General features: G+C 40.8%; 1 protein-coding gene and 1 long non-coding RNA gene across 3 annotated transcripts; one reads left to right on the top strand and one right to left on the bottom strand.

Annotated features, from left to right (window-relative positions):
• Nucleotides 1–406: 406 nt before the first annotated feature.
• On the bottom strand, nucleotides 407–8,258 carry LOC112236042. Its single transcript, XR_002951153.2, has 3 exons — nucleotides 7,876–8,258; nucleotides 1,622–1,671; nucleotides 407–1,464 (listed from the first exon to the last, which is right to left on the bottom strand). It is a non-coding gene; the product is annotated as an uncharacterized LOC112236042 (long non-coding RNA).
• On the top strand, nucleotides 7,545–34,080 carry LOC112236024 (TRAF family member-associated NF-kappa-B activator). Of its 2 annotated transcripts, none has more exons than XM_024404599.2 (8): nucleotides 7,545–7,727; nucleotides 19,800–19,941; nucleotides 20,163–20,274; nucleotides 20,568–20,677; nucleotides 22,126–22,199; nucleotides 22,283–22,401; nucleotides 23,004–23,410; nucleotides 33,606–34,080. In XM_024404599.2, exons 2-8 carry the CDS (start codon nucleotides 19,843–19,845, stop codon nucleotides 33,783–33,785), a joined length of 1,101 nt encoding a protein of 366 aa, XP_024260367.1. In that variant the 5' UTR covers nucleotides 7,545–7,727; nucleotides 19,800–19,842; the 3' UTR covers nucleotides 33,786–34,080. The 2 variants fall into 2 exon arrangements, with proteins under 2 accessions (XP_024260367.1, XP_024260373.1); XM_024404605.2 differs by lacking the exon at nucleotides 7,545–7,727 and adding an exon at nucleotides 13,911–13,957.
• The last annotated feature ends 17,437 nt before the right edge of the window (nucleotides 34,081–51,517 follow it).

Raw genomic sequence — 51,517 nt, forward strand, 5'->3', positions numbered from 1 at the left:
ATTCTCTGTAATAATCCCCTCTCTAATAGCCGGAATCCCCTGAGGCCAGAGTCTCCACTAAAACAACAATATTACATCCAGCTCTCCCCTGCATTTCTGATGGGAACCTCTGGCTTCACAGCCTTTTGTGGGGGGGGAGTTGTTTGATTTCCTGTGGGTGGCCATTTTGTTTCCCCAAATACATACAGTGGGGCAAAAAAGTATTTAGTCGGCCACCAATTGTGCAAGTTCTCCCACTTAAAAAGATGAGAGAGGCCTGTAATTTATCATAGGTACACTTCAACTATGACAGACAAAATGAGGAAAAAAAATCCAGAAAATCACATTGTAGGATATTTAATGAATTTATTTGCAAATTATGGTGAAAAATAAGTATTTGGTCAATAACAAAAGTTTATCTCAATACTTTGTTATATACCCTTTGTTGGCAATGACAGAGCTCAAACGTTTTCTGTAAGTATTCACAAGGTTTTCACACACTGTCAAATTGTTTGTTCTCCAGGTTCCTGAAATATGATGTTTGAGTTTTCTCCGTGCATTCCTCTTCATTTCCCCTGGCATGCCTGAGCTTTCTGTCGCTCTGCTCTGCCCTCCGCCTGATCTCCCGTTTCTGCAGACCTACAGCAGTTTGTTTATTTTGACTAGCTTCGGAGGCATCAGATTGGCCAAGATTTACTTGCATGCTTATGTCCAGATCCAGAGGGCTATGAATCCAACAGGACAGACCACCTCTCAACAGGAAGTGGAGTGTCCTTTTTATGGATGTCATTCATGACACACACACATAAAGAACATGGCGCAGTAAAAGCATCTGGAGTTCCTTGCCCGAGATCTGCAAAACCAGAAGAAGACACCCGTGCGATGCATGCATTCATTGACGGACTAGCGGTGGAGGTGTAATGAATCATGCTGAAGTAATAGCCTCTATGCTACAACCTGTTAATCAAAGCTGTGCCGTAGCAGGTGTAGCAGAAATTTAATTTACGGATTGTGCCGTCAGTGTTCTAATTCAAATGGGGCCCGGCCATTTAAACGTTCCAGAGGAGTAATTTAGCTAAGAAGACATTTGAGGAATGTACTTCGGTGTTGCCTACACTCAGTACCTTTTAATTAAAGTCAAAGGGGATTGCAGACATTGAACGTACCACATTAAGAGGCATCTCTCACTTATAATCTTGTCACATGTTATCACCTGATCTGCTTGCCAGGAAAACAAGGGCAATAATGAAGCCTATTTCAGCTCACCACATTGGTTCTTCTGGCTGAATTAAAATACCCCCCCCCCTTAAACAAGTGTTATAATAGTAATTAAGAATTGCTATGTTGTGTTGAGGTTGGATGAGGCTGGTGAAGGACAAGTCCTCAGGCAGAGCCAAGCAGAAACATCAGACTCCGATGGCCATATTTGTGCTGCATAGTTACAAATCATCACACTCCTGCGTGGAGGGCCGTCAGCTAGACATTCTGAGAGAGAGAGAGAGAGAGAGAGAGAGAGAAAGAGAGAGAGAGAGAGGTGGTAGATCAAACAGGACAGATTTGCACATGAAAGGGAACAGAGTGTTCCTCCTAGAATCTTGCATTCTGCTTATCAGTCTCTGGATCTTTCCACAGACCTGCTCACCTGCTCGCCCACAGACTGTGTTCAGACCTATTGAAGTGGGTTGGATTTATCTAGAAATAGGAGATGAGGTTTGAGTTACAAAACACGCTTGATTTAAGTATAGCTTAGACATTTAAATGGACAATTTGTGTTTTGGAGTTGTCAAATTGACACAAAAATGCTAGGGGGAGGGGCAGCGCATGGCAGCTGTCATAATTCATTTGCATCTCGTTAATTTGGGAATATAAAGTATTTCTGTCCGCGTGATTACAGAAAGCAGGAGGAATATTGATGATCCTTTACTTCTTTCAGAAAGACCAGCAGTCGTTACTGATCTGTTGTCATAAATCTTATGGTCAAAGCATCCACTGAGACCCATGTTGTGAGATGTGGAGCAGAGTGGAAACCCTATTGCTGTATATTCCCCTCAAGACAGCGATGCTGGTCTGATCGAAATTGGGGTTATTATTGCCCATCTGCACTCTTAGAAAAAAGGGTTCCAAAAGGGTTCTTTGTAAGGAAAAGTGTTCTACCTAGAAACTTTAACACCCTAAGAAACGTTTTTAGAAGAAAGGGTTCTTTGATGATTCTTTGGAAGGCAAGAATGATTCTTTAGAAGGCAAGAAGAGTTCTTTGGTAGGACAGAAGGGTTTTACATACAGGGGGGTTGGAATGTCTTGGATCTACACCAGGTGGAGAGGTGTCAGGTTGGAGGGTCATGGATGACAACTACAAAGCAGGGCTCCCATGAAGGTGATCCCTGGCTAGGGTCTGAGAAGCAGGAGCCATGTCTGGGAAGCCCCCCTCTGTGCCAGGCTGGGGGCCACAAAGACCAGCAGCAGATACATGCCGAGCCTCACCACAGACTGAGGACAGGAACAGACAGGACCTTCCAATCCACTTTATTCCAGTCTCCCTAGGTCTTATAAATACAATAAAAAACTCAGCCATGGCTATCAGTTGTGGTTTACTCTCTGTACAGGTCCCCTATTGTATGGCTAAACACGTCTTAATTGTTAGAACGTGCAAACAAAATGCATTCGTCATTTCACAGGGGGAATGTGTCAATCAGAGTCACAGCATCTCCCCCCTCTGGCCGTGAATACCAGGGCAACAGATAGAAGTGGCAAGGCTGACAAGAATGCCAAGAATTCAGATACCTCTCCAAAAGTCCATGTGGCTGAGGTTGAAGCCTGTAGAGCAAGCAGTGGTGTGGTTACTGACCTCTGGTGGCAATGTGCATTATGCTCCTAAATGATCATTTTTCAAGAGGTGGATATTTTTTCTTCTTCTGGAGAGCACATTCCTTCCCTCTGTCTGAGACCATAGAAGTAGTTTAGGGGTGGGGGTGCTTCACAGGAGAGGCATTTGAACATTTTTAATTACAATATAGAAATGCCTTCTGGAACATGTGACCTTTCATGTGCCTCGATAACAACCTTTACGAGCCCAGTTGGTTTAGCCACAGAAGAATACAGGATATTATTGGTCCACTAATACAGGACTGCACTAATTTTGTGAAAAAATGTCAACCAAATGTATTTGAGTGTTTTCTTGCATTTTTAACTTAAGTCTGATAATTATCTGTACAAAACAGTTCCTCTGATAATACTTGTGGAATATAAAAATACTTGCTTGATATTTGTTTTCCAGTTTCTTGAAATACTTTGCAAATGCATCTTATTTCTATGCAAATCTGTCTGAGACAGTTTGGTCTGAGACAACACTGCTTAGACTCAGAGGGACACGCTGGGAGACAAAAACAAATCAAATCAAATTAAACATTTTCACATATGCCGAATACATAGGGTGTAGACTTTAACGTCAAATGCTTACTTACGAGCCCTTTCCCAACAATGCATAGTTAAAAAGTAAGAAAATTAGCTCATTAAAACTGAAAATTGCCATATAACAATAACGAGGCTATATATAAGGAGTACCGGTATTGAGTCAATGTGCAGAGGTATGAGGTAGTTGAGGTGATTGAGTTAATATGTACATGTAGGTAAGGGTAAAAATGACTAGGTAATCATGATAGATATTAAACAGAGTAGCAGCAGCGTGTGTGGAGTGTGTGTGTGTGTGTGTGTGTGGCGTCAATATGCATGTGTGTGTGTGATTTGTGTGTGTGAACTAGACAACTCACTCTACCAATCGATGGGGATAAACTCTCAATCTGATGCCCTGTTAAGGGACCAGCTAAGCAAGTGGAAACTTTTAAGTATGAATATTGACAACATTCATTTATAAGCATTCTTTCACTAGTGCAATAATCTGCATATCTCTTTTTCTTGAGGGAGAAAAATAAAGACAGCAACAACAAATAATAGGACTTGGATTCTTTGTCAATCTGGTGTGTATCTAGAGCAGGCAGTCATGGGCTCATGACACAGTGAAACAGTAGCATGCACATCACACATAAACCTCCATTACCAATCATTGGCTGGAATACAATGAATCCACACAGCAGAAACCTCCATTACCAATCCTTGGCTGGAATACAATCAAATCCACACAGCAGAAACCTTCATTACAAATCATTGGCTGGAATACAATGAATCCACACAGCAGAAACCTTCATTACCAATCATTGGCTGGAATACAATCAAATCCACACAGCAGAAACCTTCATTACCAATCATTGGCTGGAATACAATGAATCCACACAGTAGAAATATGAATGGTTTACAGTAATGTGTATTCACTTGTGAGACATACTGTTTGTTCATAGTGGCCAATATGTTGTTCTGATTGAATGTGTTTTACATCGATGGAACTCGATGAAGATGGAGCAAATGTGTGGAACAAATGAAGTGGAACTAATTAATTTGTAATGTGGAATATGCACTTGTGATTTCTGAAATAAATTGGAACATAGAGTAAAATGCTGAATTTGTAAATGCTTGTTTTATTTAAGGTGTCCTGCTCCTTGAAAGTGGCAGCTCTTGCCTTTAGCTCGATGCGGATGTTGCCTGTGCGGATCCATGGCTTCTGGTTGGGATATGTACACACGGTCACTGTGGGGACGACGTCGTCGATGCACTTATTGATGAAGCCGATGACTGAGATAACATACTCCTCAAGGCCATTGGATGAATCCCAGAACATAATCCAGTCTGTGCTAGCAAAACAGTCCTGTAGCGTAGCATCCGCGCCATCTGACCACTTCAATATTGAGCGAGTCACTGGTACTTCCTTCTTTAGTTTTCGCTTGTAAGCAGGAATCAGGAGGGTAGAATTATGGTCAGATTTGCCAAAGGGAGGGCGAGGGAGAGCTTTGTATGCATTTCTCTGTGTGGAGTATAGGTGGTCTAGAGTTTTTTTTCTCTGGTTGCACATGTGACATGCTGGTAAAAATGTGGTAAAACTGATTTAAGTTTGCCTGCAATAAAGTCCCCGGCCATTAGGAGTGCCGCTTCTGGGTGAGCATTTTCTTGTTCGCTTATGTCCTGATAGAGTTGGTTGAGTGCGCTCTTAGTGCCAGCATCGGTCTGTGGTGGTAAATAGACGGCTACAAATAATATACATGAGAACTCTCTTGGTAGATAGTGTGGTCTACAGCTTATAAGGTACTCTACCTCAGTCGAGCAATACCTCGAGACTTCTTTAATATTAGACATCGCGCACCAGCTGTTATAGACACAAAGACACACACCGCCACCCCTCGTCTTACCAGAGGTAGCATCTCTGTTCTGCCGGTGCATTGAAATCCCTCAAGCACTATATTGTCTGTGTCGTCATTCAGCCACGACTCGGTGAAACATAGGATATTACAGTTCCTAATGTCCCGTTGGTAGGATAATTGTAATCATAGGTCATCCATTTTATTTTCAATGATTGCATGTTAGCAAGTAGAATTGAACCATCTCAGTAATGGGTGCAATCAGTCCAACTACTAACAGATTGGATCAGTATAGAAAAATGTATGTTTTATATACTATTCAAAAATCTAAACGCAACATGTAAAGTGTTGGTCCCATGTTTCATGAGCTGAAATAAAAGATCCCAGAAATGTTCCATACGCACTAAAAGCTTATTTCTCTCAAATTTTGGCAACAAATTTGTTTACATCCCTGTTAGTGAGCATTTCTCCAAGATAATCCATCCACCTGACAGGTGTGACATATCAAGGAGGTTAGAGGTTAGAGCATTGGGCCAGTAACTGAAAGGTTTCTGGATCGAATCCCCGAGCTGACAAGGTAAAACATCTGTCGTTCTGCCCCTGAACAAGGCAGTTAACCCACTGTTCCTAGGCCGTCATTGTAAATAAGAATTTGTTCTTAACTGACTTGCCTAGTTAAATTAAGTTTTTTTAAATTTTTAAACAGCATGATCATTGCACAGGTGCACCAATAAAGGTTTTGAGGGAGCGAGCAATTGGCATGCTTGAATTATCTAAAATGTTGTTTTAGATCATTTGCCAGTACGTCATGTTGGCAAGCGGTTTGCTGATGTCAATGTTGTGAACAGAGTGACGGTGGGGATATGGTATGGGCTGTCATAAGCTACGGACAATTAACACGATTGCATTTTATCAATGGCAATTTGATGGCACAGAAATACCGTGACGATATCCTTTGGCCCATTGTGAGGCCCATTTTTGTAAGGTATCTTTGACCACATTCCCTGTCATGTGAAATCCATAGATTAGGACCTAATTAATGTATTTCAATTGACTGATTTCCACATATGAATTGTAACTCAGTACAATCTTTGAAATTGTTGCATTTATATTTTAGGGAGGTATATCTTTGTGTGACATACAATTAACCAACCAATCGATGTACATGCAACAACATAGATATTAAAACAATTCTGAAAATCACCTGGCTGTAGAGCACTCTAGGAAATATGATACATTGTTCTATGTAGAATCCTTCTTGCCTTCCAAAGTATTATCAAAGAACCCTTTCCTGGTTATTAGGATATTAAAGGTTCTCGGTAGAACTCTTTGCCTTACAAAGTACCCTTGTCTTCCAAAAAGGGATTTCCAGATCAAAACGGTTCAAAAGAGTGTAGCTGCCCTCTGTTGGTCACTATTGTACTTGGCACTTAAAAAAATAGATGTATTCTCACATACTGTACACCAGATAGTTACAGTGAAATGTGTTGTTTTACAGGGTCACACATAGTAATACGGTGCCCCTGGAGATAGGGTTAATTGCCTTGCTCAAGGGCACATTGATAGATGTGTAATCTTTCGGTTATTGGCCCAACGCTCTAACCACTAGGCTACCTGTCGTCCCATTTTCATGTTGCACTTTATTCTGCACCAATAAACTCTTTCAGTGATAAGTGTGAAACAGCAAACAAACATTATGATTGCATTTTCATTATTACATGGTAAAATATGTGATTGCATATTGTGGGAAAATAAGAGTAGGTTTATATCTTCCAGATACAGCACAGAAAGATGTTGATATGTATCTGTGTGCTATGTATGTGCAATGAAAGCAGATCTTTGCTGTAGGCTACAGTACACAGTGGCAATACCCTACTGTACATATATTAGAATCATTCAAATAACACTATAAAGTTTACTAAAGTAATAAGGCCTAGTGCATAGTCATAAGAATAGCTCAGCTCGTGATATTTTTTTTGCAAAGAGCATGTGTTGACACATTTTAATATTTTGCTATAAACTGTCAGAGACCAGTAAGTGTTCACCACAATTTGGGCAAAACACATTTCACACCAACACTGAGGGCTGAAATGTTGGGTTCTGATTAATTTAGCTAGCTATGCCTAACAGTGTGAGAAAACACTTATCAGCGAAGGTCACAGTAAAATCAACACATTTTTCTGCCACTTAACTTTGTTTTATCGGATTACTTTTTATATGCACAACATTGCAGACGTGTAGGCAGCAAGAAGAACCCTCAATTTGCTAAACCACCTAGCACGAATTTAGTACCTCAAAGTTGATTGGTCAGAGTCCAGCAAGGCGGAAGTCTCACAGGCGCGGGGGATTCCCCGAGGGAAGTTCCCAACGCGTTATAAAACATGTAAAATGTACATTTGTTCGAAATACACCATATCCTCTCCCACACGTCGTACATATAGGCCACTCGAAGAATAAGAAGCTGTCGCAGTATCAAAACAATAGATTGGCAATTTTCGAATGAAGGTAAGATACTGCCATTATAGGCTACAATCAGATACCAAAGTTGAGGGCGAACTGAACTAGGCTATAGCTGATTATATCTAACTAACTCGACTTGCTAACTATTGACATTCAATACAAAAACAGAGCTGTACCAATTTTGTAGTCTTACTTATGAATATCAACGTTCTATGTAGCCAGTTCGTGCTTGATAGAATGTTGCTAGAAATGTAGAACTAGTTGGCTGCTTCAGGCTACGGCGTAATCGTCATATCATGTAGCCAGCAGATTTGGCCCGCTTGTTTACAGCTGCACTAGGGTCGGACAGGTTTCCTGTTTCGATTAAAACACAGCGGAGCTGCCGCGAGATATGGCTCAGAAAATATACTTCAATCCAGGGATGAGAAATGCGTTGTACTCCGAATTGTCTAGCAGTCGTTCAATCTTTTAAATGGAACAGGTGGGATAATTTGGGGTACAACGTATTTCTCATCCCTGGATTGAGGTACATTTTCCAAGCCATATCTCACACTTTGGTGTTTTAAGCTACACAGGAAGACTTTCTGGGTCAGCTACTGGCTGCATATCGTGCTACTTGGTCTGCAATCAGTGACATACAATGACTGTTTTAAATTTAAGTGTGTTAAATAAATTACTAGATAGAGAATGGGGTTAGCTGTTTAATCAAATATATTACCATGCTCATTATTCATTGTAAATTCAAAGTTTAAAAAAAGAGACTCATGAAAAACAATACCCGACCGAAAAGCATTTAGGTGTCCAAGATTCACATTTTAGGTGAGGGGTTTTTAACCGGTGGCCTGCCATAAACAAATACACAGTGCATTTGGAAATATTCAGATCCCTTGACTATTTCCCACATTTTGTTACGTTACAGCCGTATTCTAAAATGGAATCTAAAAAAAAAAAAAATCCTCCCTCAATCATACATACTATACCCCTCAATCATACATACTATAATGACAAAGCAAAAACAGAATTTGTTTATTTAAAAAAAAAGAAACATATCACATTTAGATCGGTATTCAGACCCTTTACTCCGTACTTTGTTGAAGCACCTTTGGCAGCGATTACAGCCTCGAGTCTTCTTGGGTATGACGCTACAAGCGTTGCACACCTGTATTTGGGTAGTTTCTCTACAGACAATTCCTTGAACCTCATGGCTTGGTATGCTCTGACATGCACTCTCAACTGTGGGACCTTATATAGACAGGTGTGTGCGGTTCCAAATAATGTCCAATCAAATTTACCACAGGTGGCCTCTAATCAAGTTGTAGAAACATCTCAAGGATGATCAACGGAAACAGGATGCACCTGAGCTCAATTTCGAGTCTCATAGCAAAGGTTCTGAATACTTATGTAAATCAGGTATTTCTGTTTTATTTGCAAAAATTCCTAAACCATTTTTTGCTTAGTTATTATTATGTGTAGTAGACTGCTGAGGATTTTTTTAAATGTTTTAAATCCATTTTAGAATGAAGGTGTAACAACAAAATGCACAAAAAGTCAAGGGGTCTGAATACTTTCCAAAGGCACTACATACATACAGTACCAGTCATGTTTGGACACACCTACTCATACCAGTATTTTTCTTTATTTTTACAATTGTCTAATAATAGTGAAGACATCAAAACTATAAAATAAAACATATGGAATCATGTAGTAACCAAAAAAGTGTTAAACATATCAAAATGTATTTTAGATTTGAGATTCTTCAAAGTAGCCACCCTTTGCCTGGATGACAGCTTTGCACACTTTTGGCATTCTCTCAACCAGCTTCATGTGGTAGTCACCTGGAATGCATTTCAATTAACAGATGTGGCTTGTTAAAAGTTAATTTGTGGATTTTCTTCTTAATGCGTTTGAGCTAATCAGTTGTGTTGTGACAAGGTAGGGGTGGTATACAGAAGAGAGCCCTATTTGGTAAATACCAAGTCCATATTTTGGCAACAGCTCTCATAAGCAAAGAGAAACAACAGTCCATTATTACTTTAAGATATGAAGGGCAGTCAATCCAGAAAATGTCAAGAACTTTGAAAGTTTCTTCAAGTGCAGTCGCATAAACCATCAAGTGCTATGATGAAACTGGCTCTCCACAGGACCGCCACAGGAAAAGAAGACCCAGAGTTACCTCTGCTGCAGAGAATAGGTTCATTAGAGTTACCAGCCTTAGAAATTGCAGCCCAAATAAATGCTTCACAGACTTTAAGTAACAGACACATGTCAACATCAACTGTCGAGAGGAGACTGCGTGGATCAGGCCTTCGTGTTTGAATTGCTGCAAAGAAACCACTACCAATAAGAAGAATAGACTTGATTGGGCCAAGAAACACGAGCAATTGACATTAGACCAGTGGAAATCTGTCCTTTGGTCTGATGTGTCCAAATTTGAGATTTTTGGTTCCAACTGCCTTGTCTTTGTGAGACGTAGAGTAGGTGAATGGATGATCTCTATATGTGTGGTTCTCACCGTGAAGCATGGAGGAGGTGTGATGGTATGGGGGTGCTTTGCTGGTGACACTGTCTGTGGTTTATTTAGAATTCAAGGCACACTTAACCAGTATGGCTACCACAGCATTCTGCATCGATATGCCTTCCCTTCTTGTTTGCGTTTAGTGGGACAATCATTTGTTTTTCAACAGGACAATGACCCAACACACCTCCAGGCTGTGTAAGGGTTATTTGACCAAAAGGAGAGTGATGGAGTGCTGCATCAGATGACCTGGCCTCCACAATCACCCGACCTCAACCCAATTGAGATGGTTTGGGATGAGTTGGACCGCAGAGTGAAGGAAAAGTGGCCAAAAAGTGCTCAGCATATGTGGGAACTCCTTCAAGGCTGTTGGAAAAGCATTCAAGGTGAAGCTGGTTGAGAGAATGCCAAGTGTGTGCAAAACTGTCATCAAGACAAAGGGTGGCTACTTTGAAGAATCTCAAATATATTTTGATTTGTTTAACACTTTTTCTGGTTACTACATGATTCCATATGTGTTATATCATCGTTTTGATGTCTTCACTATTATTCTACAATGTAGAAAATAGTAAAATAAAGAAAAATGCTTGAATTAGTAGGTGTGTCCAAACTTTTGACTGGTACTGTGTGTGTGTATATATAGATGTATACTGAACAAAAATATAAATACAACATGTAAAGTGTTGGTCCCATGGTTCATGAGCTGAAATAAAATATCCCAGAAATGTTCCATATGCACAAAAAGGTTATTACTCACTCACATTTTGTGCACACATTTGTTTACACCCTTGTTAGTGACATTTCTCCTTTGCCAAAATAATCCATCTACCTGACAGGTGTGGCATATCAACAAGCTGTTTAAACAGCATGATTATTACACAGGTGCACCTTGTGCTGTGGACAATAAAAGGCCACTAAAATGTTGCAAGTTTTGAGGGAGCGTGCAATTGACATGCTAACTGCAGGAATGTCCACCAGAGCTGTTGCCAGATAATTTAATGTTCATTTTTCTACCTTAAGTTGCCTCCACTATTGTTTTAGAGAATTTGACAGTACTTCCAACTGGCCTCACAACCACAGACCACATGTATGACATCGTGTGGGTGAGCTGTTTGCTGTGGTGGTGGTGGAGTTATGGTATGGGCTGGCATAAGCTACTAACACAATTGCATTTTATCGATGGCAATTTGAATGCACAAAAATGCTGTGATGAGATCCTGCGGCCCATTGTGAGGCCCTTTTTTTTAAAAAGATATCTGTGACCAACAGGCCTATCTGTATTCCCAGTCATGTGAAACCCATAGATTAGGGCCAAATGCAATCATTTAAATTGACTGATTTTCCTTATAAACTGTAACTCAGTAAAATCTTAGAAATTGTTGCATGTTGCATTTTATAGTGTGTGTGTGTGTGTGTGTGTGTGTGTGTGTGTGTGTGTGTGTGTGTGTGTGTATATTAGATCAACCGATTATGATTTTTCGACACCGATTATTGGGGGATCCAAAAAAAGTTGATACCGATTTTAAATCGCCCGATTTATTTTAGCTTTGTTTTTTGTAATAATGACAATTACAACAATACTGAATGAACACTTATTTTAACTTAATATAATACATCACTAAAATCAATTTAGCCTCAAATAAATATTGAAACATTTGCGTTTAAATAATGCAAAAACAAAGTGTTGGAGAATAAGGTAAAAGTGCAATATGTGCCATGTAAGAAAGCTAACGTTTAAGTTCCTTGCTCAGAACATGAGAACATATGAAAGCTGCTGGTTCCTTTTAACATGAGTCATCAAAATATTTCCAGGTAAGAAGTTTTAGGTTGTAGTTATTATAGGAATTACAGGACTATTTCTCTCTATACCATTTTGTATTTCATTAACCTTTGACTATTGGATGTTCTTATAGGCACTTTAGTATTGCCAGTGTAACAGTATAGCTTCCGTCCCTCTCCTCGCTCGAACCAGGAACACGACAACAGCCACCCTCGAAGCGGCGTTACCCATCGCTCCCATCGCTCCACGGCCCTTGCAGACTCCAAGTCTCATAGCGAGTGACTTTTGAAACGCTATTAGTGCACACCCCGCTAACTAGCTAGCCATTTCACATCGGTTACACAAGCCTAATCTCAGGAGTTGATAGGCTTGAAGTCATTAACAGCGCAACGCTTGAAGCACGGCGACGAGCTGCTGGCAAAACGCACAAAAGTTCTGTTTGAATGAATGCTTACGAGCCTGCTGCTGCCTACCATCGCTCAGTCAGACTGCTATATCAAATCATAGACTTAGTTATAACACAATAACACACACAAATACGAGCCTTAGGTCATTAATATGGTCGAATCCGGAAACTATCATTTTGAAAACAAGACGTTTATTCTTTCAGTGAAATGCGGAACCGTTCTGTATTTTATCTAACGGGTGGCATCCATAAATCTAAATATTCCTGTTACATTGCACAACCTTCAATGTTATGTCATAATTACGTAAAATTCTGGCAAATTAGGCGGCCCACACTGTTGCATATACACTGACTGCGTGCAATGAACGCAAGAGAAGTGACACAATTTCACCTGGTTAATATTGCCTGCTAACCTGGATTTCTTTTAACTAAATATGCAGGTTTAAAAATATACACTTCTGTGCATTGATGTTTATGTTTATTGAAAATAAGAATGTGTTCTTAACTCACTTGCCCATTTTAAATAAAGATTAAATAAGGGTGTTACATATATATTTTTTTAATTGGCCAAATCGGTGTCCAAAAATACCGATTTCCGATTGTTATGAAAATTTGAAATTGGCCCCAATTAATCGGCCATTCTGATTAATCGGTCAACCTCCATATATATACACTACCGTTCAAAAGTTTGGGGACACTTAGACATTTCCTTGTTTTGAAAGAAAAGCAAATTATTTTGTCCATTTAAAATGGCATCAAATTGATCAGAAGTACAGTGTAGACATTTCCTTGTTTTGAAAGTAAATCTAATTATTTTGTCCATTTAAAATAACATCAATTTGATCAGAAGTACAGTGTAGACATTGGTAAATTGTAAATTACTATTGTAGCTGGAAACTGCTGATTTTTTTTAATGGAAAATGTACAGTTGAATTCGGACGTTTACATACTTAGGTTGGATTCATTTAAACTAGTTTTTTAACCTCTCCACACATTTCTTGTTAAAACGTCTTTGGGCTGGGGGCAGTATTGAGTAGCTTGGATGAATAAGGTGCCCAGAGTAAACTGTCTGCTACTCAGGCCCAGTTGGTAATATATGCATAATATTAGTATATTTAGTATATTTGGATAGAAAACACTCTGAAGTTTGTTAAACCGTTTGAATGATGTCTGTGAGTATAACTGTGAAGTGGGGGCGATTGAGAGGGGAAGGAGTCGGAGGTCTGCCAGAGAGCCAGAAGCTGGTGACTTGCGTTCACGTGAGAGTTAGCTTGAGTTCCATTGCATTTCTGAAGACCAAGGAATTCTCTGGTTGGAACATTATTGAAGATTTATGTTAAAAACATCCTAAAGATTGATTCTGTACATCGATTAACATGTTTCTATGGACTGTAACAGAACTTTTTGACTTTTCGTCTGCTCCTAGTGATCGCTCGTCATGAATTTGGAATACTGGGCTAAACGCGCGAACAAAAAGGAGGTATTTGGACATAAATAATGGACATTATCGAACAAAAACATTTTATTGTGGAACTGGGATTCCTGGGAGTGCATTCTGATGAAGATCATCAAAGGTAAGTGAATATTTATAATGCTATTTCTGACTTCTGTTGACTACACAACATGGCGGATATCTGTTTGTGTTGTTTTGGTCTCTGAGCGCCGTACTCAGATTATAGCATGGTGTGCTTTTTCCGTAAAGTTTAAAAAGAAATCTGACACAGCGGTCGCATTAAGGAGAAGTGTATCTATAATTCCGTGCATAATAGTTGTATCTTTTATACATTTTTATTATGAGTATTTCTGTAAATTGATGTGGTTCTCTGTAAAATCACCGGATGTTTTGGAACTACTGAACATAACGCGCCAATATAAACTGAGATTTTTTTTATATAAATATGAACTTTATTGAACAAAACATACATGTACTGTGTAACATGAAGTCCTATGAGTGTCATCTGATGAAGATCATCAAAGTTAATGATTAATTTATCTCTTTCTGCTTTTTGTGACTCCTCTCTTTGGCTGGAAAAATGGCTGTGTGCCTAACATAATCGTTTGGTTTACTTTCGCTGTAAAGCCTTTTTGAAATCGGACATTGTGGTGGGATTGACAAGAAGTGTATCTTTAAAATGGTGTAAAATACTTGTATGTTTGAGGAGTTTTAATTATGGGATTTCTGTTGTTTTGAATTTGGTGCCCTGCACTTTCACTGGCTGTTGTCATATCGATCCCATTAGCGGGATCTCAGCCCAAAGAGGTTATTAACAAACTAAAGTTTTGGCAAGTCGCTAAGTAATTTTTCCAACAATTGTTTACAGACAGATTATTTCACTTATAATTCACTGTATCACAATTCCATTGGGTCAGAAGTTTACATGCACTAAGTTGACTGTGCCTTTAAACAGCTTGGAATATTCCAGAAAATTATGTCATGGCTTTGGAAGCTTCTGATAGGCTAATTGACATCATTTGAGTCAATTGGAGGTGTACCTGTAGATGTATTTCAAGGTCTACCTTCAAACTCAGTGCCTCTTGGCTTGACATCATGGGAAAATCAAAATAAATCAGCCAAGACATCAGAAAAAAAATTGTAGACCTCCACAAGTCTGGTTCATCCTTGGGAGCAATTTCCAAATGCCTGAAGGTACCATGTTCATCTGTACAAACAATAGTACGCAAGTATAAAAACCATGGGACCACACAGCCGTCATACCGCTCAGGAAGGAGACGCATTCTGTCTTCTAGAGATTAACGTACTTTGGTGCGAAAAGTGCAAATCAATCCCAGAACAACAGCAAAGGACCTTGTGAAGATGCTGGAGGAAACAGGTACAAATGTATCTATAGCCACAGTAAAACGACATAACCTGAAAGGCCGCTCAGCAAGGAAGAAGCCACTGCTCTAAAACCAGACTATGGTTTGGAGCTGCACATGGGGACAAAGATCATAGTTTTTGGAGAAATGTCCTCTGGTCTGATGAAACAAAAATGGAACTGTTTGGCCATAATGACCATCGTTATGTTTGGAGGAAAAAGGGGGAGGCTTGCAAGCCGAAGAACACCATCCCAACCGTGAAGCACGGGGTGGCAGCATCATGTTGTGGGGGTGCTTTGCTGCAGGAGGGACTGGTGCACTTCACAAAATAGATGGCATCATGAGGGTGGAAAATTATGTGGATATATTGAAGCAACATCTCAAGACATCAGTCAGGAAGATAAAGCTTGGTCGCAGATGGGTCTTCCAAATGGACAATGACCCCAAGCATGCTTCCAAAGTTGTGGCAAAATGGCTTAAGGACAACAAAGTCAAGGTATTGGAGTGGCCATCACAAAGCCCTGACCTTAATCCTATAGAACATTTGTGGGCAGAACTGAAAAAGTGTGTGTGATCAAGGAGGTCTACAAACCTGACTCCGTTACACCAGCTCTGTCAGGAGGAATTATTGTGGGAAGCTTGTGGAAGCATACCTGAAACGTTTGACCCAAGTTAAACAATTTAAACGCAATGCTACCAAATACTAATTGGGTGTAATGTAAACTTCTGACCCACTGGGAATGTGATGAAATAAATAAAAGCTGAAATAAATAATTCTCTCTACTATTATTCTGACATTTCACATTCTTAAAATAAAGTGGTGATCCTAACTGACCTTAGACAGCAAATTTTTACTAGGATTAAATGTCAGGAATTGTGAAACTGAGTTTAAATGTATTTGGCTAAGGTGTATGTAAACTTCCGACTTCATCTGTACATAGATGTTCAGAGGCCCATTATCGTCAACCATCACTCCTGTGTTCCAATGACGTGTTGTGTTAGCTAATCCAAGTTTATCATTTTAAAAGGCTAATTGATAATTAGAAAACCCCTTTGCAATTGTTAGCACAGCTGAAAACTGTTGTTCTGACTAAACTCTTTAAGGATCGGTCTCTTTTTTTTTCAATTTTCGTCTAAAATGAAATACCCAAATCTAACTGCCTGTAGCTCAGCCCCTGAAGCAAGGATATGCATTTTCTTGCTACCATTTGAAAGGAAACACTTTTTGAAGTTTGTGGAAATGTGAAAGGAGTGTAGGAGAATATAACGCATTAGATCTGGTAAAAAATGTTGGTACTTTTTTTGTACCATCTTTGAAATGCAAGAGAAAGGCCATAATGTTTTATTCCAGCCCAAATGCATTTGAGATATTTACCACTAGATGGCAGCAGTGTATGTGCAAAGTTTTTTCTGTTCCAATGAATCATTGCATTTCTGTTCAAAATGTTGTATCAAGACTGCCCAAATGTACCTAATTTGTTTATTAATAACTTTTCATGTTCAAAACAGTGCACTCTCAATAGCATGGTGTACTTTCACTGTAATAGTTACTGTAAATTGGACAGTGCAGTTAGATTAACAAGAATTTAAGCTTTTTGCCCATTTCAAATATGTCTGTCTTGGGAAATGTTCTTGTTACTTACAACCTCAGGCTAATGCGATTAGCATATGTTAGCTCAACCATCCCACAGGGGACTCACCAATCCTGAAACACCAGTCTCAACGTCAACAGGGAAAAGGCGACTCTGGGATGCTGGCCTTCTAGGCAGAGTTCCTCTATCCAGTGTCTGTTTTTTCCCTTCTTTATCTTTTATTTTTACTGGCCAGTCTGAGATGTTTTTTTCTTTGCAACTGCCTAGAAGGCCAGCATCCTGGAATCGCCTCTTCACTGTTGACGATGAGACTGGTGTTTTGTGGGTACTATTTAATGAAGCTGCCAGTTGAGGACTTGTGATGCGTCTGTTTCTCAAACTAGACACTCTAATGTACTTGTCCTCTTGCTCAGTTGTGCACCGGGGCCTCCCACTCCTCTTTCTATTCTGGTTCGAGCCAGTTTGCGCTGTTCTGTGACGGGAGTAGTACACAGCATTGTACGAGATCTTCAGTTTCTTGGAAATTTCTCGCATTGGAATAGCCATCATTTCTCCAAACAAGAATAGAGTGACAAGTTTCAGAAGTAAGTGTTTGATTCTGGCCATTTTGAGCCTGTAATCAAACCCAGAAATGCTGATGCTCCAGACACTCAACTAGACTAAAGAAGGCCAGTCTTATTGGTTCTTTAATCAGACCAACAGTTTTCAGCTGTGCTAACATAATTGCAAAAGGGTTTTCTAATGATCAATTAGCCTTTTAAAATGATAAACTTGGATTAGCTAACACAACGTGCCATTTGGAGCAGAGGAGTGATGGTTGCTGATAATGGGCCTCTGTACGCCTATGTAGATATTCCATAAAAATTCTGCCATTTCCAGCTACAATAGTAATTTACAACATTAACAATGTCTACACTGTATTTCTGATCAATTTTATGTTATTTTAATGTTCAAAAAATGTGCTTTTCTTTCAAAAACAAGGACATTTCTAGAGTGACTCCAAACTTTTGAACGGTAGTGTATATGATACATTTGGAAAGTATTCAGACCCCTTGACTTTTTCCACATTTTGTTACATTACAGCTTTATTCTACAATGGATTCAATTGTTTTTTTTTTCCCATCAATCTATACACAATATTTTTGCTAATTTATTACAAATAAAAAAACGATAACTTACCTAATTAAGGTTTTAGACCATTTGCTTTTAGAATCGAAATTGAGCTCCGGTGCATCCTGTTTCCATTGATCATCCTTGAAGTTTCTACAACTTCATTGGAGTCCACCTGTGGTAAATTCAATTGATTGGGCATGATTTGGAAAGGGACACACCTTTCTATATAAGTTCCCACAGTTGACAGTGCATGACGTCGAAGGAATTGTCCTTAGCGCTCCGAGACAGGTTTGTTGAGGCACAGATCTGGGGAAGGGTAATAAAAAATGACTTCCGCATTGAAGGTTCCCAAGAAGACAGTGGCCTCTATTATTATTATTATTATTATTATTATTATTATTATTATTATTATTATTGAATGAAAGAAGTTTGGAACCACCAAGACTCTTCCTAGAGCTGTTCCCATGGCCAAATTGTGCAATCGGGGGAGAAGGGCCTTGGTTAGGGATGTGACCAAGAACTCAATGGTCACTTTGTAGAGATCCTCTGGGGTGATTGGAGAACCTTCCAGAAGGACAACCATCTCTGCAGCACTCCGCCAAACAGGCCTTTATGGTGGAGTGTCCAGACGGAAGCCACTCCCCAGTAAAATGCACATGACAGTCTCCACCCAAGGACTCTCAGACTATGACCAACAAGATTCTTTGGTGTGATATAAGCAAGATTGAACTCTTTGGCCTGAATGCCAAGCGTCACGTCTGGAGGAAACCTGGCACCATCCCTACGGTGAAGCATGAGGGTTGCAGCAGTGGCAGGGACTGGGAGAGTAGTCAGAATCAAGGGAAAAATGAACAGAGCAAAGTACAGAGGTCCTTGATGAAAACCTGCTCCAGAATGCTCGGGACCTCAGACTGGTGTGAAGGTTCACCTTCATAGGCCTTGAAAAACTACCCTCAAATAGGCTACTGGTTTGGCAAGTGCCACTGGCTGCTGGTAAGCTTTCTTGACTTGGACATAGATTTTTGTCAACACATGGCTAACCTTTGTTTAACTCTTCCAATTATAATGTGTGGAAGTCAAAATAATGAAAATCTATTTATTTTAAAATGTTGATTACTTCTCCTTGCCATTATCATTCACCTGATGCTAAGATTTTTTTTTTTTACCCCTATCGTATGTTGGGGGACCCTGGGTCGCCGGTTTGCCTGGGAGGGGATCCCTAGGCAAGAAAAGGTTGAAGACCCCTGGTTTAGGTCATTGGCAATTGACTTTATTGTATTAGTATCTTAATGTATTGATCATGTCATAATGCAATTGTATTGATAGAGATACAGTAGGTTATTTGTTATTAGTCATTAGCTATTATAATAACAACATTGAGGTACGTTTACCCCAAATATTGTACATTTCATTATAATTTATGAAACCTATTATTTAGTACAGTTGTTGCAGCCATTGGTCATGTATGAAGCAAAGAATCATTGATTAGTAATGAATGATGCCATTCAATAATGTCAACTAATTTATTGGTTTAAAAAAATATATATAATATTCAATATTACATTAGTGTCAATAGTTGTCATCAATTTATTTAAGTGGTGTTCTTATTATCATACTAATGTACTAAAACATTTATTTCATTTGTAGATATTTTGGATGTTTGTTTTTGCTTTCTCATCAAGAGGCTATTTCTACACGGGGCACTTATGATCATCCTGAAATGTTTACCGTACGTTTCTAAAATTAGCAAGTCCAGGCGTAAAAGAGAAGTAAGCACTGGCCCCAGTTTCATGATTAGCGAGGAGGACTTCGTTTTTACAACAAATCATGTGATAATGTGCTTTAATGCTGCATTGTGCCCCTAAACATTTGGTTGTGTGATATGTTGCCACAGGGCCCATGACTGCCGTGTCAGTAATGATCGTGGAGCGCACGGCATGGAGAGGAATATTGGAGACCAGCTCAACAAGGCATTTGAAGCTTACCGCCAGGCCTCTATCGAGCGAGACAGCGCCAAAAGGGAACTACAGAAGACGGTATTATACCTAAATCATTGCGATAGAAATCAAACTCTTCTAATTTACCTATGAGACTTCAACCCCATCCAGTGCGATGTGGCGTAGGCTTCTATACAGTGCTTTGATATAATTAAGTGCTGTAGCATGGTAATTACAGTCATTTACAATAGAGGCTACAAAAGGCTACCTACCTAGTAAGTGATGACATTTGATATGTAATGGAAGGTTAACTTTTGCAGAATGAATATTATCAACGGCACACTCAGAAACTTCAGAAACAGATAGAAGACCAGCAGCAGTTGATTTCAAAACTCAAAGTTCAGTTGATAGCAGCAACTAAGCAACCTTCAGGTAAATGACAATCATAATTGTTTTCTTAAAACTATTGTTTGCATGATTGCATATTCTGACATTCTATACCATACCGTTGAACTATAGTGAAAGAAACAGTTCAACTGTAGTCTATATTGGGCATGTGCATGCATTCTGTTACATTTTCGGTTCCCCTGGAGATAAATTGTGCTGTGAGAAATATTATTGCTGTTTCAGGACATTGTACACTTCCCATCTCAAATGAGACTTCCCGTGTTGACTGTGGTTGGGCTGCTACATTATATATTTTTTGTATCTTATTTGATTGTTAGGAGAGGTGAAAGGTGAGGCTGTTCCTAGAAAACAGGAAGAGGAAAACCTGTCTCCTTCCAACCATCGCTTTGACAACCCAAGCAGCTCCTTCCGGAAGATTCATTACTTGGTAACCATGTTTAACACAATTAGTAATACAATCCACATTAGAGGATAATTAGATATTGTTTATTTATGTTTACAAATATGATGCAGACAGGCAAAATGCAAGGATGTGATAGGGTCAGAGTGCGATTTATATTGTGACATTTGGGGTGTCACCATTTTTTTCACGGGATCTACTATGTGTGAAAGAATAAGTAAATATAGAAAAGACATGTCATTTAACAGTAAAAAAGAATGTATTCCCTTTTAATTGTCATGAACACAACCAGTCATGATATTTTCATCTTATTGTCAAACAAATCACTTCAAAAAGTAGGCTACTTGCACATGTTTATCCACTCCAAAATAATTCCAGCATCCAAACAGTGCACTGTGCCATTTGATGAATGAAAAGGGACGTCTGTTACAAAACAACAAAAAGTGTAATGACATTTGTCGTTTGGTCTACACTCTTGTAGCCTGAATAAATTGAATCGTCTTGCTGACAGAAGGGCCTTTTTTGTAGAAAGAAAAGGGACACCTGAAAAGGGACTGAGATGCGGGAGTTTCCCGGGAGGTGCAGCCACATGGGGGGGGGGGTGTTTAATTTGAAATAAGCTTTTATTTTAATATTTGCCACTGTAGCAGTAAAAATAGCATTTTAAATAAATAGGATAATGGTTAAATGAGCATTATTTAGAGACCACCCCCCCAAAAAATGTTTTGACTTTGTTGCGTTTAGGGGCTGCATGTCTCATTCAGGGATTCACGCTCTGGATAGGGTGCGAACATGGCATCCCCGGTTGCTGCCTCATAATTATTTTATTTTTGTTTTCTCTCAAATGAGCTCAATATCCTATCTTTTTTTTAATGAGAGCACACATATAGCCACACACACAAACATACGTTGTTCACAAATTGTATATTGCTTGTAGATATTCTGTTTCTGCAGGGCCTGAGAGCAGTAGCAGAGCTCATGCCAATGCACAATACAACAGCTCCACTTCCTGTGACATAGGTCATCTTTCATCTTGTTGCTTCACTCTAGTAAAGGTCGCAAGTTCACATTTTTAGCCGGATAACAAATTCACTGAACCTGTTTGACTAATGCAAAAGCATTACTTTTCCCCCTTAATCAAAAAACAAACAAACATGTGTTTTGGAGAAAATATTAATTTGTAACATAACATTCTAACATAATCAAAACTCATTATCATGTATAATTTTAAAATAATGGATACACACATACAGTCTTTCATCAACAGGTGGCGCTAGAGGATAACATCACCAAACCTCAGGGTCTGAGGCGTTATAAGCCACCAGCTTTATTGTTGAAATAATTCCCTAATCGATCACAAGGCAGCAACCATTTTAGTAGATTCAATAACAATAATTAATAGATCATTTTCAGTTTGAATGGTGGATATTCTCTTGCCATGTAAGTCCTCAATGCCATGTGTGTCTGTTTTTCAGAAAGGGAACATGGAAACTGCAATGATTGTGTCACCTTCACCACACACAGCACCTGTAAACAACAGTTTTGAGAAGTATGTGCCTTAGTCACCGGTATCTTTACTTCATTTTTGTCTGAAAAGCAGTTTTCTTACTTACGTATTTATTTGTCTCTCAGAAAAGATGTTTTTGAGGCGTTTCAAGCTCTTCAGGGGAAATTCCAGCAGATACAGACATTAACCCGGAGACAAAAAGATCACCTGAAAAAAATCTCCAAAGGAAATTACATGGCAAATGGTAATATTAGTCCGCACAATAGTCATTTTAGATTGTAGAAATTGCTTATTATTCCAGCACTGTTGAAAGGCACCCATTGCCTGAACTCCTGCCCAGCTTGACTCTAATTTAATTACAATAGAGAAAATATGTTGACTTACAATTGCTTTGGATATGTCATAACACTGTATTAGTAATTATATATTGTAGCTTTAGCTTGATTCCTGTACACAATTAGATAGCAACACATTAAGCTGAACCGTACATTAATGCCTATTGACCCATGGCCCGCCCACCCACCTACCTGTGTAGAAATAGAATAAGCAGATAAACATGTTTCATTATTCCACAGACACATGCTGTGATGTAGCACTGGTTAGTTGAATGAAAAACAATTTGGAATTAAATAAAAAAACGGCTCCTATTATACTTATTGTGTGAAATTAGAAGATTAAATTAAACAGGGAAAAGGTTCTCGACGTTATTCATTATTACCTGATTATTCATCATTACTTGAACTAATCGCTACTCAATAGCGTAAGTTAATATCTCAATGTTGCAAGTGACTGTCGATTATGTTACAATAACAGTATGATAAAAGCCTTGTGTTTGCCATTCGACAGAGCAGCAGTTCTCCATGCCCATTCAGTGTACAGACGTGACTGCGGAGCAGGCGGAGAGGCCCTTCCCCTCAGCCTTAAGGCCAGTGGTCATCCTCCAGCACCCGCCCACGTCCCTGGCATCCCGTGGTGCCAGCCAAGAGGACAGAGACCTAGTGGACTCCCTCACCAGACTCAGCGTCAAGTTCCCCCCCTCCACAGACAGTGAATACGAGTTCCTGAACAGCGCTCCAGAGAAACACTTTGACCCGTCTATGCCAAGGCAATGGGCAGCAGTCAGCAGTATCCCTGCCATCATAGAGGAATCGTCTATGGCGCTGGCCATCCCATTCCTGTATCCTACGTCTCCCTCTCACCCCACCTCCCCCTCCACCTCACTGTCACACGAGAGTGTGCGTGGACCCCTGCAGGTGAGATTTGTGGGAAATGCTCTTTCCTTTATTTGCAGCAGGTAAATGTAGGAAATTCACAACACCTGATTTGTTCTGGAAAATGAATGGGAGACAGAGGGAGCATATATATAAGTAGTGAAAGACAACCTAACACATCGATGAAAGTTGTTGATCACAATAAAAGGCCAATTTTTCTCTGATTACAGAGTTGAGAGCGCCAAACTTATTGATGCACCCATCCTGTTAGCGGGATCATTATCGTCAACATCCGCTGAATTGCAGAGCGCCAAGTTCAAATTAAATTACTAAAAATATGGAATTTTCATGAAATCACAAGTGCAATATAGCAAAACACAGTTTAGCTTGTTGTTAATCCACCTGGCGTGTCAGATTTCAAAAAAGCTTTTCCACGAAAGCATACCAAGCGTTTATGTAAGGACATCTCTCTCAGTAGACAAAACATTACAAACAGCTAGCAGCCAAGTAGGTTGGTCCCGAAAAGCAATAAAATGAATCGCTTACCTTTGATGATCTTCAGATGTTTGCACTCACGAGACTCCCAGTTACACAATAAATGTTCCTTTTGTTCCATAAAGATTATTTTTATATCCAAAATACCTCTATTTGGTTGGCGCGTCATGTTCAGAAATCCACAGGCTCGAGCGGTTACGACATCGCAGATGAAAATTCCCTATTAGTATCCGTAAAGTTCGTAGAAACATGTCAAAGTTTTTTATAATCAATCCTCAGGTTTTTGCAATATATAATCGATAATATTTCAACCGGGACTGTAGCTTCTTCAATAGGAGAGAGAGAGAAATGTCTGCTCCAAGCTGTTGCGCATGCAAAACGCTGCTGGCACCCAGCCATACAATGACGCGATGTGATCGTTCTTGCTCATTTTTCAAAATAAAAGCCTGAAACTGTCTAAAGACTGTTCACACCATGGGGAAACAATAGGAAAAGGAATCTGGATGATATCCCTTTAAATGGAGCGAAGGCAGGCAATGGAACAGAGAGCTTTCAGGAAAAACAGCACTTCCGGGTTGGACTTTCCTCAGGTTTTCTGTCTGTTATACTCACAGACAATATTATTATTTTATTTTTTTAACTCTGTTTATTAGTTTTACACACACACACACAGACAAGACAAAGCAATATAAATAATATACTCAACTAGAAAAAAAATACAAATAAAAATACAAATAAAAAAATAGCTTTAAAGATACCATACTTTAGACAAGTTAAACACACCAGGCAGAAGGCTACAGAGGTTAAAGGGCAATCTATAGTACAGGGACAGAGCAAACACCTCACCATTGTTCCTGTAAACAGTCAAGGGATAAGGGTGGAGAAATGCTACCACTCACAGAGAGTCATGGCCACAGACCGAGCATCCACTGGATCAAAAAAAAAGTTTACAATGCTTTAAAATTTTTAAAAAATAAAATAGAATGATTATTCATGTAGGCGTGAACAAAATGTAAAAATAACTGGGAAAAACAAGCTCACACTTCAGTCTCTGCCCGGGCAAGATGAACAAGGCATCTGCGGATCACAATCAATAAGCACATGGACCTTAATGCCCCCCCCAGCAAAAACACAGAGAGAAGCTCCTCCAACCCTTAAGTCACAGACTTATTTTAGTATTAATTGGAATGCCATCAGAGGATGGACTGTTTAAAGTAAGACCGGAATGGAGCCCAAGCCTCATCAAACAGCTTGGGGTTCCCACGTGAATTGAATTGAATTTTTTCTAGTTTCAGAGAGCACAACACATCCCTCACCCAATATTTATAAGATGGGGGAGCTGCCATCTTCCAGTTCTGTAGTATTAGCCGTCTAGCTAAAAGAGTTGTATAAGCAACAGTGTCCGACTGGTTCTTGATAGGGGGGTACCCATGGGCAGTACTCCAAAAAGGGCTGTAAGGGGAGACGGATCTATAACAGTGTCATATACATCAGAGAAACATTTTAAATATTAATTCCCAGAAACCTGACAGTTTATGACAGCCCCAAAACATATGCAACAGTGTGGCTGGTTCCACTTTACAGTGCCTTGCGAAAGTATTCGGCCCCTTTGAACTTTGCGACCTTTTGCCACATTTCAGGCTTCAAACATAAATATATAAAACTGTATTTTTTTGTGAAGAATCAACAACAAGTGGGACACAATCATGAAGTGGAACGACATTTATTTGATATTTCAAACTTTTTTAACAAATCAAAAACTGAAAAATTGGGCGTGCAAGATTATTCAGCCCCTTTACTTTCAGTGCAGCAAACTCTCTCCAGAAGTTCAGTGAGGATCTCTGAATGATCCAATGTTGACCTAAATGACTAATGATGATAAATACAATCCACCTGTGTGTAATCAAGTCTCCGTATAAATGCACCTGCACTGTGATAGTCTCAGAGGTCCGTTAAAAGCGCAGAGAGCATCATGAAGAACAAGGAACACACCAGGCAGGTCCGAGATACTGTTGTGAAGAAGTTTAAAGCCGGATTTGGATACAAAAAGATTTCCCAAGCTTTAAACATCCCAAGGAGCACTGTGCAAGCGATAATATTGGAATGGAAGGAGTATCCGACCACTGCAAATCTACCAAGACCTGGCCGTCCCTCTAAACTTTCAGCTCATACAAGGAGAAGACTGATCAGAGATGCAGCCAAGAGGCCCATGATCACTCTGGATGAACTGCAGAGATCTACAGCTGAGGTGGGAGACTCTGTCCATAGGACAACAATCAGTCGTATATTGCACAAATCTGGCCTTTATGGAAGAGTGGCAAGAAGAAAGCCATTTCTTAAAGATATCCATAAAAAGTGTTGTTTAAAGTTTGCCACAAGCCACCTGGGAGACACACCAAACATGTGGAAGAAGGTGCTCTGGTCAGATGAAACCAAAATTGAACTTTTTGGCAACAATGCAAAATTTTATGTTTGGCGTAAAAGCAACACAGCTCATCACCCTGAACACACCATCCCCACTGTCAAACATGGTGGTGGCAGCATCATGGTTTGGGCCTGCTTTTCTTCAGCAGGGACAGGGAAGATGGCTAAAATTGATGGGAAGATGGATGGAGCCAAATACAGGACCATTCTGGAAGAAAACCTGATGGAGTCTGCAAAAGACCTGAGACTGGGATGGAGATTTGTCTTCCAACAAGACAATGATCCAAAACATAAAGCAAAATCTACAATGGAATGGTTCAAAAATAAACATATCCAGGTGTTAGAATGGCCAAGTCAAAGTCCAGACCTGAATCCAATCGAGAATCTGTGGAAAGAACTGAAAACTGCTGTTCACAAATGCTCTCCATCCAACCTCACTGAGCTCAAGCTGTTTTGCAAGGAGGAATGGGAAAAAATGTCAGTCTCTCGATGTGCAAAACTGATAGAGACATACCCCAAGCGACTTACAGCTGTAATCGCAGCAAAAGGTGGCGCTACAAAGTATTAACTTAAGGGGGCTGAATAATTTTGCACGCCCAATATTTCAATTTTTGATTTGTTAAAAAAGTTTGAAATATCCAATAAATGTCGTTCCACTTCATGATTGTGTCCCACTTGTTGTTGATTCTTCACAAAAAATACAGTTTATATCTTTATGTTTGAAGCCTGAAATGTGGCAAAAGGTCGCAAAGTTCAAGGGGGCCGAATACTTTCGCAAGGCACTGTACATCTGACACAGGTAGGATCAAAATCAGAGAATATTCTTCCAAGTTTGGCCCCCGACCAGTGGATACGGTGAACCACCTTGAATTGAATGAGGCTGTGTCTAGTGCTAAAAGAGGACGAGTGCACCCTGTGCAGCACAGATTCCCAGGCGTCTTCCCCAAGTTCCTCCCCCAAATCCTTTTCCCATCGAGTCTTTAAAGGCACCAAAGAAGTCATGAATGATTGCATATACATCTGAAATTGCGCCTCTAGGAAGCTTGTTCAGCTCCAAGATGTTCTCCATAGCTGTATTCGCAGGCCTATTGGGAAATCCAGGTGTGTTAGCTCTGACAAAGTTTATAGTCTGGAGATAGCGGAAAAAGTGGGATTGGGGGCAATTGAACTTTTCCTGCAGCTGAGAAAAAGAGGCAAATGTATCATCAAAGAATAATTGGGCTAGCGAGGAGAGGCCTAGTGAGTGCCAAATGCCAAAAGCCCCATCATTCAAAGATGGAGGAAATAAAATGTTCTGATTGATTGGGCCTGATAGAGAAAAGCCTCGGAGGCTAAAGGCTAAACGGAACTTATTCCAAATTTTAAGAGACTGCTTTACAATTGGGTTGACACACCTTTTGCCTAGGGACACTGGGAGAGACGAACACAGCACAGAGGAAAGTGCTGCAGGTTTACACGATTCAGACTCCATCTGGACCCAGAGTGGTCTAGGGCCAGTAGGATCAGTCTGCAGCCAGTACAGAACGGCTCTGAAATTCGCAGCCCAGTAGTATGTCTGAAAATTTGGTAGAGCTAAACCCCCCAATGACCTAGGCTTCTGTAAATGTTTTCTACCAATCCGTGGTACCTTGCCATCCCAAATAAAATGCATGAATGTTTGATCCAGTGAAATAAAAAAAGATTTTGGAATAAAAATGGGTAAACATTGAAATAAATATAAAAATTTGGGCAACACATTCATTTTAATGACATTAATCCTTCTGATAAGAGAAAGGGGTAGCGATTTCCAAAAAGTAAAAGATTGTTTCAATCTGTCTGCTAGAGCAACAAAGTTTTCCTGAAACAAATTTGAATATTTCCTTGTCACTTTTACTCCCAAGTAAGTGAATTGATCCCGGACAATCCTAAACTGAGAACTTGTAAAAGAGCACTTTAAAGCAGCCTTGTTTACCGGAAAAAGCTCACTCTTACCTAGATTCAGCTTGTACCCTGAGATTGATCCAAACTTTTTAAGAACAGATAGGGCACGTGGCAATGAGGTATCGGGGTTGGAGATAAACAAAAGGAGGTCGTCAGCATATAGCGAGACTTTCTGCTCCCAGCCCGTCCTGATTATGCCTTGAATGGCATCATTAGAGCGTAGTGCAATGGCGAGAGGTTCGATTGCCAAAGCAAACAACAAGGGGGAGAGTGGGCAACCCTGTCTGGATCCGCGGTGCAAGGGAAAATAGTCAGAGGACAAGTTATTAGTCCATACCGAAGCCATGGGGGAAAAATAAAGAATCTTTATCCACGCAATGAATTTGGGGCCAAAGCCAAATCTATAAAGGGCAGCTGTTAGGTAATCCCACTAAACGCGGTCAAACGCTTTTTCGGCATCAAGTGAGACCACCACCTCCGGGTCCTCCGACGCTGGGGAGTACAGTATATTCATAAGGCGAATAATATTGAAAAATAATGCCTATTTCTCACAAAGCCAGTCTGGTCAGAGTGTATTACTTGGTGCAGCAAGCCTTCCATACGGATGGCTAAAAGCTTAGCTAGGATTTTGTAATCACAGTTTAAAAGCGAGATTGGGCGATAGGATCCACATTCCAGGGGGTCTTTGTTTTTCTTTAGTACTAATGAAATTGAAGCCTGATAAAGACTAGGCGGTAGCTTTGAAGTATTAAGGCACTCTGCAAATAGTCGAGACAAGAATGGGCAAAGCAGACCAGAAAACGTCCTGTAAAATTTGGTTGGAAAACCGTCCGGACCCGGTGATTTACCACTTTTCATTGCAGACACTGCTGTTGCAATCTCCTCAAGCGTAAATTCTTCTTCTAGATAGTCATGGGAGTCTGTATTAATTGAAGGCATATTCAAGCCATTAAAGAAGGAGTCAATCAGCAAAGGATCTTGAGGGGATTCAGAGGTGTATAGCGCAGAGTAATTGATCTCTTTATGGATAACTGTGGTGGCACCAGACGGGGTCGTTATTTGTGGGATTAAACGTGAGGCCTCAGATTTACGGATCTGATGCGCAAGGAGTTTACTGGCCTTGTCGCCTTGTTCATAGACTTTGTATCGAGCTCGCAAGAGTAACTGTTCATCTTGCCTGGTAGAAAGCTCATCAAATTCAGATTGGAGTAGTTGGCGCTCTTTATGCAGATCAGAGGAAGGATCCGTAGCATACTTCTCATCCAATGTGGCTATGGACTCGCTCAGGTCCCGAAGTCGCTGGGAGCGAACTCTGTTTTGGTTGGCTGTATAAGAAATAATTTGGCCACGTAGGTATGCTTTGAGAGACTCCCATATGGTAGAGCAGGACATACCTGGTGTTGAATTAGTTTCTCGGAATAAGGTGATTTCAGAAGAAATTAAATTGACAAACTCCTTATCTGAGAGTAAAATGGGGTTGAGACGCCATTGATAACACATAGGAGGTCGCTGGGGAAACTCTAGTTCAAGCACTAATGGTGAATGGTCAGAGATAACAATACTCTCATAAGTACACTGCCGAAGGTTAGGCAGAAGTTTTTTGTCCAAAAAGAAGTAATCAATCCGGGAGTATGTTTGATGAACATGAGAATAAAAGGAATACTGTCTATCTGTAGGATGTAGGAAATGCCATGCCTCAAACATAGCATATTTCTGAAGAAAGGATTGAATAAGTAGGGCACATTTAGATGGGCCTGTATTTGTTTGTGAGGACTTGTCAAGAACTGGGGACATTTTACAGTTGAAATCCCCCCCTAAAATCAACAAATGAGAATCTAAATTGGGAATAGCAGACAGAAAGGAAGAAATGAAAATTGTGTCATCCCAATTGGGAGCATAAACACTATCCAAAACAAGAGAGGTAGAAAACAGTTCACCGGTTACTATGATGTATCGTCCCTTAGGATCAGCAATAACCTCAGAAGCTACAAAGGGAGTAGCTTTATCAACCAGAATAGCAGCACCTCTTGATTTACTATGAAAGTTCGAGTGGAACATTTGACCAACCCAGTCCTTACGCATCCTAAAATGCTCACCAGTCCTCAAGTGAGTCTCTTGTAGAAATGCAATATTTGCATTCAAACCCTTTAAGTGTGTCAACACCCTCTTACGCTTCACCGGGTTGTTAACCCCTTTGGTGTTCCAAGAAATGTACTTGATTGCATTATTTCGGCCCCTCTGGGCATTCCCGTTATTCAACCCTGTCATTAGAGCATAGAATGGAAAAGCAATGAGCGCCCAAAACCCCCAGAATAACTTGTCTCAGAGTAATAATGTACAGTGGTAAACGTTTGGAAAAAGTACAGGAAAAAAAACAGAAAAAAAAACTAAAAAGACAGAATGACAACATTAGAACTGAACAATTCAACCTGCCCCCCCTACCCCCATCCCAGACAATACCTCCCCAAACGAGGTACAAACCTAAATAGAACATGTTCTCTTCGCACAGTATGTCTGTGAGAGTGCGGTCTTAAACCTAAACCCACAGTCCCGCTCTTTAAAGTCGCGTTTTGTTAGTGGATCAAGCAGCAAAAAGAAAGATTTGTACGTTTTTTTTTTTTCAAATAAAAAAAAGGCGAATCCTTGTGCAAACGGAATGACAAAAGCACCACTTGTAGATGTATATAATTGTATTCCCAATCTCATAACAGGCATTGAGAGAGAAAATAAATCAAATGTATAAAGGCTCTCAGCCAAAAATCTAATTTGAAGTAAAGGAAATCGTAGTAAGACAATCAAAAATAATAGTAATTATAATAGTAGTCTAGTTGACGCTGAGACGGCTTACAACCAATACTAAAAAACTAAGTGTGCGCAACGTTGAACGTTTGCTGGGCATAAATGACGCTCAAAACTTTTAAAATTAAAGTGAGGCCCCAAAAACCGTGTAGCCTCGGGAGACATTTACTGTTTACTGGGTCAATGCAAACGGATGCAGTAAACAAATAACCAAACATATTTTGAGTCACTGAGACAATGTGTAAACAAACTAAATAGGTGAGCGAGATAAGGCACGCAAACTAGATGATCAAAACATTAGGTCACATCAAATAAGCCTGAATAGTTTCGCCAACTATACAAGACTAGCCTGTTATATCTAAACATAATTTTACCACAGGTGGGTTACTTACTATCCACAGTTCGCAAGCAACAGTTGCTGAATTGTGAGCATATTCAAGACTTCTTGATGTGACGTTGAATGTGAGCCATAGCCTCATCCGGAGATTCAATTGTGTAGTCTTTACCCTCATGAGATATCCATAAACGGGCCGGGAATCGCAGTCCATACTTCACACTTGGATGGTCCCGAAGTACTCGTTTGGCCTGTCCGAAAGCTGCGCGCTGCCTGGAAACAGTGGGAGAGTAGTCCTGGTAGATGGAGAAGCTCTGTCCTTGAAAGCTCAGAGTGGTATTGCGGGCTCGTCGGAGGATCTCCATCTTCTCATGAAAAAGGTGCACTCGAAGAATTAAGTCACGGGGGCCTGTCCCCATCCCGGGGCTTTGGCCGCAGCGACCGGTGGGCGCGATCAATCAGGGGCTTTTCATCTAAGGCAAGAACATCCTTCAGCAGCCCTGAAACGAAATCCGTGGCGCGATGCATTTCCGCGGACTCTGGGACCGATACAAGTCTCAGATTATTGCGGCGAGAGAATCCCTCTAAACTCACACAGCTCTCCTTCACCTTTTTCAAATCCACAGCTAGGCGTTTAACTTCAGCCTCCAGGGATGTAAGTTAAATCGGAGACATTAGTAGCGGAGGTCTCCAGTGCTGCAATCGTTGTAGTGTGTGACGCAGTTGTTGTTTTGAGTAATGTGATTGCTGGCACAGTCTCGTTCCGCAGGATGGTTAAATCTGCTTTTAAAGTATCAGAAACCTCCTGTATTCTGGCCTCAATCGTAGCAACCACCTGTGTTTTCATTTCAACTATCTCAGAGCGTAGTAGTTTGATGGCCTTGAGAATGTTCATTTCAGCGCCGCCGGGCCAAGCCGCGCCCCCGGGTAAAGTGTGCGTCCCCGGGCCCTCAGACTCAGGAGAGGGCGGTGATGAGAGCGGGTCTTGTAGGCCGGGTTTTCTCAAAGTCAGGCTTTTGGCCTTATGTTTGGTCGACATGCTGACATTCGGAAGCAAAGTAGTCTTGGTTTTTACGGAAAGGGATCACCAAATTAATATTTGAAAATAAATACGGTTCTGCTGCAGAATTCACATAAACTTTAAGAATACCACGAGAGCAAACGGAAAACACGTCAGTCGCACATGGCGTCCCCTACCATTCCTCACAGACAATATTTTGACCGTTTTGGAAACTTTAGCGTGTTTTCTATCATAATCTGACAATTATATGCATATTCTAGATTCTAGGCCTGAGAAATAGGCAGTTTCATTTGGGTATGTTTTTCATCCAAACATCAAAATACTGCCCCCTACACTCAAGAGGTTAAAACTAACATGGAAATGCCATTTAATTGGTTAGATTCAGTAGATGTATACCTGCTAAAACAGAGGTGAATTGAGATATGATAGGCCTATGTGTACGACATTGCTTGTTGCATATTTATTACAATGTGTCTACCTTACTATTTGTCATTGACATAAAATAAGCAATTTGAGAAGTAACAAATGATCATAAAACACACCAATTGTTTTGGATGATAATGCTTTTTTCCCCCCCATGCAGTAGTGTAGTTGGTTATATAAGTCCATGTTGATGTCAGAACCAAGGTAACATATATTTTATGACTACCATTATCAGTGCAACTGCACCCCTGTGAGGTTGTGTATGCACAATTATATCTATTGATTTATTACATATTTTGATAATACACAGCAATTGGCCTCCCAGATTTCTTTGCTCATCTGAGTCCCATATTGCTGGATGTGTACCTAAAATTGATCTTTAGCTGTCATGCATTCTTTGTTGGGTATTGCTTAACCAAGCTTTTGGTTAAAAATCACACGGAAGAAATGCACCTTTGTTCGGACGTGTATCTGGGTTGTGATTAACACCTACACCGATGGTTGAACATGTAATTGTTTGGATTTCTCTGTTTCTAACTTAACAAACGTTGCCTCGGGCATTAACAATGCCAGGAACAAGTAACTACTCAACCCTACTGTAGCAAATGCACAGCATTACAATAGTACGTGTAGTGGGGCAGGAACTATAGATGTTGAGAAAGCGGGTTCAAGTGGGACACTGCTTTGCTTGTATTCCCCGGAGCAACAGATCTTTCCTCAGTGGAGACCCAAGCACATGGCCAACTGTAAGTGGGTGAGTGTAAGCAATGCAAAGTGTATGAATAATGGAGTATAAGTGGTGTGTTTGTCCCTCCGTGTAGCCTCTGTGGAGCCCTGAGCTTTGTGATGCAGTAGCAGCACAGGCCGTGAGTGCGAAGCCACAACAACAGATCAACAGCAGCCCTGATATCTGTGCCTACTGCAACGCGGAAGTTCCCCAAGACCATATGAAAAGCCACCTTTTCACTCATTGCCAGAGGGAGAGTGAAGCCAGCAATTGACACTAGCAGACAGTGGCTGCCCAATGAAACACCTCTAGGCTTAATTCATGGTTTATTCATGTCTTTGTTGCTACGCCATGAATTACACGCGCTGGGCTGGATGTCACATGACACTGGCGTTGGCAACGGGACTAGAATCCACTCTTGATCATATATTTAATTTGTAAGAGTTGAATGGTACATTTTACAGTCGTCGTCTTAAGATATTACTTTGAAATTGTACATCTCTAGACCTATGAAATGATATTGTACAGTATGTAGGTTTAAGTATAATAAAGCAATAATTTAATCTTGATTTTTCACTTGTATTATTTTGTTTGTCTTTATAAAACACAGGGACTTGGCATGGTGCAAGTATGTTGACATACAGTATCTACATGTAGGCCTACTGTACACGTCTCCCCCAAAGCAGTAAGAATTTGATACTGTATGTATTTTCAGGGAAACATTCAACTTTAATTCGCCATGTGGATCTGGAAATGTGTGTCGTGAAAATGATTGTACTGAACAATATTTTTTGTAGTCATGATTATATATATATATATTACTGAACAAAACGTAACAATTTCAAAGATTTTACTGAGTTACAGTTCATATAAGGAAATCAGTCAATTTAAATAAATTCATTAGGCCCCTAATCTGGATTTCACATGACTGGGCAGGGGCTCAGGAGGGTGTAGGCCCACCCACTTGGAAGCTAGGCCCACCTACTAGGGAGGCAGGCCCAGCCAATCAGAATGAGTTTTTTCCAACAGGGTTTTATTGCAGACAGAAATACCCCTCAGCACCCCCTCAGAGGATGCGATAGGTGAATAAGCTGGATGTGGAGGTCGTGGGCTGGCGTGATTACACATGGTCTGCGGTTGTGAGGCCAGTCGGACGTACTGCCAAATTCTGTAAAATTATGCTGGAGGCGGCTTATGGTAGAGAAACTAAAATTAAATTCTCTGGCAACAGCTTTGTTGGACATTCCTGTAGTCAGCAGGCCAATTGCACGCTCCCTCAACTTGAGACATCTGTGGTATTGTGTTGGGTGGAAAAACTGCACATTTTAGTGGCCTTTTATTGTCCACAGCACAAGGTACACCTGTGTAATAATCATATAATCATACTGTTTAATGAGCTTCTTGATATGCCACACCTGTCAGGTGGATTATCTTGGCAAAGGAGAAATGCTCACTAAGTGGGATGTAATCAAATTTGTGCTCAACATTTTAGAGAAATAAGCTTTTTGTGCATGTGGAACATTTCTGGGATCTTTTATTTCAGCTCATGAAACAACACTTTACATGTTGCATTTATATTTTTGTTCAGTGTTTATAACACTTTTCTATACTAATCCAATCTGTTAGTAGTTCGACTGATTTCCCCCATTACTGTTCCAGTTTATATGATTGAGGTAGTCTCAGTATTCAATATTCCCTATCCTGGCAGTTATTCTGAATGCAGGTTGCGGGTGATTTAAAATGTCCACTTATTGGATATCCTAACACTGGCTGGATTCCAATAGGAATTGCACATCACTTTGCAAGGCAGCATAATGTGACTTGCAGGCCTGATGTGGCCTGTAAACCAGGATTTCCCTAACCACTATATTTTTGTTCAGTATAGCACCCATTCATACATTTGAGGAGAATAATTATAGTATCTGCATTACATAAATCCTTTCCATCTACAATACATAGTCCAGCATAATGTGTTACTAATCAATTTACAGTGAGGATCTTTGGCAACTTTTAAATGATTAGGCTGTCTGCATGATGGTTAGTAAAATATGGGTCACAGAAGTTATTAAAAGTAGGCTTTGTCAATGCCTAAATACTAATAGGATAAATTTGCTTTTGTAATTTGTAGCAGCTGTATGGTATGCTTAGAACAGGATGTGAAGTCATTCCAGTTAATTAAAACAATTTTATAAGTTAACACCATATGGTCATTGAAAGCAGATGTGTGCAGGTAAACATGTTAATTAAAACGTGTGTTACTCAACATAACATCAGGTACATGCTCAGTTATTCAATTACATGCACAATTATCTTGTCATTTGTAGCGTAATGTTTTTTTATCCTTGGCAAAGATTAGTTTTATGCGTATTTCGATTTTTAGGTAGTGCATTATTAACAGATGACTAGACAAATGAGCATGGTTTATTTTGTATTCCCCTGCTCCCTTTTTATGGGTTGGTGATTAGGCTTACACTATTAGATCTACATTTTAAATGTGATAGATTTAAAGACTATCAATAACCAGCTAGTAACAGTATAGTAAAACACACAAGCTGTTAGAAACACGGGAGTTTTCAGGGCGAGACTTAGCCTCTTGCCTACAAAATAGCTTTTGACTTCGGGCAATATTTATTCACAGCTTTGCAAATAATTGTAGTAATTGTCACTATCTTGTGTGACGTTGTCTTAGGGAAATAGAGAAAATACGTGTATTAAAACACATCTGTGTGCATTTTGAGGACCTTGCAGCCCTGCTGATATGGGCTGGTAACACTTGTGCTGTGTAGATGAGCTGGTGTGAAGACTGCAAACGGGATATTTTATTAATCCCACTTTACTCAACACTGATACTGCATTTTGATATTTGAGACATTTAGCAGAAGCTCTTATCCAGTAGTGAGTGCTTACATTTAAATTGTTGTACTTTATAGCTATTTAATTGATGTTACATCACTTTGAATCATATGTAGATGTGTTTTATGGATGTGATGATCACAGAATACTGTCATTGCTTTATCACTGACAGTATTGCCTGATTTATATAGAACTTCAACAATCTTTATAGTTATGCTCAAATCTTCTGGACCAAGAGAAAGGAATCGAGATTTAATATCAGAAGGGAGAGGAGAGCCTATTCATCCTCTTTGACCTATGCTAATGAGTTATTAGAACACTTTGTTGCTGATACAGTGGACACCATACAAAAACAATACATTATCCGAGAGGGCAAAATAGCTGAAACAACATGTCCTTGTGCTGTATTTACAAAGCTGAATATTACATTTTGGTCATGTACAATGTGCTAAGCATAATGTGCTATGCCTAATTTGGATGAACATAAACTGTAGAATTTTCACATCAAATTATGGACAGTGAAGGAGAGAGAGAATTTATTCAGAAAAATGTAGCAAATACAAATAACCAATCTCCCTAATGATTGTGCCTTGTAAATCTGTGAAGAGTTGAACACAGTGCAGACTGTATGGTTCTCTCTCTGGAATCATCGACAGATGCTTGCACATAATTATGTTGTCTCTGCTTGTTATTTGGAAGGGAAGAGGCACTGAGAGCTAGGCTTATGATTTTTTCTTCTGTCTCTTTTGTATGTTGACTCACTTGTTAATAAAGTAATGTGGACAGCGAGATCAGAAAAGTCACTTCAGCTCCTGGGGATCCCATTGTATGGCCCACCTTGAGGTGCACCCAACCTCTTGTTGTTCCATGTGAGTTTGTGTCGGCTGTGTTTTGGAAGGAACATTTGAGGAATAGGAGGAAGAACGATATGGATCGGGAGGGAGAAGCAGCAGGCTGATTACGAGGTGTCAAAATTGCCAGGAGCAAAAAGGTGAAAGCAATCAGGGGTGAGAAGAGTGCAGCATTCGTGAGGGGCAACTAATTATCCATCTCATTTGTGGAGAGCAGCATTTGAGGCATCGCTAGCCTGCTGAACGGTGACAGATTGGTGCGGAGGAGAGGGGAGGTGTTAGAACAATGGAGCCCAGCTCACCATCATTACCTCATGCTAATCAGGAGTGCTGCTGCACCGCCATTCTGAGCTACACAGAGTTCAGGGAAAAATAGGAAGTCACCAGCTTCAGGGGACTTGCAGTCAATTCCAACTGGAGGAGAGGGGGGGGACTGACATATTTGTGCTGGCACCAGTTCTGCCAATGCATGAATGAGCCAAAAGGTCATCGTAGGCAGGAGTTGATTTGTGTGGCCTGTATCATCACATCTCTGTATTCTAACCGGTTCGGAAATGAATCTGCAGATTGCACATCTGAAGTTCTTCCATTTTCATTCAACTATCAAATTAATCTAATATAACCTGAATGAGGGATTTCTATGATCACAGTGATCAATTTAATATCTGACCTTTTTTGTCAATTAGATTCCTTTCACAATAGCTGGTATTGAACCGTAACTACTAATCTATATATATATGTGTGTGTGTGTGTGTGTGTGTATGTATGTGTGTTTACTCAAAATACAATTCTATGCTTATTGAGATTTTCATAATTACTGAACAAATTCCCGTAGTGGCAGACTTACAAAGTGTTTGGAGTAAAGTACTGTATACGCAATACACTGTCATGACATTACTCAAGGTGGAATGTAAAAACCAAGCTTGAAACTAGGAAGAAAATTGTCCTAGCGAGATCACTTGTCAATCTCTCATTAGATTTAACTCCAGACTAACATGTCACAATCAGTGAAATATAGTACTGAAACGTACACTCCAAATCCGTGTGTGTTTGAATACTTTACACTAAGGTGCACTGTTTACATCTACAGTATTTATTTTTAAACCACTTGTTATTGATTATCTCATGTCAAAGACCAATTTATTGTGTGATCCTTATCAGTCAGGAGAGATCCATACAATGCTGCCCCAACATTACATTGTAGTCATAAAGCCAACCAATATCCAGCTGTAATATTCTACAGCACTGTGTAATTAACATCGGACACAAACAGGCCAAACTGAACAATGAATAATAAACATACATTGCATATCAACATTGCATAAGGCCAACATATCCACACCGGATCTAATTGAGTCACTGTGAAATGATTGACGAAAATCCTCTATAGAGCCGTGCCACTTCTGTTTACCAGAGAACGTCTGTAAAAAAAAAAAAAGAGGAAATGTTTGTTAGATAGAAAAGGACGACAGATTCTAGAATTAGTATGTAGTGTTAATTAACAGGAAGTTTGATCAGCCGTTTTAATTACCACCAACATTTGGGAAGTTTAATTAGTAGGCCTAGACTTCTAATTGCTCCATTGTTTACAATGGCTCCTTTCTCTGTCTTTTCTTGTTTACGTACAGTAGACAGACCCACCAGGTTGTAAATGCGATGACCCAGACAGGTACAAATGTGTTCTTACTGTAACGTAAAAAGCAAACCAGCTTGCTCCTGAACATTACTCTACAGTTATCATATTTTGTCATCTTTGAAGGACTTGTCTAGTAGTAGAGGAATGATTTGTTTAAATGTTTGTATTATCTGTTACTAATTTTCTCCTCTTCCAGACATGTGTTCACCTTTTCCATCTTAACATTAAAAAAAGCCTACAGTCTAGATGTCTGTCCACACATGCCCAGCCAGTGTAATAAGGCCACCTGTCCAGAACAGCGTCTCAACATCAATGTCACGCAGACAATTAACAACACATGAGAGAAACATATTCAGTTATCTGCAGGCTGGTCACAATGGGACTGCCAAATCTCCTGGCATAGTAAGCCCAGCGAATCACCTCACAGTTTCCATACCATGCGCTGGGCTGCATCTTGCTCTTTGTGTCAAAGCGGTGGGATTTACCAGTGTCAGATTAAATGTGTTGAAGCCATTGTTGCGTTTGGAAAGTCTCAGAACGGCCCCTCTCTCCATGGTGTGTTTGTTGCAGTGCTGGTTTGAGAGCCCTGATTTCTGGAGAACAGATTTGGCAGTCACAGCAAAAGATGACAGAGGCAGTGGTGAGATCACACCCCGAACCCCAAAGGAGCCTCCGATTTCAGGGGACCTGGAGACTGGATGGGACACATGTTTGCATGAGTAATGATCAGTGTGATTTTGATAATGCCATTGTTAAAATCATTTTTCAACATCACGTTAACAGCTCCAAGGGTTCCGGCCCTTATTAACATGGCCTCATAGAGTATATGAAAATAACATCTCATTGCTGTGTTGTAGAAAGATTACCATGAGAATAGTTGTCAGAATAATTGGTCGATACTTAGTGCAGAATAGTTGGTAGATAGTTGGCATTACGGTTGTGCCATTAAAAGCCATAGCCCAAACTAAATGACTTCTTCTTCGATGCCCCTCTGTTGCATCGATGTAAGTTGTTTTTCACCATAACACATGGGGGTGGGTTGGAGATTGGGGGGTGGGGTGGAGGGGGTTGTGGAATAAAATGATAACTTGCAATTCAAGGGTTAAGGCAGCATGAGAGAATCCATTCTCAGTTTAATGACCTAGCCTTGCTGGGCGAGGACGACAGGGAACATGCTCTTGACTTGTACTGAATTTGCCAATTAACACCTTCAATAACAGGCTGCCTCTGCACATCACCAATGCCAGGAGAGGAGCAACTCCTGCTATTCATCCACTGATTTTGTCATTTTTAGGGACTAGAAATTCGGCATGCAATACAAATAATCGTTTGCCCACGCCATTTCTCCTTTTTTGTTGTTGTTGAATTTGTCTGCCGAGTCATTTTTGTATTAATAAACCTGTCATTTTGTATTAATAATACTGTCATAATAAACCCGTCGTTTGTTGAGATATTTGGGAATTGAGTATCAGACTGGTAATACTGGAAATGCTGTGTTTTTTCATGTACCTCATGAATCCTTATGCACTTCTTGGACATTCTATTTTCACACTTGACGGACATTCTATTTTCACACTTGCCGGACATTCTATTTTCACACTTGCCCATATGGCCATGTTCAGCTTCAATTAGAACAACCACTCTGGTATCTAAGATACACTGCTGCTCTACTGCAAATGTTTTCTCTCCTCTTTTTGTTTTACATGGAGATTAAGAAATGACAATCTCAAACCTCAATATTCTCTTGATTTCTGTGTCATAAAATCTATTTTTGGACGAAGAACCCATTCTACTCCACCCCTTACATTTCACACATGTTTATCAGCCTTAAAAACAACACCTCGTATAGGTGTGAATTTCTAAGCCCTTGGTGAAAATCACACTGGGCACTCCTTTGTTTTCCTCTGAGTCCCTCTGCAGGTAGAGTGGCCTCTGCTTTTGGCCTGTAATGAAGGTGGCAAATAACAAAACCAGAAACACCTTTGTCTATCTGTAAGGTGGACACCCTCACACCAACTACTGGCCTAATGAATGAGAACCACTAAAGATGGACTGTAATTGAAAAAGGTGCTTGCATACCGTTGTAAATGTGGTGAATCGTTCTAGTGGAACCGCCACAATCACACCACAAGACTTGGTTTCACGATTCATTAGCAGGTATTTGAACAATTCATCCTAATTGAAAGACAGCTAAATAATTGATACCAGTTCACACCATAGGAAAAGGTGGAGTGATCTATCTAATGATGTTAACAAATTGAAGTGGAGGAGGACTTGGCGGATAACACTTTTAGGTGTGAGCTGTGTACAGTTATGTTGACAAAGGTTCCCGTCTTAACACTTTGTCAACATAACAGCTTTAGAGACTGTGAACATGTTGGTCAACTTCATGAGCGGCAGAAACCTTTCCTCAGTAACACGCGCTATCCAGGTTAGTAGATCATAGCTTTATTCTCCTTCAGATGACCATCATGTTTTCCTGTATATATGTACATGATCCCTGCTATAGAGGTCCACACATAAATCCAGTTATTTATTCAGTGTTAACAAACCATCTGGCTTGGGTAAAACTGAAAGCCATTCTGGCAGGCTAGTTGCCTGACTGACACCTCATTGCATTAGTGGGAGGATGATGGCTTCATTAATGCCCAGTCTCTTTGCTCTTCTACACAGACATTATTGTATCCCTGTTGAATATCCATCTCTCTCTTCACTATTTGTTTGTGGTAAAAAAGAAAATGGGCTTAGTTAATTCACCTGGAGTCTTTGTTACCATGGTAAAACCTGTTTATTGTTTTAACAGGGTTGGATAGTGAGAGGTAGCACTTTTTGTGTTCTCTTTGTGGAAGCTGTGAAAATGGCACCCCATATGTAATGCTCCTGCCTGCTGTTAGTCACACCAATTCCCCATGGATCACTCTATCTCTCTCTCTTTGTCTGTGTGATTAGATTGAACTTCATGGATTTTATATATATATATATACATTTTTTTAAATCCCTTTCCTGCTTAATTGTATGTTTGGTAGTAGTTGGAATCTGTGTCTGACAGTATATGACGATCCAGAATATATGCAGGTTATGTTTTTCTCCATTTTGATTCAGCACAAGACAAATTGGCTGCGTATTTTCTTCACACCTTTCTCTATCTGGGGATAGCAAGCGCAAATCTCCCCCGTCATACCTGTGACGAGACCTGCAAAGTGCTCCCAGTGCCCTAATCTGCAAGTTAGGGACCCTGTTCTGCCGTTGCATCGAGACAAGTAAGATGTTTTTCCTTTTCTTCTTCCTTCATTTCGTGTCCCTGTGGTTTTTGCATTGAACACAACCCATAGAATTACATAAGACATAACAATATGTGGGTGTCTTATAGGCCAGTCTTCTTCAAGCAAATGTGTTAGCTACTGTTTTGCACAATACATTTAGAACTGGCAGTCGAACCACGTTTTAGATCGACAGATGGCCGATAGATTGATCTAAATATATGTAGCATAGAACTGTTTGGGATTTGGAGTAACTTCAAGTTGTGTGATACTACTCCTTCATCTATGGGACTATCTCAATGTCTCTGTGTGTGAGGATCTTGTTCAGAAACACCACAGATCCACAACACAAACCAGAGCTACTCTGCCATGTCTGTAGAGACCTGCACTGGGAGATCCCTGTGTAGTTGAATTATTAAACCACACTCCCTACCTCTCGGGGGGGGGGGCGACTGTTGAATATTTGAAGGAAATATTTGATTTTTTATTTAAGGATATAGATTTAGATGGGGAGAAAATGAGAGATGCATAGTGACAGTATCGACAGAGAAAATACAGTGAGAGGTTGTTGTTCACCCGTTGGGATATCTAATGCTGTTCAGTGACATCGTTCAATTTCTCACAAATGTGCAGCTGTGAAGACGATGTTTTTTTTTGTTTTCTATAGCTCTGGCTGTCTTACTCATTTGTTTAAGTCATCCTTCCTGCCACGCAAGTCGCATCACCTCACTTGCAGTAAACCGAAAGGTCACCATTTGAACAGACCTTTAGAACGACTGGAACCTCTTCCAGGCATTCTATAGTTTGAAGGTTAAGGAACCTCGCAAATTATTACGACTTAATTCGAAAAGATGTAGTGCTACTGAATCTGGTTGTACTTGATATTGAAGCGGATAAACATGGAAGTATAACTGCTCAGATGCCCACTGAGCTAAGCTAAGTATCGATCCCTCTGGCTCTGAAGACACTGTCATGTCACCTCTGTGTTTAAGTGTTATCTTGTCAGGTTCCAATGATCTCTATGTCAGATTTGGGAGATGTCCCTGTGAAGTATACTCGTAGCTGAAACTCATATGTGACCGACCGGCTCGATTCGGTTTTATGTAACAACATTTGAATTTTTTATTTATTTTTTACATTGGATAAAAGTAGAGACTCGGAGCTAGAAAATCAACTTTCATACACTGCAGTTGAAGAACAACGGGGAAGTCATTCTGCTCTGGAAGTTGATAAACTTGTAACCTCACCTTTGAGAAAATGGCCCTTGAATCATCTGGTAAACCTACTGGAGAGCTCTTCTTTGTCCACACCCGTTCAGCATCGTTCACACCGTCTTAAGCCTTAGCCCCACCCATCTCATTAAGGATTCACATGTGAGGCCATGTGCTAAACAGAGTGAGTAGTGTAGGGTAGTAATCAACCAAAGAGTTCAAGATAAAGACTGGTTTATACTATGTTACTGCAGTGCATAATTATAGAATATGATACATCTGCGTATAATTGTGAACAGGCATAATAGCTGTGTACATTTGTGTTTGTGTCTCTTTGTTTTTATTGCATCGTATTATCATGTTTGATAGAAAGATGGAAAGCACATGTGATGAGGATTAGCACAATCTATTTCAGTTACAATAATTGTCCATTCTGTTCCCTTCAACAGTTGTCATCGACTTCTTTGAATACCTTTTATCTAGAAAGAAAAAAAAAACATTAAAATGAATGTGAACAAAGGCTCAGCAGCAGAGCAGCAAAGTGCAAATTGCTTCATGATGGAATCCTTAGTCCCACTGCTGATTTAATTGATACTTAAAGGGTGGGTATCCAGTCTCGGGTGCTGAAAGGCTACAAACTGTCTCGGCCTAGGTGTGGTAACAGGGTGAAAAATTGAAAGCAAGTTCTTCCACTGCTAAAGTACACCCTGTTTAATGTAAGCACACCTTCCGCAATCCACTTGCAGCGCTCATTCTCATGTTTTCACTCAGGCATGTTGTAAGCGACATCTCTAAATGTCCTTTGTTTTATTTTTTTCACACCCTCAATTTCTCATCAGACCAATCTGCCCAATTTATACCCATTTTGGTGCAGGTGTCTGGTCATTTACGGATTGGCACAGCTACTCGTAACTCCTACTTGTGCTGCAGGCCTGAGATGGTGCTGGTGACTGGCTATCAAAGCCACCCTGGTTGTAACTGCAGGCTGTCTGGAGACCATATTAACACCTAGCAGAGGTTCTTGTCGGAGCATGCAGGTGGTGCCATGGTGATGACGGAGCCCTGCCAGAGAGTATATCTACCAGGTATGCTTCTATTCCTCACCTTTTACCCTTGTGTATCTCATGTCCACATGAGAGGCAATGTGACAGTCTAATTCTGTGTAATTTACTCTATGCAATATATACGGGTTAATTTGTAACATATAACTTACACACTGATTTTTACTTGTGAGAAATCCAATACTCAGTTTCGGGTCATCTAGTTAATTCAATGTCAATTCAATTCGATCTCTTGCTGCAGCAGCCTACATTACTGCCTTCGCTTGTTTAAAAAAAAAAGTGGCATGAAGATATTACTGTTTTTCACCTGTGTTTGTTTGTCATATGGAAGAGACGCACGTCAGTCTGACAGTCATGTCACATTTTTTTCCCCTCTCAACTTGGAGCGTAGTTTCTCCCTGTACAATTCAGAAATGATCATTAACCTTTCTTATGGTTTCCTCCCTTGCCTGGGCGCCTCTCCTTTCTACTTGGTTCCTGGCCCCATATGCCGTTTTCCTATTTCCTGCCTGCAGACAGCAGGGAGTAGTTCTATTATCACCTTCACAGAGCTGTCTTTGAATGTGAGAGGCAATTCCATTTCACTTTGCCATGGGGAGGAGGAAAGAGTCAGGTACACCGTACAGCACACAGAAATTGGTTGAGGGCTACTTCTCATAGTTGAATGGCAAGGACACGGTTTGTCTGCTTTTGTTGCTTCAATTTTTTAATATATTTTTTTATTACTATTATCAAACATATTGTGTGTGGGCCTCTAGTGCTGGCGTAGGTATTCTTCCTGAAGTTTGAAATGAATGCAAAGGTTTAGCATATCATGTCTAGCTGTTGCATGAACACCTCATTGAAGTTACCATTTAGAGATGGGGCTCTTCCTGAAATATGAATGGACATCAAACCGGTGGTATGACGCTGCTGTGAAGCCGTGCTAAACATATTGAAGATGTCTCCAATGCTTTCACTCTCGAGCGTTCACTCAGCCATTTTGTGCGGTGACTGTGTGGCTGTGTTATTTCTGGCCTTGCCTTTTCGGGTTGGGTTCCAGGTTTTAACAGTCACTATTCCTTTGACAGAGAGGGAGCCGGACTGTATTGCTCTAGGATAAACGAAACATGAGTTAGAGCGATAATCTGTGGGCCTCTCTTTTCACACTGCATTCCCAATGAGCCGCGTGTTGGCCTGCTGTTGTTGCTTGCTACTTTAATTAAGATTATTCTTGTAACACGACAATCGGCTGTTTGCTCCCATTTTCAAAATATCCTCTTTTCTGCGCCTTGCCTGAGAATATTGTATTTTCTGTGCAGAGAGGAATTTTTATTGTACATTTAGGGGCGGATTCCCGGGCACAGATTAAAACTCTGTGCCCGTACTAAATAGCAAGGTCATTTGAGAATCTCCATTGAAAGTGCTTTTTAGTCTAGGACTAGGTTTAATCTTTGTCCAGGAAACCGCCCCTCAATTTCATATCTTGGTGTTACACAATGTCCACACATTTTCCATGAATATGATTTGCAGGTTGTTGTTTTTGTCACAAAATATATAAATATGTGGTTTTCAGGTGAACATTTTCTTAACATTCCGTAAAAAAAAAAAAAAACTGAAAATACTTCTAATAGTTTCACTATCTCAAAGCAAATGTTATTATAATGTGCATTTACTTGTGTCTCTTTGCAGATATTGGGATTGTAGCAGCTTCTACCGACATGCTTGGTATGATCTATTAAAAGGGCAATGCTGCGAATACTGGAGTTTTTTTTACATCATTAGATTTAGGCCCAGTGTATAAAAACTCTCTGAGGAGGCTGAAGGAAAAATGTCCACACTTCATGGCATCGGTACTGTTGAAATGGAATTGATGTTTTATAAATAATTTCAACGTTACAAACATCAACCCCACAATCACAGCGATTCAGTGATATTCATTTGGCATAAGTCAGTTTCATTTCGGTGTGCTTTTCATCAGAAAGGGCTTTAAATTAGAGTTGGCCTGAATTTTTTATGCCATGGGCTTACTAGGGACAGTGGCCGATGTTCTTCACTTGTAGACGTCTGACAGTGCATGGCAGCAGAAATAACAAAATGGTCACAAACCCCAGCTGCACTCACAGGGTCACACAGTCAGGTACATTTTTAAAGAGACTAGCAACAAACTGAACAGTTGATAACAGGTCAGTAGCAGGTGATAAAATAAGTTTTAGTTGGAACATTAGCCATTTTCTACACTTTGGGATTTCTGGCATTATATCCTCCTAGACCCAATAACCCTTTCTAATACACATCAGTGATTTAGCTTGGCCAAGCTGATGTAGAGAATCCTATAATCCTCTTTGGTATTGTCATATGTAAAAAAAAAATGAAAAAAAAGAAGAAATTGTACAACATTGCTGATTTTGGTGAGTTCACATGTGTCAGGAATTCACATAGCTGTATATTGGTGCTCAAGTCCAAGAGCTTGAGTTCAAACATGGTGAAATCCGGACACTCAGTGCCACACACACTGAGTGTAAAAAACATTAGGAACACCCACTATTTCATTGGCATAGACTGACCAGGTGAATCTGGTTGAAAGCAATGATCCCTTATTGATGCCGCATGTTAAATTAACTTCAATCAGTGTAGATGAAGGGGAGGAGACAAGTTAAAGAAGGATTTTTAAGCCTTGAGACTATTAAGACATGGATTGTGTATGTGTGCCATTCAGAGGGTGAATGGGCAAGACAAAATATTTAAGTGAATGGGGTATTTGAACGGGGTATGGTGTGGGGTATTTGAACGGGGCATGGTATGGGGTATTTGAACAGGGTATGGTGTGGGGTATTTGAACGGGGTATGGTAGGGGGAATTTGAACGGGGTATGGTATGGGGTATTTGAACAGGGTATGGTATGGGGTATTTGAACGGGGTATGGTATGGGGTATTTGAACGGGGTATGGTATGGGGTATTTGAACGGGGTATGGTATGGGGTATGGTGGTAGGTGCTAGGTGCACCGTTTTGAGTGTGTCAAAAACTGAAACGCTACCGGGGTTTTTCACACTCAACAGTTTCCCGTGTATCAAGAATGGTCCACTATCCAAAGGACATCCCGCCAACTTGACACAACTATGGGAAGCATTGGCGTCAACATCGGCCAGCATCCCTTTGGAACGCTTTTGACTCCTTGCCCCAACAAATTGAGGCTGTTTTGAGGGCAAAAGGGGACACAACCAGTGTATTCAATGACAAGGGAAGCCAGGCTTCCCCAAAAAACCCACAAATAAAATAATTGATATTTCGTCTCTCTGTTTCATAATTGTCCTTCAATTCGCAAGAGGCTGAATGTATCCTCCCGGACAAAGCATCCGAGCGAGTGCAACAGCGCCCCTCTGTGTCTGTATGTGTAACCCATCTATCTGATGCTGTCTGGTCGAAAAGAGTATGACATTGTTGCTGCCCATAGCATTGAACGCAAGGGAGGCCAGCGAGCAATCAGCGTAGTATAAAATAATAGCCAATCAGCATTGAGCTAAACTGAGTGAGCTCAAGTGTGAATGGTGCTGGCGCACCAAAAAAAAGTGTTGAGGAAAGCCAGTTTGGATAGGGCTTCACACCAATCAAATCACATCGAGAGCAAAACATCATTGACAGAAAAAAATTGAATTGTTGCATCTCTTTGTATTGTTGTGGATAGCTAGACGATAGCTATTTAGCTAAAATGGTCCCTTTCCTAAATTAGCCATGAATAGAGATAGGGATTTGTACTTGTGGTTTTACTTAATTCTCTGTACTGGCCTATGATTATAATGGTGATTCTGATCAAACTGTAAATTCCTACATTGTGCCCCTGGCCTGAGAGGATGGAAGTTCAATATGTAGCTAGATGTAGAAGGCTAATGTTAACTAGCTGGCTCATCGTTGCCCATGAAAGGAAGTTAGGCTAGCAAGCAAGCATTTTAGCCAGGCAGACTAGGACAACAAAATCAGCACACACACACACGCAAAAACACACACACACACACACACACACACACACACACACACACACACACACACACACACACACACACACACACACACACACACACACACACACACACAGAGATATCATAACCATGGACAGCCACATATTTACCTTATTTATTTAGCTTGTTTTTGGTATATTTTAGTTGTCACTGTATTAGAACAAGCTTAGGTGATTTTATGAAGGTCAAATATAGAGGTTGAAATGGTGTAGGAATAGTGGAGGCAGCTCCTGTTTTCTTTGCAACATGTGGTTACTCTCTGTGGTTCTAAATCAATAGTTGTCTACAGTAGTAGTTGAAATGTTAAAACATTAATTTGCTTGACCATGCTGTAGGTCATGTAACTGTTTGTTATATTGCGATATGCTTTGTGGACTTCAGCGGACAGAGGTTGCTCTCCGGTTTTGTGATGAAACAAAGGTGTGGTTGAAGTTATTCTGCTACTGTGTCTTCTTATTGTCTTGGCCTTAGGCTTATATACAGTACAGATGAAGTTGGAAGTTTACATACACCTTAGCCAAATACATTTAAACTCAGTTTTTCACAATTCCTGACATTTAATAATAGTAAAAATTCCCTGTCTTAGGTCAGTTAGGATCACCACTTTATTTTAAGAAAATGAAATGTCAGAATAATAGTAGAGGGAATGATTTATTTCAGCTTTTATTTCTTTCATCACATTCCCAGTGGATCAGAAGTTTACATACACTCAATTTGTTGTGAACTTGAGTGAGGACCCAAAAGCGGTTTAACAAAAACAGAGTCCTTTAATGTAAAAACACAGGGAAGACATAGATCCTCTTCAGATGTAGAAAAATGGCAAAATAGACAACCCTCAGAGAGGGCGACAAATGAAACAGAAAGTCCTTCTGATATTTACAAAAGAGTCCCCTTCTTAGCAGCAGAGGAGAATAGCTGGGTTGCGGCGACAGACTGCTGGTCTCTCTGGGTAGGCGCGGGTCGTAGCGGACAGAGGTACCTGATCACACGTAGCATCAGAAGAACAGGCAGATTCCGACAGGATGGGACAAGGGTGAAGCAAACAAGACGATAGTTTGGTTCTGGCATGAGAAACTCAAACGAGAATCTGACAAAGAAAGAAGCAGGAACAGAGAGAGAAATAGAGACCTAATCAGAGGGAAAAAGGGAACAGGTGGGAAAAGAGTGAACGAGGTAGTTAGAGAAGATGAGGAACAGCTGGGGGAAGGAGAGGAAGAGAAGGTAACCTAATACGACCAGCAGAGGGAAACGGAGTGAAGAGAAAGAACAGGAACAAGACATAATATGACAATACATGACAGTACCCCCCCACTCACCGAGCGCCTCCTGGCGCACTCGAGGAGGAAACCTGGCGGCAACGGAGGAAATCATCGATCAGTGAGCGGTCCAGCACGTCCCGAGAGGGAACCCAACTCCTTTCCTCAGGACCGTACCCCTCCCAATCTACTAGGTACTGATGACCACGGCCCCGAGGACGCATGTCCAAAATCTTACGGACCCTGTAGATAGGTGCGCCCTCGACAAGGATGGGGGAAGACGAGCGGGGGCGCGAAGAACCGGCTTAACACAGGAGACATGGAAGACCGGGTGGACGCGACGAAGATATCGCGGGAGAAGAAGTCGCACTGCGACAGGATTAATGATCTGAGAAATACGGAACGGACCAATGAACCGCGGGGTCAACTTGCGAGAAGCTGTCTTAAGGGGAAGGTTTTGAGTGGAGAGCCATACTCTCTGACTGCGACAATATCTAGGACTCTTAGTTCTACGCTTATTAGCGGCTCTCACAGTCTGCGCCCTATAACGGCAAAGTGCAGACCTGACCCTCTTCCAGGTGCGCTCACAACGTTGGACAAAAGCCTGAGCGGAGGGGACGCAGGACTCGGCGAGCTGAGACGAGAACAGCGGAGGCTGGTACCCGAGGCTACTCTGAAAAGGAGATAGACCGGTCGCAGACGAAGGAAGCGAGTTGTGGGCGTATTCTGCCCAGGGGAGCTGTTCTGACCAAGACGCAGGGTTACGAAAAGAAAGACTGCGTAAGATGCGACCAATAGTCTGATTGGCCCGTTCTGCTTGACCGTTAGACTGAGGGTGAAAGCCGGAAGAGAGACTGACGGAAGCTCCAATCAAACGGCAAAACTCCCTCCAAAATTGAGACGTGAATTGCGGACCCCTGTCCGAAACGACGTCTGACGGAAGGCCATGAATTCTGAAAACATTCTCGATGATGATTTGTGCCGTTTCTTTAGCAGAAGGGAGCTTAGCGAGGGGAATAAAATGAGCCGCCTTAGAGAACCTATCGACAACCGTAAGAATAACAGTCTTCCCCGCTGACGAAGGCAGTCCGGTGATAAAATCTAAGGCGATGTGAGACCACGGTCGAGAGGGAATGGGAAGCGGTCTGAGACGGCCGGCAGGAGGGGAGTTACCGGACTTAGTCTGCGCGCAGACCGAACAAGCAGCCACAAAACGACGCGTGTCACGCTCCCGAGTGGGCCACCAAAAACGCTGGCGAATGGAAGCAAGCGTACCCCGAACGCCGGGGTGGCCGGCTAACTTGGCAGAGTGAGCCCACTGAAGAACGGCCAGACGAGTAGGAACGGGAACGAAAAGAAGGTTCCTAGGACAAGCGCGCGGCGACGGAGTGTGAGTGAGTGCTTGCTTTACCTGCCTCTCAATTCCCCAGACAGTCAACCCGACAACACGCCCCTCAGGGAGAATCCCCTCGGGGTCGGTGGAGACTACTGAAGAACTGAAGAGACGAGATAAAGCATCAGGCTTGGTGTTCTTAGAGCCCGGACGATAAGAAATTACGAACTCGAAACGAGCGAAAAACAGAGCCCAACGAGCCTGACGCGCATTAAGTCGTTTGGCAGAACGGATGTACTCAAGGTTCCTATGGTCAGTCCAAACGACAAAAGGAACGGTCGCCCCCTCCAACCACTGTCGCCATTCGCCTAGGGCTAAGCGGATGGCGAGCAGTTCGCGGTTTCCCACATCATAGTTACGTTCCGACGGCGACAGGCGATGAGAAAAATACGCGCAAGGGTGGACCTTGTCGTCAGAGAGGGAGCGCTGAGAAAGAATGGCTCCCACGCCCACCTCTGACGCGTCAACCTCGACAACGAACTGTCTAG

Source organism: Oncorhynchus tshawytscha, linkage group LG03 (assembly GCF_018296145.1).
Source record: "Oncorhynchus tshawytscha isolate Ot180627B linkage group LG03, Otsh_v2.0, whole genome shotgun sequence".
Taxonomy (NCBI): Eukaryota; Metazoa; Chordata; class Actinopteri; order Salmoniformes; family Salmonidae; genus Oncorhynchus; species Oncorhynchus tshawytscha.

What these genes read in the sequence shown, in the direction of transcription:
- LOC112236024 (XM_024404599.2), top strand. Translation starts at nt 19,843, where the DNA reads ATGGAGAGGAATATTGGAGACCAGCTCAACAAGGCATTTGAAGCTTAC. An exon ending in AAAGGGAACTACAGAAGACG is followed by an intron (nt 19,942 to 20,162) that starts GTATTATACCTA and finishes TAACTTTTGCAG; the next exon opens with AATGAATATTATCAACGGCA. An exon ending in AGGAAATTACATGGCAAATG is followed by an intron (nt 22,402 to 23,003) that starts GTAATATTAGTC and finishes GCCATTCGACAG; the next exon opens with AGCAGCAGTTCTCCATGCCC.